General features: G+C 35.9%; 1 protein-coding gene across 3 annotated transcripts; it reads right to left on the reverse strand.

Annotated features, from left to right (window-relative positions):
- Positions 1 to 5458: 5458 nt before the first annotated feature.
- On the reverse strand, positions 5459 to 50948 carry TTK (TTK protein kinase). 3 transcript variants are annotated; one of them, XM_046005651.1, is made up of 22 exons: positions 50895 to 50948; positions 49533 to 49673; positions 44655 to 44877; positions 43978 to 44084; positions 41216 to 41359; positions 40114 to 40228; positions 39879 to 39951; positions 39699 to 39790; positions 38085 to 38175; positions 37055 to 37175; positions 32919 to 33067; positions 28507 to 28640; positions 27041 to 27167; positions 23226 to 23318; positions 18813 to 18970; positions 18537 to 18688; positions 16956 to 17080; positions 15057 to 15137; positions 8192 to 8368; positions 7754 to 7838; positions 7348 to 7445; positions 5459 to 5854 (listed from the first exon to the last, which is right to left on the reverse strand). In XM_046005651.1, exons 2-22 carry the CDS (start codon positions 49669 to 49671, stop codon positions 5771 to 5773), a joined length of 2568 nt encoding a protein of 855 aa, XP_045861607.1. In that variant the 5' UTR covers positions 49672 to 49673; positions 50895 to 50948; the 3' UTR covers positions 5459 to 5770. The 3 variants fall into 3 exon arrangements, with proteins under 3 accessions (XP_045861607.1, XP_045861608.1, XP_045861609.1); XM_046005652.1 differs by having other exon boundaries at positions 50823 to 50927; XM_046005653.1 differs by lacking the exons at positions 27041 to 27167; positions 28507 to 28640.
- Positions 50949 to 72089: the final 21141 nt, after the last annotated feature.

Consider the following 72089-nt stretch of genomic DNA (forward strand, 5'->3'; position numbering starts at 1 on the left):
GACTTTGCTTCATGCACCTTTTTCTCTTTGCTGATTTTGCTTTACATCCTTTCACTAATAATAAATCATCACCATGAGTATAACTAAATCCTCTGAATTTCCCAAGAAATCATCAAACTTCAGGGGTAGTCTTAGAAACCTCCAACATGGTAAGAAATCAATGGCAGAGTCAGAAAACAAAAAAGAAGTACTAGAATTGCAAATATGGAATATAAAATTGTTCCACGTAAAATGACCAAAGAAATAAATGATAGACTCACACATTTGAAGAGGAAGAAAATACCTTCCAAGGAAGAATAGGCAGGTTTGAAAAACAACCAAATGAAATTTCTAAAACGGAAAAAAATTTAAAGAGATAATGGCTGAGAATTTTTCAGAATCAAGTAGATGATTCCACAGACTTGGAAAGCATATTATATACCAAAGTATTAAAAACAAAACAAAAATCAATTGACAAGACATAATTTAGTGAAACAGTGTATCACAGAGCTTAGATCTTCAAAGTAGCTAGAGAAAAAAGGTAGATCTTTTATAAAGAACTAACAGATGGGTACACCCTGAAAAAAAAATCATGAAAATGAGTGAATTTTAAATGTTTTCAAATAACCAAAAAGATTTTCACTATCAGTGGATCTTTGCTAAAGGAATTTTTAAAAAGCATACTTTAAAGAGAGGAAATCCTCTCAAAAGCTAATTTTAGATACAAGGAACATATAAAATGGTAAATGTTTCTGTGAATCTAAAGTATTTCTGTATATGATAATAATAATCTGTGAGATTATAATAGGATAAAACTAAAATACACCATAGGTATCAGACAAGTTGTGGTAATATAGTTAAAATCTTTCCGGTTTGGTTTAGTTACTTAACTTGATTCTTTGTCAAGCTAAATAACTTGGTAAAATTTAAGACTAATTACTAAAAACAAACCAAAAAACCTCCAAGACTCTAAACCTTCTAAGCCAAAGAAAAGAAAAACAAACACAAAACTAAAAGAAGAAAAAAAAAAAAAGAGAGAAAGAGGGGAGGAGCAAGCAAAGAATAAAAGAATATAAGTGGATTAAATAGAAATTCAAATATACGATGGTAGAAACAAATTTACTATAATCATAACAAATATTAATAGATTAAACTTGTCCTGCAAGAGACAAATTACAAGTAACTGGATATAAAGTAAAATTTAGGTATGTTATTTACAGGGGATATTCCTAAAGGGCAATAAAAATGTTGAATTGTAATTACACTCACATACCAGGGACTATTAACCAAAACCAGAAACCAGAAAATCCCACATTTAGAAGAAATAAATACCTATTCCAAAATTAAAGAAGATCCTTATGAAATGGTAAATGGTAAACATGATACTTAACAATGAAGATAAAAAAAATTCTAAGTTTGCATGCACCTAGTGAAACAGCCTTAAAATACATAAGGCAAAAATAAACATAATTTAGCAAGCAAAAAGTGGTATTTTAAACGTATTTATATATTGTCATGTTAACTTGATAGCTTGTCCCTTATCCAAGACTGTTTTTATTATTTTAGGAAACATGAAATATATTGTAATTTTTCCATTTTAACATAACAGAAAATAGGTTTCTGGTTAGGAGTTATTTTCGCACAGAATATCAGATTTTTATAAAACTAAATACTTACTAAATACAAGACACCAACATTTTGTTCAAAAATACATATACACACGTGATAAAATTATTTTTATCACATGAACAAAGGAAAGGTAATTTAGATCAGCCCTCCTAAAGATAAACCTTAAAAAATAGGAAAAAACTACTCACAAAAAGAGCTAACATTTAGTGGTAGGGAGCCTCAAAGATAGCCCGTTATGATTTCTGCCTTCTGGTAGTCATACCCTGAAGAGAAATTAAAAAGTACTTTGAATACATAAAAAGGAAAACACAACTTAACTAAATTTGTGGGATGCAGCAAAAGCAGTACATGGAGAAAAATTTATAGCACTGAATGCATATATTAGAAAAGAAGTTCTATAATCAATTATTATCAATTATCTAAGTTTCTACTTTAGGAAACTAAAAAAAAGAAGAGCAAACTAAATCCGAAGTAAGAAGAAAGGAATAACAGAATTAGAGAAAGCAGAAAGAGTCAATTATCATACGGTTTCACTTACTTGTAGAGCATTAGGAATAACACGGAGGACATTGGGAGGAGAGGAGGAGTGAGTTGGGTGAAATCAGATGGGGGAGACAAACCACAAGAGACTGCGGACTCTGAGAAACAAATAGGGTTTTGGAGGGGAGGTAGGTAGGGGGGTTGGGTGAGCCTGGTGGTAGGTATTAAAAGGGGTATATATTGCATGGAGCACTGGGTGTGGTGCATAAACAATGAATTTTGGATCACTGAAAAAAAATTTTTTTAATAAGTAATAAACATGAAAAAAAAAGAATTAGAGCAGAAATAGAAGAAATTAAAAACAGTTAATCAATAGAGAAAAATCATGGAACCCAAAACTGACTCTTTGAAAAGATAAAATCAATAAGCCTTTAGTCAGACTAAGGAAAAAAAGAGAGGACACAAATTACTATAGTAGAAAAAAAAAAAGAAAGGACATAACTATAGATTCTATAGACATTAAAAGGATACTAAAGAACTACTGTGAACATCTCAATGCTCATGAATTTGATAAACTAGGTGAAATGGGCCAATTTCTTAAAAAACACAATTTGCCAAAACTCACACAAGAAAAAACAGGGTGCTTGGGTGGGTCAGCCGGTTAAGCATCTGCCTTCAGCTCAGATCATGAGCCTAGGATCCTGGGATTCAGCCCTGCGTTGGGCTCCCTGCTCAGTGGGGAGTCTGCTTCTCCCTCTGCCTTCCCCAGCTGTCATGCTCTCTCTCTCTCTCTCTCCCTCTCAAAGTAAAACCTTAAAAAAAAAAAAAAAAGAATAAACAACCTGAATAGGTTTCTATCTATTAAAGAAATTGAATCAATAATTCATTACCTTCCAAATGGGTTCCCAGGCCCACAGGGGTTCACTGGTGAATTCTACCAAATATTTAAGGAAGAAATTATATGAATTTTCTACAAGCTCTTTCAGAGGAGAGAAGCAGAGGGAATACTTCCTAACTCATACTATGAGGCCAGCATTACCCTAATATCAAAACCAAAGATATTTCAGGAGAACAAATATCTCTCATGAATATAGATGTGAAAATCTTCAGTAAAATAATAGCAAATCAAATTCAACAATGTATTAAAGGAATTGTACACCACCACTAAGTGAGCTTTATCGCAAGTAGTCAAGGCTGGTGCAACATTCAAAAATCAATGTAACCAATCACATCAACAGGCTACAAAAGAAAATTCACATGACCATTATTAATAGATCCAGAGAAAGCAACTGACAAAATCTAACATCTATTCATGATAAAAAAAACTCTCAGGAAACTAAGAATAAAGAGGAACTTCCTCAACTTGGAGTATCTATAAAAAAACCTACAGCAAGTCACCTGGGTGGCAGAGTAGGTTGAGATGGAAAAACTTCTGCACTATGAAAGACAGTATGGAAAATGAGAAGACAAGACACAGACTGAGAAAAAAAATATTTGCAAAAGACATCTGATAAAGGACTGCTATACAAACTATATGAAGAATTCTTAAAATTAACTTAACTTTAAGAAAACAAACAACCCAATTTAAAAAATAAGCCAAAGACATCTCATCAAAGACGGTATCAGGAGCGCCTGGGTGGCGCAGTGGGTTAAGCCTCTGCCTTCGGCTCAGGTCATGATCCCAGAGTCCTGGGATCAAGCCCCGCATGGGGCTCTCTGCTCAGCAGTGAGCCTGCTTCCTCCTCTCTCTCTGCCTGCCTCTCTCCCTACTTGTGATCTGTCTGTCAAATAAATAAATAAAATCTTTAAAAAAAAAAAAAAGATGGTATCAGCTTGCAAATAAGCATATGAAAAGATATTACACATCATGTGTCATCACAGAAATGTAAATGAAAAGAACAATTACATACTACTCCATACCTATTAGAATGGCCAAAATCTGGAACACTGACAACTCCAAACTCTGGTAAGGAAGTAGAGCAACAGAACTTCCATTTACTGCTGAAAGGAATGCAAAATGGTATAGCCAATTTGGAAGACAGTTTGGCAGCTTCTTACAAAACTCAATATATTCTTACCATCAATACATCAAACATGCTCCTTGGGGAGTTGAAAACCTCTACACAGATTAGAGCAGCTTTATTCATAATTGCCAAAATCTGGAAGTGATCAAGATGACCTACAGTAGGTAATGAATAAACTGTGGTACTTCCATACAGTAGAATAATTCTAGGCACTGAAAAGAACTGGAGGAATTTTTCTAAGTGAAAGAAACTAATCTGAAAAGGCTACCTGCTTTATAACTCCAACTATATAATGTTCTGGAAGAGGCAAAACTATTGAGACAATTAGAAGATCAGTGACAGCTAGGGATTATGGTAGGGGACAGGTGAATAGGAGTACAGAAGATTTTTAGGGCAATGAAAATACTCTATGATAGTATTATGATGGATACTTGTCATCATACATTTGTTCAAATGTATAGAATGTATACCACCAAGACTGAACTGTATGTAAACTACAGACTTTGGGTGATTATTATTATGGCGTGTCAGTGTAGGTTCATTATTTTTAAAAATTTACCAGTCTTGTGGGGGATGCTGATAATGAGGGAGACTGCATGTATGGGGGCAAGGGCTATATAGGAAATGTCTATACATTCCCCTCAATTTTGCTGTGAACCTAAACGAGATCCAAGAGGCTTAATTTTTTAAAAGGTCTATTGAAATCTAAAAAAAGAAAAGAAAAGGGGTTGGGAGCAAAGTCTACTAGATTCAGTCCTGAAGACTCTAAGACTACATTTGTAATTACCAAGCAAGTCACATAGTGAGGGCATGTCCTATATAACTTATACCACAGAAGCCAGCATGATAGGGGCGCCTGGTGGCTCACTTGTTAAACATCTGCCTTCGGCTCAGATCATGATCCAAGGGTCCTGGGGTCAAGCCCCACATCAGGCTCCCTTCTCTTCGGGAAGCCTCTCTCTCCCTCACCCACTCCCCCTGCTTGCGTTCCCTCTCTCACTGTGTCTCTCTCTGTCAAATAAGTAAATAAAATCTTTTAAAAAAATAAAATTAAAGAAATAAAAAGCCAGTATGATATTCTAAACACCAAGCAATAGATATCATGAAGAATCAGAGAGAGTTAAAAGAATCATCAAAGTACAGCCCTAAAACTCTGGACTGTATCAGCACCATAAAGCAATTAGGAAATCTATTTTAGAATTCAAACCCTTTGGAATTTTTTTCTTGAAGCTCATTTACTAAATTCTACTCTTGTGTATTCTTAATTCAATTTTTATTAAGAATTATGCTGCCACACCAGCAGTACATTTGCTTAAAGAAAATTATACAATTTTTACATTTTAGTGTCATTTTATGCTACAAAGCTTTATTTACATAGTTCTTCAGGATATATTTCAGTTGTTCACCCACTATTCTAAATGTGAAATGGTATCAAATAGAGTAGATTTACAGGAAAGAATAAGAGAAAACAATATATACAGTATCATTAGTGGTTATTATTTTTACAGTTTTCTTTTGAAGTTAATTCACTGAATTTTTCTGCCATTGACATCTTAGGGTGAAGTTGTCTTTAAAAGCAGATTTCCATAGAGAATCAAGAGTACAATAGTCCAGTATATTTTATAGGTGATATCTGACAATTTATGAGTAGCTGCAAATCATTTTTTCTCCCATTTTTTTTCAGAAGTCTTGGATGAAGAGGAATCATGACTTTCACCACTACTATAGCGGTCATATAAAGTCTGAAATGAAAAACACACACCTGTTTTGTAACTTCTAAAATTCAATGTATTATCAGATGAGTAAAGATAACTACATATATTCTAATATGTAATGAATTTCTCTTATTCTTAAAACTAGAAAATTATTTCATAAATGATTGAAGATAATTAAGAATAGTAAACACCTAGCTTGACCTAAGTATCCACTATCATGAGATACAGCTCCATCATTCTATGAAAGAAATGTAACATAGTCACTAATAAGCATATATATACATCTTAAAAGCCCTACTCTCCCATATTTTTTCTTAAATAAAGCCAGTCTTAGATAAATTGCTACACCTTAAAATACACTCATCAGATGTATATCAGATGATATTTCAACTAATAAACAGTTGACCTTAAAAAAATAGTTATATAAATAAACAGAATTAGCTATATTAAAAGCTACATATTTTAAAAGATTTAAGACTAAGCCAACCTTTATAAAGATGACACACATCTCTACCCTGAAGGAACACATAACATAACCTTAGTAGTAAAGACAATTCATTTCAATTTTATTTACACAAGGCTCTAAATAATATACTGGTAAGAAACTGAAAACATGGAGATATGAAATAGAGTAAAATTATAAAATAAATTTTGTCCAATTTGAATTGGTAAAGACACTGATTTAACCACAAGCACGTAAGAAAATTTAAGAAAAAAGTTACCTTAATGCCATGAATGCAAATATAATAGTGAATGTATAGTAAATTCCTCCAGAATGTATCAAAGTTTTTGACATCTTAGATTGGCTTTAGAGAGCTAAGAGTGTTTTTGAGCTACCATAATTTTATAGTAACACTATAATTGACATAAATAATTAGTAACTGCTTGGTAACTAAACCAGCTGGTCAATAAACATATATAGGGTTCTAGAATTGACTAGGGGTGTGATGGTAACGAGATTAAAAAATGGTGGTATAGAAAAAAATAAATAAATTAAAGATTCATTCCGCAAAAAAAAAAAAAAAAAAAAAAAATGGTGGTATAGATAGAAATAAACACTGGGAGGATGAATGGAAGGTTTGAGAAATTTGCTTTGAGAAATGTTCTGACTGCTGTATACAGCTTTAAGCCATTACATATAACAAATACAGAGATTCTCCAAGATGCCTTCTGGAAAAAAAAATGACTAGAAGAAATTAATTCAAAAGCTGTGTTAAGAATGCTGTTGATTTAAATGACAAATTCCTTATGAAATTTATTCCAGTTGAGATTTGACAGCAATTTTAGGAATGTACCTAATATGACAAAATACTTTCAATTATGCTGTCTGCAGAAAAACAATGTAAGTCAACTACGTCTCTATTTGTCAAAAAGCACACATTAAGTATTTAAATGTAGAAATATGCTTCATAGTTGATGTGATGATTAGACGAACTTTTCTTTGGATTACCTAAGTGTCTTATTCACTAAACTATACAAAACATTTAAAAGTAATGTAGAAAGAGAATAGACATTCTTACTTTAGCAGCTTTCAAAATGGAGTTAGGAGAATTCAGACCAACGAGTTGGCCCAGAACATATTTCATTTCTTCAGTGGTGCCCTTAGCCATCTGGTTACCTGACAAAAAATATAATCAGTAACATGCCCACACCAATAAAAAATATAAAATCAGATACAAATACATTCTGTTTTAACAGAACAATAACTGGCTTCTAATCACAGCACTTACCTAGGATAAGTAAATATGAATGCCAGCAAGTAAAAAAAAGGAAATTTCATTTATGTTAGTATTTTAGCATAAAAGGAAATTCCTTATGGAAGGAGGCAGGCTGGGAATGAGAAGCCATTCCATATTCTGTTTTTTGTTATAGCTAGACATCTCTTTGTATTAGTAGTTACTAATAAACTGATTTTCAAAGAAGTACCTGGGTGAGTTTGAATTTGAACATATGGATGTGTCAGAAGCTCAGGAATGGATATTCTCTGCTTAGGGTCCCTTATTAGACAACACTATAAAAATAAGAATTAAAAACAATCAAGTTTTCTTATGTAATATTGACATAAAGTGTTATTCAAGATTTATCAAACCACAGAAATTGCTTTCTAGATAGCCTACTCAGAAGTAACAAGATTATTTCACAAGTCATTTTTGCAAAATCCCCAGTATTCGTAAGTTTTAAAATACCTTCAAAGTGAATTTATCGTGACTTAAAAAGTAATTCATTCAGGAATTCCTTTCAATAGACCAGATGTATCTATCAAAGCCAGTTACATAATTGCAGTGAGTTCAACTATTTCTTCTAAGCAAATAATTTGAGTATATGAAATATTGTTCTTCTATATTCACATACTATTAATGTTACCTTTAACACATCTTGAAGATCTTTCTCTGGAATATCAGGAAATTCGATTTCATGATTAGGGTCGATTATGGCATGTAATTTAGAAATCTGATTAATTATATGCTGAAATGGTGTCTTCCCATAAGTCATATAGTACAAAATGCAACCTAAGGACCAAACATCACTTTTGGGGCTTATCTAGTTAGGAGGAAAAAAAAAAAAAAAAAAAAAAGAATACTAAGTTGCTATAAACTTAACATAAAATTGTATGTAAGAATATTTTATACACACATGTACACATAAAATCCCTAACATTTAAAATCATAACTAAACCTCAATGAATGGGCAAGTACTAGATTAGATTTACATGAAAAAATATCTTTTTCTAGTTTTATATAGTTGTTATATTTGGTTAGTATATATATCTAGTTGTTATATTTGGTTATTTTATTAAGAAATGAGCTTTTCTTTAAGTCTCTTAACAAACTCATAATTAAAATATTTCAACTGAAACATATTACGTTCTTGTCAGCTTGTGAAAATACTAAAAACTAAAGAACTGCAAGTTTTAGATTTACTTGTTTTCTCCAAAATTATTGGATTACAATAAATAATTTTTAATATTTTCTTTATTAGAGAGAGATCAAAAAGGTGAGAGCAGGGGGAGGAGCAGAGGCAGAGAGAAAGAGAGAGAGAGGGAATCCCAAGGAGACTCTGTTCTAAGCACAAGGCAGGGCTTGATCTCACCCCTGAGGGAGATCATGACTGGAGTCGAAATCAAGAGTCAGACGCTTACCTGATTAAGCCACCCACATGCCCCAGGATTAGGATAAATTTTTATATAAATTCATAACATTAAGTATGCATAGATTTTTTTAAAAAAGGTTAAGTTGAGCTATCCTAAACCCAAGAATACATGTAGAGCCAGGCTGGGCTAGATTTGATTCCTGGCCTTGTTACTGGCTAGTAATTCTATGTAGATCCATTTTCTCACCTCTAAAATAGAAATAATAAAAATAGAAATAATAAAATAGGAATAATAAAAGTATGTTGTCATGGGCATTAAATGAATGATATAACCATAGAGACTAATTTCTGAGTATAGTAAGTAATCAAGGAATGTCACTTACTATTAAGTGTTCTTTGCATTAAATACTCTCATTAGAAATAATGCAATATTAAAACAATCATCATTTTGACTTTAAAAAGAATAAGATAAAACATAGAAGTGGACATAATAAATGAGAAGGGTTAAATTCCTTTTAAAAGGTAGATACTCAAACATACATTAAAACAAAATAATATGCTGTCAAAAAAGATTCATCTAAATCAAATGAGGAAAAAGGAAAAAAAAAAGGACACATAACCAAATGCAAAAAAAAAGGGGGGGAAGCAGAATAGGAATATTAATATTAGAAAAAGAGAATAAGAACATAGCAGAATACTTCTAAAAGTGGAAAAGCCATTTTAAAATGATAAAAGGTACAACCAGGTAAGAAGAGAGGATAGTCACAAATATCTATGCATTGAAACTACATTTAATAGAACTATATTAAGTAAAAACTGTATTAAATTCTCTTGGGGGGAGTGGTAGAGAAATTTTCACATGCCTTTCAGAAAATGGCAGATAAAACAAGATCCCACTATCTGAACACAAAGAAAACTAAAAATGAATCAATAATAATTAAAAACCCTCCTCCAACTTAACCATCTGGAAATTAAATCTATTTCTAAATAAATCATGGATTTAAAAGGATTTCAAATTATGGAAAAATGGCTGTGGCAACATAGTTGTTCTTATTTATTTCTTTAATTGATATATGGTTGACACATGTTACATTTGTTTCAGGTGTACAACATAGTGATTTGACAACTCAACATACTATGCTATGCTCACCTTAAGTGTGGCTGCCACCTGTCATCACACAACTGTTACAATACTACTGACTCTATTCTCTGTGCTGTGTCTTTCATCCCCTGACTTACTCATTCTGTAAATGGAGGCCTGTACCTCCCACTCCTCTTCACCCATTTTGCCCAATCTCTTAGCCTCCTCCCCTCTGGCAACCATGCACTGTTCTCTATATGTATTAGTCTGTTCTTTTTGTTTATTTGTTTTACTTTCTAGATCACAGCATTGCTTTTCAATCTCTCTCTCTGTGTCAAATAAATAAATTCTTTTAAAAAATCCCAGAAACTAGAAAAAAAGAAAAAGAAACCTGAAGGAAATAAAAATAATAAAAATAAAAGCAGAAACTAATTAGAGAACAAGTGAAAACAGAATAAAGTAAGACTTTGTTTTTTAAGATTAACAAAACCTTAGTAAGTCTAACCAAGAAGAAGAAAAAAGACAACAAATCTAAGTATTAAAAGGGGAAGCTAAAAGATAGAAAAAGAATTTTATGAGAGACTCTTTGACATAATGTTATACCAGTTATTTGAGAAGATATTTATTTATTTAAAGATTTTATTTATTTTTTTCAGAGAGAGAGACACAGCAAGAGAGGGAAAACAAGCAGGAGGAGTGGGAGAGGGAGAAACAGGCCTCCCGCTGAGCAGGGAACCCCATGCGGGGCTTGATCCCAGAACCCTGGGGTCATGACCTGAACCTAAGGTAGATGTTAATGACTGAGTTATCCAGGCGCCCCTGAGAAGATATTTAGGAGCCACAACTTTCTAGGACAGAAAATAAGTAATTACACATTCATAAGCAATTATTTTGAACTAGATAATGTATTGATTTATATTCTTTCTTATTTAATCATCAATTACTTTTTACTTTTATTTCTTTTTTAAAAGATTTATTTATTCTGAGAGAAAGAGAAAGCACACATACACATGTGCGAGCAGAAGGGGCAGAGGGAGAGGGAAAGAGAGATGCAAATGCAGAGCCTGATCGGGGTGTGTGGGGGGGGCTTGCGCTCAATCTCAGGACCCTGCAGATATCATGACCTGAGCCAAAATCAAGAGTCGGACGCTTAACCAACTGAGCCACCTAGGTGCCCCTCAATTAGTTTTTAATGGTACTGTTTGTAAACTTAATTTATAGATGAAGAAAATAGGCAAGTTAAGTCACAAAGATATTTGTTAATGAAGATGTTGATCTATTGCTTAAATGCAGGTCCCTGGACAACAACGTGTGCTTGCACACACAGTGTGACACTGCTCCAGAGGAGGAAGGATTAGTTTGGAAGCCAGAGGCATCCTGGCAGGCAAAAGGAGCCCAACAAGGGACATTAATGAGGCTAACACAAAGCTCATTGAGGTGGTGAAATAAGGCAAGTAGGAAAGTAGCCTGTGGCAAGCTGGGAAAAAAATTACAGACAAGATTTATAATTGGTAATGCAGAATTCACAAATAAATAAATGGTAAGAGATAAAAATGTAAGAACCAAAGAAGAAACAAAAGACTTCAAACATAACAATTCAATACCATTTAAGGTGTCCAAATCAGAGCTAATTTAATCTTAATTTCTACTCTTAATTTTAAAACCTATAAATATCCTACAGACAATTATAAGAACATACTATGAGCAACTCTACGCCAACAAATTTGACAATCTGGAAGAAATGGATGCATTCCTAGAGACATATAAACTACCACAACTGAACCAGGAAGAAATAGAAAACCTGAACAGGCCCATAACCAGTAAGGAGATTGAAACAGTCATCAAAAATCTCCAAACAAACAAAAGCCCAGGGCCAGACGGCTTCCCAGGGGAATTCTACCAAACATTTAAAGAAGAACTAATTCCTATTCTCCTGAAACTGCTCCAAAAAATAGAAATGGAAGGAAAACTTCCAAACTCATTTTATGAGGCCAGCATCACCTTGATCCCAAAACCAGACAAGGATCCCACCAAAAAAGAGAACTACAGACCAATATCCTTGATGAACACAGACGCAAAAATTCTCGCCAAAATACTAGCCAATAGGATTCAACAGTACATTAAAAGGATTATTCACCACGATCAAGTGGGATTTATTCCAGGGCTGCAGGGTTGGTTCAACATCCACAAATCAATCAATGTGATAGAACACATTAATAAAAGAAAGAACAAGAACCATATGATACTCTCAATAGATGCTGAAAAAGCATTTGACAAAGTACAGCATCCCTTCCTGATCAAAACTCTTCAAAGTGTGGGGATAGAGGGCACATACCTCAATATTATCAAAGCCATCTATGAAAAACCCACCGCAAATATCATTCTCAATGGAGAAAAACTGAAAGCTTTTCCGTCAAGGTCAGGAACACGGCAGGGATGTCCATTATCACCACTGCTATTCAACATAGTACTAGAAGTCCTAGCCTCAGCAATCAGACAACAAAAAGAAATTAAAGGCATCCAAATTGGTAAAGAAGAAGTCAAACTATCAATCTTCGCAGATGATATGATACTATATGTGGAAAACCCAAAAGACTCCACTCCAAAACTGCTAGAACTTGTACAGGAATTCAGTAAAGTGTCAGGATATAAAATCAATGCACAGAAATCAGTTGCATTTCTGTACACCAACAACAAGACTGAAGAAAGAGAAATTAAGGAGTCAATCCCATTTACAATTGTACCCAAAACTATAAGATACCTAGGAATAAACCTAACCAAAGAGACTAAGAATCTATACACAGAAAATTATAAAGTTCATGAAAGAAATTGAGGAAGACACAAAAAAATGGAAAAATGTTCCATGCTCCTGGATTGGAAGAATAAATATTGTGAAAATGTCTATGCTACCTAAAGCAATCTACACATTTAATGCAATCCCTATCAAAATACCATCCATTTTTTTCAAAGAAATGGAACAAATAATCCTCAAATTTATATGGAACCAGAAAAGACCTCGAATAGCCAAAGGAATATTGAAAAAGAAAGCCAAAGTGGGTGGCATCACAATTCTGGACTTCAAGCTCTATTACAAAGCTGTCATCATCAAGACAGCATGGTACTGGCACAAAAACAGACACATAGATCAGTGGAACAGAATAGAGAGCCCAGAAATCGACCCTCAACTCTATGGTCAACTAATCTTCGACAAAGCAGGAAAGAATGTCCAATGGAAAAAAGACAGCCTCTTCAATAAATGGTGCTGGGAAAATTGGACAGCCACATGCAGAAAAATGAAATTGGACCACTTCCTTACACCACACACGAAAATAGACTCCAAATGGATGAAGGACCTCAATGTGAGAAAGGAATCCATCAAAATCCTTGAGGAGAATGCAGGCAGCAACCTCTTCGACCTCAGCCGTAGCAACATCTTCCTAGGAACAACGGCAAAGGCAAGGGAAGCAAGGGCAAAAATGAACTATTGGGATTTCATCAAGATCAAAAGCTTTTGCACAGCAAAGGAAACAGTTAACAAAACCAAAAGACAACTGACAGAATGGGAGAAGATATTTGCAAACGACATATCAGATAAAGGGCTAGTATCCAAAATCTATAAGGAACTTAGCAAACTCAACACCCAAAGAACAAACAATCCAATCAAGAAATGGGCAGAGGACATGAACAGACATTTCTGCAAAGACATCCAGATGGCCAACAGACACATGAAAAAGTGCTCCACGTCACTCGGCATCAGGGAAATACAAATCAAAACCACAATGAGATATCACCTCACACCAGTCAGAATGGCTAAAATTAACAAGTCAGGAAATGACAGATGCTGGCGAGGATGTGGAGAAAGGGGAACCCTCCTCCACTGTTGGTGGGAATGCAAGCTGGTGCAACCACTCTGGAAAACAGCATGGAGGTTCCTCAAAATGTTGAAAATAGAACTACCCTATGACCCAGCAATTGCACTACTGGGTATTTACCCTAAAGATACAAACATAGTGATCCGAAGGGGCACGTGTACCCGAATGTTTATAGCAGCAATGTCTACAATAGCCAAAACTATGGAAAGAACCTAGATGTCCATCAACAGATGAATGGATACAGAAGATGTGGTATATATACACAATGGAATACTATGCAGCCATCAAAAGAAATGAAATCATGCCATTTGCGACGACATGGATGGAACTAGAGCGTATCATGCTTAGTGAAATAAGTCAATCGGAGAAAGACAACTATCATATGATCTCCCTGATATGAGGACATGGAGAAGCAACATGGTGGGGTGGGGGGGGTAGGGGGATAGGAGAAGAATAAATGAAACAAGATGGGATTGGGAGGGAGACAAACCATAAATGACTCTTAATCTCACAAAACAAACTGGGGGTTGCTGGGGGGAGGTGAGATTGGGAGAGGGGGAGGGGGCTATGGACATTGGGGAGGGTAAGTGCTATCGTGAGTGCTGTGAAGTGTGTAAACCTGGCGATTCACAGACCTGTACCCCTGGGGATAAAAATACATTATATGTTTATTAAAAAAAAAAAATTTGGAAGGGGAGGCGAACCATAAGAGACTATGGACACTGAAAAACAACCTGAGGGTTTTGAAGGGTCAGGGGTGGGAGGTTGGGGGAACAGGTGGTGGGTAATGGGGAGGGCACGTTTTGCATGGAGCACTGGGTGTTGTGCAAAAAGAATGAATACCGTTACGCTGAAAAAATAAATAAAATGGAAAACAACAACAACAAAAAAAAAACAAAAACAAACAAACAAAAAAAAAAAAACCTATAAATATCCTGGTAACATTTCTTATTGGAGCACACTGTTGAGACATCATAAAAGCACAGTAGTAAAAGAACAGTCTCAAATCAATAAATAACAGTGACATTGAATCCCATGACAATTTGCTTAAGAAAGCAGGGTCTCTATAATGGCCTAAAAAGTTTTAGAACTTAAGCAACTTTGAGTTAGCTGTTATGTTTAATCAGAGTATATCCCACTCCCTACTGATGTCCAATAAATGGGAGGTAAATAACCTTCATAGTACCTTTGACTTGGATTTCCCATTCTCTCTTGAGGAAGACATATCTTTGATTGCTTCTGGTGGCATATAATTAACTGTACCAACCTGTATGCCAAATCATAGAAAACACAAATCAATGAAAATACTTTACTTTGCCTTCGACTTTTTAAAACACAAATGTTAGACTCTTGGAAATGTGAATGATTACAAATATTGCATTAAGCTTTTAAAAACTCAAGTAACTGACAAGAAATTTATTAGGACATAAATCTCTTCACAACTCTAGCAAATTGGATTCATAATCAGAAAAGTTATTCCTTTCAGAATGCTGAGCTTTTTCTGTGATGATGAAGAGTATCTACCATAAAAACTATCGATGCTAAAATTATATTAAAAGTCATAAACTTTGAAGGAATTAACATCAATCACTCATTTCTGTGCTGAAATAGACCCAAAATGCTTTTCTTTAAAAAAAAAAAAAATCAACCAACCAACTTATCCAACTTATCAAAATTCTAGATATGTCTCCAAGTATTCCCTGGACCCATGTCCAGAGTGAGATGGGGCAGGTGTATAAATCATGCAAGAGCTTCCACAGTCAGATTATGCCAACCTTATAAAGCATTTATTTATTCTAAAACAAATGATTCTGTTTTCAAACACAGAATACCTGTATTTAGAACCTTGCCATAGAGGATATCTTCAAGCTGATTTACAACTAAATGTTCAGCTGTATATTTTTTAAAGATTTATTTATTTATGTTAGAGAGAGAGAGCATGCTTACATGCCTGTGAGGACATGAGCAGGGGGAGGGGCAGGAGACCAAGAGCAGCAGGTTCCTCATTGAGCAGGGAGCCTGACTTGGGGCTCCATCCCATGACCCTGAGATCACAATGTGAGCTGAAATCAAGAGCCGGACACTTAGCCAACTAAGCCACGCAGGAGCTCCAGTGTTCAGCCACATTTACAATACAAAGAGAAGTCACTATCAAATAGAATTTTTTGTAGGGCATGCTGTCCATCTATTCCTCTTAAAAAAGGTCTAGTTTTACTTCAAGGATTATGGCAGATCCACATCAAAAATCGGCATATGCGGAACACATCATCTTGGCTCCAAGCAGGATTATTTTTAGTTATTTTTTGGTGTCATCACCTTAGTTTTTATAGGGACAAATTTATTAAATTTGTGACTGCATATCCTATTAGAAAAATGCAGTTGGGTACAGTATTCATTATGGTGTTTCCAATATGAAGGCCCACTTGAGAAATTTTTTTCAGGGGAGTGTGAGTGGCTCAGTCAGTTAAGTGGCCATCTCTAGATTTCTGCTCGGGTCATGATCTCAGGGCCCTGGGATCAAGCTTCCCACTCCTCGGGGAATTTGTTTAAGGATTTTCTCTCTCTTTCTCCCTCTGCCTCTCCCCTCACTTGCACTTGCTGCTTGCTCTCTCTCTCTCTGAAATAAAAAAATAAATCTTAAAAAAGTTACTAAATAAAAGGATTTTTTCAAATGCAAGTGATAGGAAAAGCTTTACTTCTCCAGAAGAATGAAATAATCTTACCTCACAGACAATGAAAAATATGTAACTAAAATTTCCTCTTTGGTTATAACCAGGTATTTCTGAGACAGTTTCAGGTGAACTCAAGATCATGACCAAGATGATCTCCAAGATAGGTATTACTGCTTCTCTACCTCAACTATAGGAAAATCATTCAAAATTGCTCAATTTATTTCTACCTGATATTGGCTTCCTATACTAAAGTGTATTAAATATGGTTTTGATTCTTAAAGTATTTATTCTTATACAAAGGTTTCAAATCTTTTGAAGAATGAGGAGGGAAAAAATAAAATCCCTGTTAGCAAAATGCTTTATCGGTAAAAAGGAATTGAACTGTAGTGTGTGGTAACCAACCATTCACTTACCTGAGAGTCTTTAACAATACTTGTTGTATCTGGTTGCATTTGGTTTGCAATCCCAAAGTCAATTAACTTTAGCATTCCATCAACTATCAGAAAGTTAGCAGGTTTCAGATCACTGTGAACGATGCCTTCAGAATAAAAATCCATTGTAATATTAGACAATGTAAAACATTGTAGGTACCAAAAAGTTTCACAATTTACTGGCCAAGTTGATTCCTTTAGTCAAATTAAATGTTCATTTTTAATATTTTCTAAAAAGAAACAGCACCTGCTATGTGCCAGATACTCCTCTAAGTTTGCTGCTTAGATTGAATCACTTAATTTTCATACCAACATTGGGTAATTACTGTACTATTATTATCCCCACTTTTAAGAGAGGAAGCTAAGACAAAGAGCTTGAGTAATTTGTTCAAGGTAATATAGCCTAAGTGACAGGGCCAGACTTGACCCAGGCAGTCTGGCTTCAGAGTTAATGATCTTAAGACCACTGTGATTCACCAACTACCACATAACATCATAAATTATACTGCCAGGTGTTAAGACCCTAATCCCTACAACTCTAACCTTAATCACTGATGAATTATCTTTTAATTTACAGGAGACATGAGGGGAAAAAAAATTACAATTATCTAAGTTAAATGTTATTTTTTAAAAAAGGATACAGTAAAGGCAGAGAAGTCCTAAAAGAACCTAGTCCAAGTAAAGTAAACAAACAAAAAGAAACAAAAAAAACTTAGGACTAAAAATTGAAAAAGAATAAAACTAACTCCCACACAGGGTACACAATACAAAATGACCAAGAGAATGAGAGAAATAAACATCTCAGATTTTTGAGATGCCCAAACCCCAAAGTCTCAGATCTGCTATCATGAACTACTTGGAGACCCAGGATAATGGACTATGTTAATACTAATAAAGATATGGGGAGGGGGGCCTGGGTGGCTCAGTGGGTTAAGGGGAGGGGATATATTGGGCAGAGGCTTCTGCCTCCGGCTCGTGATCTCAGAGTCCTGGGATCGAGCCTCACATCTGGTTCTCTGCCAGCGGAGAGCCTGCTTCCCCTTCTCTCGGCCTGCCTCTCTGCCTACTTGTGATCTCTCTCTGTGTCAAATAAATAAACAAAATCTTAAAAAAAAAAAATGGGTATATTTTGTATGATGGATGCATTATGGCTGTGGGGACTTGAGTTCATGCACTATATCCTTTGGTAAAAAATGCTTTAAAGAAATGGTTTTTGGGGGCACGTGGGTGGCTCAATGGGTTAAAGCCCCTGCCTTCAGCTCAGGTCATGATCTCAGGGTCCTGGGCTCGAGCCCCGCATTGGGCACTCTGCTCAGCGGGGAGCCTGCTTCCTCCACCCTCTCTCTGCCTGCCTGTCTGCCTACTTGTAATCTGTTTATAAATAAATAAAATCTTAAGAAAAAAAGAAATGGTGTTTTGTCCCTTCATCTTTAAATGAGCTTCCAAATATTTCTCTTGTCTAAAGGTGCCAATAACAAATACCTAAAAATTAATGGTGCATTTCTCTAAGATGACAATATTAATGATTATTATAACTCTGCATAAGAAGAGATTTTAAAATACCATGTTGATGAATTGTGCAAACTGCCTCCAACATATTTTTCCAGTAACTTTTGCGTTCCCATGGATTGATGGATTTTTTCTTTTTAAGCCAACTATTTAGGTCTATATTTCCACACTCCATTACCATGTAAATGTACTGGTCCGTGATTTCACTGCCATTAAAAACAAATTAAAAATCCAAAACAATACATGGTTAGGTTATACTATTAAGATTCACTAATTCTAAAGAATTATACCAAAAATAGTTTTCTTTTCAAATTAAAAAAAAAATCTTACTAATCATAAAGTCGGATGATCTTATCACTGTGTTGTTGTAGTTTATTTAAGTAAGCAATTTCATTCCGGTAACTCTCAATTGTTTGATTATCTGCTTCTTCTAAGTTCACATATTTTATGGCATGTATCTGTTTCTTTTCATTCAATACCTGGAATACCTATATAGTAGAACAAAAGAAAAAGTTTAGAATGCACTACATTTACATTATCATAATACTTCTAAATTTATTAGAATTTTAGGTTAAGGAATACTGATATGAATAATTAAACATATCTGGGCTTATTTTGAGCATTGAAGGGAAAAAAATGTTAGTAGAGTTAAAAGACCATTCTCAGCTACCTATGACAATGGGCATTCTAAGATTTTATTTATTTATTTGACAGACAGAGATCACAAGTAGGCAGAGAGGCAGGCAGAGAGAGCGAGGAGGAAGCAGGCTCCCTGCTAAGCAGAGAGCCGGATGCAGGGCTCGATCCCAGGACCCTGGGATCATGACCTGAGCCGAAGGCAGAGGCTTTAACCCGCTGAGCTACCCAGGCACCCCAACAATGGGCATTCTATAAAGCAAAGGGGTAAACCTAAAAAGTTTTTATATTAACATATAAAAAAGATAATTGCAATTTCATATATATTCGTAACACTCTATCGGATGCCCTAACGAGGAAAATAACCTAAAGAAGAAGACATTCAAAAATGTTAAGAACATCTAAGGGCTGTCATAAAGAGTCAATTCATTTCACAGATGGTGTTTTTTCCATTGTGCCTGGAACTGACATTTCATTCATGTGGTAGAGAGTATTTTAAAATCTGTAGTAATTGTAAGCTATCTGTATATTCAGTTGTGAAAAGTGGATTAGGTCCAATTTTCAAAGTCAAGTTGATAGGAACAAGATGTTCTTATAATCCCACTGTCAGGATCTCTGAGGTCCAGGTCAAACTGCTCTGGCTATAATGATAGTAACTTTTAACCAATATTGATGGGGCAGATAATACATTTTGAAAAATAGAAAACACTGTTAATGTGTCTAACTTTCAACAAATATGCCATAGGGTTGAGGCTTCTGAAATGCATGAATATAAATACAAATGCCAGGGTAAGCAAGAAAAACTACATTCATTTATCTCTTTGGACACAATGAAATAAAATATCATTATTCAAAAGCCATTTGACCTTGACTACCCAGCAGGTTGGGGCAAGGAATAAGAAAAGAACAGTAGTGTTATGAGAATCATGCATTGTAACTACACTAATAAGCTTAGTTACTTTGAAATTTTAAATACAAAACTCTAATAAAGTATTACCAGTTTTACTTGCACACACACCAAATTAGACAGGGACAGGCATTAAAACAGTAACAGGGAAAGAGACAGCAGAAAATAACAAGGGAAGAGATAAAAGGAATTTTAAAACATATAAAGGCACTTTGTATAAGGTAAACAGCCTTACAAACCTCAGAGAATTGAAAGTATTTACTATTCTAATACAATTAAAATGTTGTTACTAGTATCTACCACACAGATTTGGAAGGATGACCAAGATGATATATTTGGAGTGCAGCAAAGTTACCTACTATCTTTAGGGACTATTAGGACAGAATAAAGTGGACATTTTAGAACCTATTAAAGTTGTCAGGTTTAAAAGAAAGAGGATTTGCAGGATATTAACACAACATAATAAGATCTCAAAGTTTTAGAGGAAATGAAACTTTTTTTTTTTTTAAAGATTTTATTTATTAATTTGACAGACAAAGATCACAAGTAGGCAGACAGGCAGGCAGAGAGAGGGGGAAGCAGGCTCCCTGCCGAGCAGAGAGCCAGATACGGGGCTCAATCCCAGGACCCTGGGACCATGACCCGAGCCGAAGGCAGAGGTTTTAACCCACTGAGCCACCCAGAAATGAAAACGTTTAAATCAACTTTTTCATGTATGTGCTTTCACTCCCCTATTGCCCCTGCTCTGGCAAAACTCTTACAATAACTAATGATTAGGTAGCCCTTATTTCCATTTCATAGAGATAGTATCAGTTATCATTTTCAGTTTCATGGAAAGTTAAAGAAATAGAAAGGCCAGTGTCATGACCATTCCTAATTGCCCCCATGACCTTTCTAAATGCTCTTCATACAGTATATGTTGGTCACTGTCTAAACTCTAGAATAGAACATAAACTGTTTCATAAAGCATGTTACTCTCTTTCTCTGAGGCATGGTGATTTTTTCAACTCCACTATAACAATTAAATTAAATAATGATAAGGTAATCACACTAAAAAAAAATATGGGCCAGTCAAGGCTTTATCACCTGGCTCTTGACTTAAGCTAGCATCTTCATTATGCTCTAAGAAAAAAATGTTTAAAACATCAGCAAGATCATTTTATATCCTCTGAAAACATGCCACTAATATCACACCTTGACACTATTCAAATATAACTAAAGAATAAGTAATAAATACTAACCAAAGAATATCTATTAAAGCAACTAAATCAGGTAATTCTAATATATTGATAAAAATCAATTGTATTGTCCCTTTGTTCTCATGCCTGAAATTTGAGGCAATGGAAAGAAGAAAATGTATACAAAAAAGAAACTAATAGTATTGAACAATTGTTACACATTGTAATATACATACCTTATTTATAATAAGCTAACAAGGCAGTCTTAAACAAATCTAGTTATTGTTAGCTGGCTTAGAAAATACATAAAACTTAAACCCAACAGGTCTTGCTTCATAGATCATCCTTAACAATTTAAAACAGCAAAAGAGTTGAGTAAGGACATTCATCCAACAAATTACTTTACGCTGTTACATTCTAGGCACTATTCCAGAGCAACATTGTTGCAAACATTGTTGAGCAAACATTGTTGAGGAAATCAGACAAACATCCCTACTTTGATGCAACTCACATTCAAATGCAGGAAGACACAAATAACAAACCAAATAAGGAAATTAACAGAGCACGCTAGAAGATGAGCTACAGAGCAAAATAAAGAAGGAAACGGAGCTCACCAGCAATTGGAAGGTGGGAGGTGTGGTCAAGGAAGGCCTGATTGAGAAGACATTTGAGCAAAGAAGATGAGGATGAGCAAAGAGATGAGGATGTCTGGAGGAAAACTGACTCTTATGTGAAAATACACCAGGAGAGCAAGGATTGAATCAATGAGACTAAGAAGGCTATTATAATAAACCAGGTGAAAGTATGGCAGCTGATTTGACCAAAATGTTAACAGTAGAGGTGGTGAGAAATAGTCACATGCTGGATATCCTCTGAGGTAAAACCAACAAGATTTGCTGATTGACTGGATGTATGTGTGAGAGAAAGAGAAGGCAATGATTTCAGAGTATTTGGCCTAACTAGTGGAAGAACGAAGTTGCCATTTACTGAACTGGGAAAGACTGGAGCCAGAGTAATGTTCCGGACATATTAAGTTTTAAATACCTGGTAGACACCCGAGAAGAGATAGAGAGCAGTCATACTGGACGTACGAGTCTGGAATTCAAGGGAGAGGTCTGAGCTAGAAATATGTTTGGGAATTATCAGCATATACGTGATACTTAAATTCAGAAGACTGGACAATACCAAAGGAGTGAAGTGAGTTTAGAAAGATAAGAGATCAAGGGCTGAGCCCTGGGGCATTGTGCCATTAAGATATGGGACAAGAAGAAGACTGGAAAGGGAAGGCCAGTTGGAGAAGAGGAAAACTGAGAGGCCAAATGGGGGCAAAAAAAGTTTCAAAAAGGCAAGAACAATCAACTGCCCCAAATGCTAAGTAACCCACAATTAAAGCTAAGAATTAGATTTGGCAAAAAATATGGAGATCATTGGTGATCCTGATAACTGTTTTGGTGAGGGATGAAGATAAAAATCAGACTTAAGTAGATTTGAGAACAGAATAAGAACTAAATATGGTACAAGTATAGATAACTCTTTTGAGGTGCTTTCCACCCAGAGAATTAGAACTGTATTAATTTAGAACTCAGATAAATTTAGCAAATGATCTATTCCAATTCCAGAAATTTCACATTATTAAACTGTTTTTGAAAAGAAAAACTCAAAAAATTAATCAAATATCTTGCCGAATTAGCCCAAAATGTTATTCAAAATATTATTCACACAAGACAGTTTGTGATAATACATAGCTTCATTTGCCATCCTGAAGTCAATACTAATGTCATTCAGAGAAGAAATTTGGAAGCACAAGACATCAGAGGGAAGAACAGAGAACTGAAATTAAGAGATAGGCCTAAAGATATATGTCACTTGGAGAGAGGGAATGGGAGCAGGGGATGAGAAGGGTTTTTAGGCTTAAAAGCAATATAGTCCCCTAGGTCCTAAGAAAAAAGAGCCCTAAAAGGTAAAAAGACAAAGAAAGGAAGTTTAAAACATTTTTCACTCTTAAACATTTAAGATACTTACCTTACTTGAGCCTCCACTTCCTATCTGCTTCAATATAGAATACATTCTTCCTTTAACTGAAATGAATTCATTTGTTGAAGAGGATGCTGAGATCTAAATAATTAAAAAATGTAAAGATTCAAAGGTGCAAAGAATATGCCTGAGAATTAGCTTGCATAGTACAGTGAAATGCTTCCAATTTTGAAATTATCTTAAATTTTAAGTAATTAGGTATCAGTCACAATATTTTAAGGAGGAAATTTACTCTATTTTAGTCAAAGAAATAAATTTATTAATGTGTAAACTTCCTAGGTGTCCCCCTCTAACTTGCTTTTACTTTTTAATTAATTAATTTATTTTAAAAGATTTTATTTATTTACTTGATAGAGAGAGTGCCTGCAGAAGCAGGGGAAGATGCAGAGGGAGAGGAAGAAACAGGCTTCCCACTGAGTAGGGAGACCAACTCAGGGCTTGATCCCAGGATGCGATGTTCAACTGACTATGCCATCCAGATGCCCCTACTTCTTTTTTTTTAAAAATTGTTTTAAATTTAAGTGCAGTTGATATACAATGTTACTTAGTTCACCTGTACTTTTTAGAAACATAAATAGATTTAAGATTTCTTCCAATATACAAACTCACAAGCTATTACTTTTCACCTTATTCTTTTTTTTTTTTTTTTTAAGATTTTTGTTTATTTGTTTTTAATTTATTTGACAGACAGATCACAAGTAGGCAGAGAGGCAGGCAGAGAGAAAGGGGGAAGCAGGCTCCCCGGCGAGCAGAGAGCCCGATTTGGGGCTCGATCCCAGGACACTGGGATCATGACCTGAGCTGAAGGCAGAGGCTTTAACCCACTGAGCCACCGAGGTGCCCCATTATTCTTTTTTCTTATAAAAACCTCTTTACTTACATAAAAAACAATTATATCTATATTCTTTCTCCTCATTTAGCATTACATTATAAAGAAAGCATTATACTAAGGTGCTTAAAGCTCCAGAGTCAATCAGACAAATGCAAATTTCAGCAATGTCCTTTTTCTGCTGGGTGATCTTCAACATGTAAGTTAATCTGAACTTCAGCATCCACCTCAGCAAACTTCTTGCTTCTGCCCTAGTGCAACATTCCCCTTCTTTCCTTCCTGTACACTAGAGCTCTCTGCAGACCTATAAATGCTTTGCACGGATGGAGTGCAATGAAAGGAGTCCTTCCAAGCTGACAAGGAAGCTGAGGACACAGGAGCATGTTATTAGCTGATTAAGTTGAAACAAGTTCTGAAAAAACCTCTATTTAACCAAATCCTGCTTTAGATCCCCAAATGTTAGAATTCCCTGTAATCTCCTACATAATATAAAAGATAAGGTTATTAATTTCTTTAACCTCTAGGGTTAAAAAACATTGCTGAGTCATGAAGTATGTTTTCTTTTCCCTTTTTCTCTCTTTTTTTAAAAAAGATTTATTTACTTGTCAGAGAGAAAGAGCACAAGCAAGGGCAGCAGTAGGCAGGAGAAGCAGGAGCAAGGAGCCTGATGTGGGACTTGATCCCAGGACCTTGGGATCATGACCTGGGTGAAGGAGCATGCTTAGCTGACTGAGTCACCCAGGCATCCCTGAAATATGTTTTCTATAAGAAGGTATTAGGCTTTGAAATATGTACCTGTTATTTTCCATTAAGTTACAATTTCACCAAGGTTTTTCACTATTTGCTCGGGCCCCTCATCCTTTTTGGAAAATCCTCTCAAACCTAAACTGAGAATTTCTGAGAGGGAAGAAGGCAGTTCAGTGTTTCTTCCCCCTAACTGCTGAAACTGCTAACAGTTTTTAGGTAAAGTAATTCTGACTTATTTGATTCAATACATGTGAAGCTCAGTTTCCTACATAGGTCATTCTACATCTCCCTTAGTCCATCCTCCTCACTGTGGCCAGAGTAATTTTTTCAAAATGCAGATAAGATCACTTCACTTCCCTGCTACCAACTATTGCACAGCTTCGTATCCCTCTCAGGGTAAAATTTAAAGAGCCCAGCAGAGGAGTATCTGGGTGGCTCAGTCAATTAAGCATCAGACTTTTGATCTCAGGGTCGCAAGTTTGAGCCCCAGGTTGGGCTCCACACTAGGTGAGGAGCCGACTCACTTACATACTACACAGACAAATAAATAAAAATAAAGGTCCCAGCAGAACCCTAAGGATCACCTCGCCCCCACTGGAGCTCTAGCCACACTTTTCAGTGTCAGTCTAGCCCCTTTTCAGTGTCAGGAGGAAATTGAAGGGCCTTTTAGAAAAGGCCCTTGACAACTTCACTTGATCATAATTTGACGTGTAGCCATCAACTCAAACAGGATCTGACATGAGTAATAGCTCAATATATGTATTCTGAATCAATGTATATACGTAAACCTGATCATCTTTCTTTCTTCATAATTTATTATTTTGCTTCAATCCCCAAAAACTATTCCTCTTGGGGCACCTGGGTGGCTCAGTTGGTTAAGTCAATTTAACTGACTGAGCCACCCAAGTGCCCCTCCCTTTTTTAAAAAAAGATTTAATTATTTATTTGATAGAGAGACAGAGAGACAGTAAGAGAGGGAACACGAGCAGGGGGAGTGGGAGAGGGAGAAGCAGGCTTCCCGCTGAGCACAGAGCCAGGATCCTGGGATCATGATGGAGCTGAAGGCAGATGGGCTTAACAACTGAGCCATGGAAGCGCCCTCCCCACCAAGTGCCTCTTTTTGGTTCTGTTTGAATTGTAAAATATACAATTTTAGTATATGTGCTGCCGAAGCGAGCACTGAATTGTAAAATATACATAACAAAGAATTTGCATCTTAACCTTTTCTAATATACAACTCAGTGTCATTAAGATTAAGTATATGCACACTGTTGTACAAACATTACCATCATCCATCATCTCATATTGGAACTCGATACCCATTAAACAGTAACTCCCCATTCCTGCCTCTCTCTAGACACTGGTAACCACTATTCTACTTTCTGTCAGTTAAATTTTTTATCTCTTAATTTGAAATAGTTAATTACCTGTGTGGTTTTTTGGTTGTTGTTCTTTTTGGCCATTTATTTAAATAACAATTGCTACTAACTTTAATTATTTACTAAGTAGCAGATGATTTTATAAGTTACATATGTATTAATTAATTCAATCTTCAAAATTATCTTATAGGGTAGGTGGCTTTGTAATTCCCACTTTATAAATGATGAAATGGCCAAGGAAAATTTAAGTAACTTACAAAAGTTTACACAGCTGGTAAGTAGTGAGACCAAGATTCATGGCCAGAAAGTCTCCCTTCAGAGTTCATGCTTTCTACCAGTATTAAGCTGGCTCTCAGTTATTAGAAATTCATTTTAGTATTGATATCAAGAGAGTGTTTTTTCTTTAGATGGCAGTACAATTGCTTCACTAATAAAAAATTTTTTTTCATAATTACTTAAATTTTAGTAGCATCTTATATTGCTATTCTGATAGTCTTGAAAACTTACCTATACATCAATCAGCCAAGGATAAGGCTGCTCAGTAATAGCAGACTGAAATAGTGAAATGGAATAAAAAGTAACCTCAAATACAAGAGGAATTTTGTCTAGCTCTTCAAGCTGGATCTTTTGGCCTAGTTAATGGAAAAAACTTCATTTGTTTCTTTAATAACTAACCTCTTAAATTCATAAGGCATCTGTAGGAGGATATTAGAAAAGAGTTCTACCTCATAGAACTAAGAATGGAAAAGTTCTAAAGGCTATTCCTAACAACTAGCTGCTGTGAAAATATAATCTTTGGACTTGATCATATGTTAATCATATACCATCATAAATAAAGCTTATCAAACCTGTAAAGTTTGAAGTGGAGTAACAGGTATTTGTTGCTGTTGCTGCTGGTAATAGGCAAGTTGGCTATAAGGTGTTGACAACTGACAAGCTGGTGGAAAATCATTCTTTACAACTGGAGTTCTAAAACTAGGAAAGATATGGTTTTAGTTTAAAACATTTAAATTGTAAAAACAAGATTCTGATTCAATTTTTGTGTGATTTTAAAAGATACACATAAACTTAAGTGTATTACACCAAACAGAATCCAGGTCAGTTTTCATAATATACCAATACCATCACTAGAAATTTCATTTGGGGGCAATTCTTTCTGAAAGTAATTTTTTACTCCCAGACAAGAAATTCTTACTAGCAAAATTAGTCAGATGATATTTAAAATATGGAGTTGGGGTTATTTAATAAGAATTTAGCCAAGGCAAACATTAGCCTATGGATGGTCATAAAGTTTATGAGTGTGTTTTAACAATCATGTTCTATTAACAGCTTGCTAGAAATATCTAAAAGCCAATAACATCAGAGGAGTTTGGTTTTTGAGCTTAAAGCTGTTGAGTTCACATTTGTGCTCACTATTCACTGTCACATCCTCAACACCTAGAATGGTGCTTGGCACAAAGGAATTCTACAAAAATTTGTAGACAATAAATAACCTAACTTCACAAAAAATAACTACATCAAGATTCTAGTTAGCAACCATTTATAAAATATTCCAAAGTATAATAAAATGAGGTAATATATAGCAAAACTATATTAAATCGGTAAGACACCAGGCTATAAAACCTCATTTATAAGGCCAGTTCTAATTAAGATCAAAGAGTACATTATGAAAATGAAAAGCAAAAGGCATCATGGACTTGTTATTCTCTAAGACATTAAAAATATATTAAAAATATGCCGACGAGCTGAATGATATGATATGCCACATTCCATTATTTCCTTTCTTTGAAATATCATTAATTTGCTTTTGCAATATCCTTATTTCCTGTCAATCACCACTGACCATCCCATTTCTTCACTCATCCCTCATTCCAATCTGCCCAAGTCTTTTACTTTAGAACACCCTCAGTACTGAGTGGCCTACACAACCAATCTCTTTCAGAAACTATCACATACCAATGAACATCTCCTTTGCTATAAAATGTACCCACCCTTTATCCAGTCTAAGAATGCTAATCTTTAAAATATCTCTCTCAGTAACAGAAAGCTATCCATGTGGCAATGCAAATTATCAAGAAGTTTTACATATTTAGAGTATTTATAGACTATAGGTACAGATTATAACAGACTTTCAGAACAATCCTTAAAAGTGTATGGTAGTCATCTTCCCCTCCCCTTTTATAGATGAAAAAACCGATGCTCAGAAAAATAACAGAAGTTTGGAAACTCTTTAACAGAGCAGGATTCAACTATAGATTTGACCCTGAAGTCCATGTTACTTCTATTGTGCCAAACCAAGCACCAAAGGCATTACCAGCTCATGTAATCATCCAACGCACTGCTACTGGGTGTTTTACAAACAGATTTTGGATCCATCCATTTAGGTGCTGATATTGGTGGTGACTGCTTTGAAACTGAAAATGCAGGTTGCTCAAAAGTTGTTTGTTTCTGCCAAACCAAAATAAAAGAACATCACAACTTAGAGTTTTTAGTCACCTGTTGAATTGTTTTACAAACATTACAACTTCTAAAGGAAAAAATAAAAATATGAAATATACAAGGTCGCTAAAATAAGTAAAACAAATGTATTCCAGAATTCAAATAACTTCAGTATAGCTCTCTTATTCTAAATTCCAAAGCCTATTATATTTTCCGCAAAGGGATTACAAGTGGAGGGAAGGCAAACAGTATTGTTTAACAAAACAGGATCTAATATCCTCTGCCATCGGGGCTACTGTAACCGTTACTGAACTTTTATCATCTAAATAAGTACTCTGTACTTCTGAAAACTAGTCTTTCTGTAACCAATAAAACCACAATGTGTGGGAGTGGGTAGCTGAGGTGAAATTAAAGAAATGGTCATGAGAGAGGACAGAGTTATGAATTTGAAGTAGATGAAGTGATCCAGAGGCTAATATCTTCAAGGAATGATGGGGAGTCACTAGTATGTTCAGAGATGATAGCAATGAGCAAGGAACAGATTGATATATCCAGAAAGCAGAAACAGTCTGGACATAGCTATGGGGAGTTTCTAGCTATAAGGTCAGATGTGAGACAAAAACACTCTACTTGAGAGGGCTTCTGGAGAAGCAAGGACCTCAGGAATCCGCCTAGTTTCTTTTGCTTCTTTTCCTAAGCATGCTTTTCATTGGTTTTCGATATGTGCACAAGAGTATACACTCATTAGCACTATTTAATTACAGAACATTTCATCATTCTAAGAAATTCTGTATCCATTAGTGGTCACCCTCCATTCCCCACTCTTCCCAGTCGCTGGCAAATACTTATCTACTTTCTGCCTCTACGGATTTGCCTATTCTAGACATTTCTTATAAATGGGATCACTCAATAGGTGGCCTTTTGTGGTGGGGTTTCTTCCACTTAGTGTGCTTTTAAAGTTCATCCATGTTGTAGCATTTATTAGTACTTCATTATCTTTCATTGTTGAATAATAAAATGAAGTAATTAACTTAGAGTTCCACATTTTGTTTATTCACTCACCAGTTGATGGATATTCAGGGTTATTTTCAACTTGGGTAATTATGAATGATGCTGCTATGAATACTCACATACAAGTTTTTGTGTGGATCTAGATTTTTCAGTTTTCTTGAGTATATACTTAAGAAGTAGAATTGCTAGATCATATGGCAACTCTACGTTTAGACTTCTGAGAAACTTCCATACCATTTTCCAAGTTATTGCACCATTTTACATTCTCACCAGCAATGTATGAAGGTTCTAATTTATCTACTTTCTCAGCAACATTTGTTATTGTCTCTTTTTAATTATAGCCATCTTTGTGGGTATGAAGTGGTACCTCATTGTGGTTTTGATTTGCATTTCCCTAATGACAAATAAATGGTTTTGAGTCTTTTTACCATGTTACTGACTTTCAAATTTCAAAAAGAAAAGGTGTATTTCAGATGATCCGTGATTTAAACTGTCACGATTTTCCCCATTTTACATCATCTATTTCAGTACTTAGATCTTTAATAAAGTAAGATAAAGATGATTTTGGGAAAACTGGAGAGCAATAAGCAAAAGAATTAAACAACTACTTTCTTGCACCATATTAAAAAAATTAACTCAAAATGGGTTGAACACTTGAATGTAAGACCTGAAACCATAAAACTTCCATAAGAAAACACAGGCAGTAAGCTCCTTGATGTCAGTCATGGCAAGGATTTTTTTTGATCTGACACCAAAAGCAAAAGCAAAAAACCAAAAAATAAGTAAGTGGGACTATATCAAACTAAAAAGCTTCAGCATAGTGAAGGAAATCATTAACAAAATGAAAGGCAAATCGTCAGAATGTGAGAAAATATATGTAAATCATATATCTGATAGGGGGTTAATATCTAAGATATATAATGAACCCCATAACTCAAAAGCAAAAAAGGAAAGCAGATATAAATAGATATATAGATATATATAAATATATCTTTCCAAAGCCATATAGATAGCCACTAAGTAAGTAAAAAGATGATTAACACCACTAATCATCAGGGAAATACAAATCAAACTACCTCACACCTGTTAGAATGACAATTATCAAAAAGGCAAGAAATAACGAGTATTCGCAAAGATGTGGAGAAAAGAGAATTCTTTTTTTTTTTTTTGAAGATTTTATTTATTTATTTGACAGACAGAGATCACAAGTAGGCAGAGAGGCAGGCAAAGAGAGAGAGGAGGAAGCAGGCTCCCTGCTGAGCAGAGAGCCCGATGTGGAGCTCAATCCCAGGACCCTGGGATCATGACCTGAGCCGAAGGCAGAGGCTTTAACCCACTGAGCCATCCAGGCACCCCAGAAAAGAGAATTCTTATGAACTATTTGTAGAAATGTAAATCAGTATAGCCACAATGGAAAACAGTAGAGAGGTTCCTCAAAAAATTAAAAATAGATGGGCGCCTGGGTGGTTCAGTGGGTTAAAGCCTCTGCTTTCGGCTCAGGTCATGATCCTAGGGTCCTGGGATTGAGCCCTGCATCGGGCTTTCTGCTCGGCGGAGAGCCTGCTCCCTTCCTCCCTCTCTGCCTGTCTCTCTGCCTACTTGTGATCTCTGTCTGTCAAATAAATAAATAAAAAATCTTTAAAAAAAAAATTAAAAATAAAACTATCTTATGCCCAGCAATTCCACTTCTGGGTATTTATCCAAAGAAAATGAGAACACTAACAAGTTTGTATCTTTTCAAGAAAGATACAAGACTCCCTAGGTTCACTGCAGCATTATTTACTATAGCCATGATATGGGAACAACCTAAGTGTCCATCAATGGGTGAATGGATAAAGAAAATGTCTCTCTCTCTCTCTCTCTCTCTCTCACACACACACACGGAGGAGTATTATTAGCCATTAATAATTGACAACATGGATGGATATTGATGGCATTATGTTAAGTGAAATAAGCCAGACAGAGATAGACAAATACTGTGTAGTAATACTTATACGTGAAATCTAAAACAAATAAACAAAAAACATCAATCTCATAGATAGAGAGCAAATTAATGGTTGCCAGAAGCGGGAGTGGGTGGCAGACGAAATAGGTGAATGGGGTCAAAAGATACAAAGGTACCTCCAGTTACAAAATAAATGTTATGAAAATGTTAGGTATAGCATGTTGATTATGGTTATTAGTACTATATACATCCTTGAAAATTGCTAAGAGAGTAAATCTTGTAAGTTTTCACAAGAAAAAAAATTATATAGCTGTATGGCTACAGATTTAACTGAACTTATAGGGATCACTTCATAATACTAATCATTAGGTTATATACCTGAAACAAATGTTACATGTCAATTATATCTCAATGAAAGAAAATATAAAAATACTTATTTTTCATAAAAGTATATCTATAGTCACATGTGATGGATTTATTATTGTTATTTTTAATAAGTTAATAAATATTTTTAAAGTGTCTGTTTTATTTTCTAATACAGTAAAAACAGATAAATATAACCTATACAAACAAAAGCTCTTTAGGGGCCTTGCATAAAGAGGACCCCCAAGACCAAAACACGTTTGAGAAACACTGAGTTGGAATATAACTGAAAATAAAGAGGAAAGTATAGCCATGGACTACATATATGTACGGCTCTCTAGTAGCCTCTAGTAACCTACCAGATCATTCTTTCTGAAATGACCTCTGGCCTTTGGAAATGATCATTCAACCTGTTATAAGTTCACATACATTGTCTAGTCTATATTTTCCTATTTTATCCCTGGGGATGATGAAAGGAAATTGTGAAATACTTTGGCACAGCAATGCAAGAGTTCAGGGATCAGCATACTGTGTTCTTTAAAGCATAAGAAAGTAAACATTTGAGGCTTTCTGAGACAGATGGCTTCTGATACAATAACTCAACTCAGTTTTTATGGTTTAAAAACAGCCATAGATAGTAAAGAATGACATGGCTGTGTTCCAATAAAAGGTTTTTTACAGACAGGCAGGAACCAAATTTGACCCATAGGCTGTAGTTTGCTGACCCCTTGCACCACTTTACCAGAAATCTAGAACCACCACTGAAAATAAGACTTCAGCTTGCCATACACTTTTACTGCATCTGTGACTATGAATCATCGTTTTGTGAAAATAATAAAAAAATCCTCTAAGTAAATTATTCCACCAACTATGGTACATAAGGATTTAATAAAATAAGAAAACATTTCACATGATCATCCACATTATAAATAACAGCAATGCTACACTTGAGAGGAAAAGAAAGTTACCTCTGTATCAACTTTTCGGGCTATCTCCTGAATCTGCCACTGATTTGAAGATGTGGCAGCACTGTGGTTTACACATTCTGGCTTTCTCATAGACCACCACTGTTTCTGGTTACTCTCTGGAACCTTTGGTTCATGATGTTCGTTAGTTTCTGAAATTGCATTTGCGGTTATTATCAATAAAAGGAAAGGGTTTCTGATAATAACAAGATTAAATCTGAGCTACAAAAAGAATATGTTACAAACTGTATTAGCCTTTGCTCTTAAAAACAAGGAGAGAAACTAAAAACTTAAAACCAGCCGCTGACAACTTGCTTTTAGCAAATCAATTTTATTAAGTGCCGCACAACCATCTTCCTAAGCTGCTATCTAGAGCTTTAACAGAAACGATTCTGAATTTAAATACTTCTGGTTTTCACCAAAAAACACCAAATAAATAAGTAAAAATTTAAAATCACATATACATCATAAAGTTCTCACCAATAAAGAGAAGCTAACCCACTACTTTTAACAGAAAATTTTAGGGGCGCCTGGGTGGCTCAGTTGTTAAGCGTCTGCCTTCGGCTCAGGGTCCTGGGATCGAGCCCCACATAGGGCTCCCTGCTTAGCGGGAAGCCTCTTCTCCCTCTCCCATTCCCTGTGCTTGTGTTCCTTGTTCCCTCTCTCACAGTCTCTCTCTAACTCTGTCAAATTAAAAAAAAAAAATTAATTAAAAAAAAATTTACTTTAAACTACCCTGTTATCTTATTTTCTTAATGGTCTCCAAACAATAGAGCCTCAACAATATATTTATTATTCTATAATTATCAATATTCATTCCTACCATGATAATAAATGCAAAAATTCTAAACAAGTATTTGCAACAGATATACAAAAGGGATAATGAATTATGACCAAGTTATGTTTATTCCTAAATGTAAAGTTTGCATAACACTTAAAATCAATTTAATTTGCCATAACAGGACTAAGAAGAAAAAATACATGATCAACTCAAATGCAGAAAAATTTGAATAAATTTGATTTGAATTTGAATTGAATTTGATAAAATTCAATACTCAGTCACAAAAAACTAATGATAATCTAAGTAAAAAGCAAAATTCACAGTTTTGATATTTGATAGAGGAGGCACAAAAATCTACAGCAATTATCACAAAAGTAAAATATTGAAAGCTGCCCTCTAAAGTAAGAAATGAGTTAAGATAGCTACCTAACATTCTTCCTATTCATCGTTATGGTGTTAAACATGTTAAAAGAATTAGAAGGAAAAAATGTTATATTATTTTCAAACATCTTCTATGATAGAATCCATAGAAAAATATTAGAATTATTCTGTAAATTTAGCAAACATCTAAAATCAATAACTAAAACCAGTTACATTTTTATATAACAGCAACAATGAAGTAGAGAAAAAAAATTTCAAAAAGATCTTATCCATCAACACAGCATCAAAAAAATGTCAGCTATCTAACAATAACTCGATGATATTTTAAACACTACTTGAATGAATGAAGGAATATGTCATGTTAGTAGATGAGAAAACTTATCTGTTAAGATGTCAACCTGTCCTGTTAGGGTCTTAGTCAAAATCCCCTTTTTTACAAAATGGCATCTGTTAGATTCTAACACTAACAGAAATCTAAAAGGCCTAAATAGCTGATACAGCCTCGAAGATGAATGAAGTTGGAAGAATTTACAACAGACAGATATACTTATTGCAGTAATTAAGATAACACTGGCACAAAAATAGATAAAAAGAACTATGAAACAAAGAAGAATCCAAAGCCAGATATCACACACAGGATCACCTAATTTATGATTCTCTGAGGGAAAAAAGGGTCTTTTTATTAAATGATGTTGGACCGAATGGATATTCACATGGGAAAAAAAAAACAGAATCCTGATACTTCACCTTACATATATACAAATATTAAGTTCAGGTAGAATATAAAATTCCTATATAAATAAAAATATGTGAAAAGAAAAATGATAAATATTTGATATTTAAATAAATGTAGGAATTTAAATGATGAAAAATGATAATTCATAAAATATATGGAAATATTACTACGATCTTAGAGTAGAAACAAATTTGTTTAAAGACAGGAAACACCAGATAAGAAAAGACTGATAAATTAAAATGCATGATATTTAAGAATTCCTTTTCTTAAAAAGGAATTCTCCCACTACATAATGGGAGAAGTTACTTGTAACACATCCATCCAACAAAGGATATGTATCTAGATGATATCTAAATATCTAAATATCTTAGAAATCAATGAGAAAAAGAAAGAAAACCCCAACAGAAAAATTGGCAAGAGATTCAAGAACTTCACAAGAGGATATCCAAATGGCCAATAACATAGAAAAAGATGTTCAACATCGTAAGCCATTAGAGAAGTACAAATTAAAACCACAATAAGCTACCACCAAGCAGCATATACATGTCTAAAATTAAAAACCAGTAATAAAACAATTGGGACTAATATGGAGCTAGAGCAAAATAGCTGCTGGTCAAAGTTACAACCATTCTAGAATATGGTTTGGCACTATCTGCCACAGGTGAATGTATACATATCCTGTGATCCTACAACCCCACTCTTTGAATACACTCATAAGAAATATATAGGAATGAAATGCTATTTCACTGGGCTATACTCTTACCATTTGGACAATTTTGTGACTATAAGTTTTACTATATAATAAAGTACTACTGGCACTGTGTAGGTAGGTACTCAACAAGCTTTTATTGAAAAACATTAAATTAGGTGTCTGATTGGTACTACTAAGCATATTTGGTAAAAATGATTTTTCAGTAATACTAGTTTATAATAGATGTCATGAAAATTTCTTCCAAATATTAGAAATAGGAATCTCTTCTGAGTCAAAATAATGGCAAAAGAGACTGTTCTAGGATGATTAATAGTCCCAGTTTGTTGGGGACTGAGGGTTAATCTGATTTATGAAATTTCCAGGGCTAATACCAGGAAAGTCTCAGTCTGAAAAACCAGAGTCTCAGCAAGCCTAATTTGTCCCAGTTTTCTACCTCAGTCCAATTAAAAACATTCAGTCAATCTGTCAGTCTTTGTTTGGACAAGAATCATCCAATTTGTGATCTTGTTCAAAAATCTTTATCAGTACTCTGATGTCTTAAAAACAAAAACAAAACACCCACTTTAAGCCTGGTGTTCAGTCTACCTAGTCTTATCTCCCACTTCTATATGACCTGTTACAGTTTTTTACGCAACTAGACCGTTTTTGATTCCTAAAATATTTTATTCTTTTGCTTTTGCTATTCCTTCCATCTGAAATATTCTATCACTGCTATTTCTTCCTATATAAGCCCAAACACTTCTTCATGTTTCTTTTCCTCCACAAAACATTTTATTTATCCTAAAACAATTGGTTCTCCAGGTTTTTCCCTCTTCGGAATTCTCATAATATTTATTTATGTGGTTCTCATGACACTCTCTAAACTCTACACAGCATTATATTTATTAGTCTGTCTCCCATACTGGATGGCAATCTCCTTGGGACCCTGTCTCATTCGTTTATATACCCTTAGAACATTTATCATAGTACTCATATAGTGGAAAATCAAATGTTTGATAAAAGAGAAAAGAGAGAACTGTCCTATAGATAATACAGCTTCTGTGTTTTTTCCAGAAAGTATTTGTCAAGCCAGCTGAGAAACCTAACTCGGCCCAATTGTACTTTCCCTCCATTCTTCTTTCTATGCACCTTTTAGGCAAATAAACTTATGTTGCTACAGAATTTAATACTTTTTCATACATTCTATATAACTCAACTGGCATACAAGATAAAGGGATTTAGTTACAGTCTTACATTGCAATGCTTAGATGGCTGGTCAACTTTCCCAAGCAACAAAGTGGTGCTCTTCTCCTTTTATTTTTTTCCCCCTTTTTAAAAGATTTTATTTATTTATTTGTCTGAGAGAGAGAGAAAGTACACAAGCAGGAAGAAGGGGAAGCAGGCTCCTTGAAGACCAGGAAGCTCGATGCAGGACTCGATCCCAGGACTCTGGGATCATGACCTGAGCTAAAGACAGGCACTTAACTGACTGAGCCAGCCAGGTGCCCCTAAAGTGGTATTCTCAAGGAAGCTTAGTTTGTTTCTCTTACCTCCTAATTTTGTTAGAAGACTTGATTCAGTTTTATTCTTCAGGGTTACTGAGTCAGTAATAAGTTCAGAACTCTTCTCATCTGACATCAGAGTTTCCTTGGAATCAATACTTTGAGTAGCCTACATGAAAAGAATAAGATACCAAAAAAATAAAGTCTCATAAACAATAATACCACTAATTTGCCTTAGTTTCAAAATACTGAAGTCTCACCTATGTGAAAAGGTTGCTAACTAAATTATTTACTATTATCAGATGTAGACTCACAAACTGAGGAAAGATTAATTTCTTTAATTATTGACTAGAGCATCAGGAATGGCCATAACCATAAATCTATCTGGGAAATGTGTTTTCAATGGACATAATCAATTGCTAAAATACTCTCACTTAAAAAGAGAGATTGAAATTTTGAATCCAACATAAAACACACCTCATTATTTTGTTACTATGATTGTATTTTATCCCAAAAATGTTAGTGAAAATTAAGATTTGTGTAAGTCCAAGACTCTAAATCCAAAAAGTAAACTTAGGTAAAATAAGCATAGATCGTGAAATAGAGGAATCACAAAAAATACAAATTGAAAAGATGTACACTGAAGTCAAGTAAAATAAGAATAGTATAACCCCTAAAAATCAGTGCACCAGAGACTCAGGTTATATCTTTGAATTTACAAAGATACATCACATTTACTCTCATTGCTGTATGAGATATCTTGTCAGATTAGATTAAAGACACCAAGAAACAAAAGTTGGGGGAAATGACTTCCCCAGCTATTCCCAAACCGGGCCAACTAACCTGCTTAAACATATGCATAATAACTGTTACTTCAGAGTTACCCCAGGAGATCACTGATCATTTTGCTACCACCTGTTTTGGAAGAACAGTTTAGGACTTCTGTATCACTTCCCATTAGTAATCCTATATCTCTTGGGCCTGCAGGAACACTGTTGGCCCCTTTCCCCAGAAAAAAACTCCATGGATTCTGGATCAGTAACCTTTGCTCCATATGAAGATCTTAAAATTAAAATACCTTTAAGTTTCTCAATTCACTGGAATCATTTCCACTTGATTTAGATCCAGGCACAATCATATCTCGGCGTTCTGATCCACCGGTCTGTCTACTACACACAACAAAATACCACAAAATAGTTTTAATACTTAACATGAAATTAATCTTTTCAGTGTTTTTTTATTTTTCAATTTTGAAGTTGACTTTTTAACAATATGTACACTACCTAAATGGAAAGATCTCTTGAAAAAAAAAGATTTTTTTTTTAAATAGTATGATTATAATACAAATATAACAAAATTAGGTGCTGGGTAATGACAAAAGGGATAAAGGTAAGTAGTACATCATTATGTGTTAAGCAACAGTTATAGCTAAGTATGACTGTGGTAAAGGAGAATGGGATAGCAGTATGTAGGTGAAACTATACTCACATTGCAAATAGCCTAAGGACTAGAGTATGAGCCTTCCCACAGGCTTCCACAGTACCTAGCCTATAGTCTAACATAACAAACACCAAGAAAATGACTGGTTTGTTTTCTTCTTATTTTTTTATAGTAAAAGAAATTCTCCTTTATTCTTCAGCTAGGTGTTTGAAACGGAGACGACAAAAGTCATCTCCTAAGATTTTAGACAATCAAAATGCTCTCTTAATATCTATCTTTAGTCAAGCCCTAAGCATGACAAGATTTTAATTAAAGAAGATGCCAACTAAAAATAAGAGTTGTACTTCTGAAATTTATTTGCAAAATGGTTCTTTGGAATCCAAGGAGACTTTTCTAACAGAAATAAGAAATCAAGAATGATTAGAGTCAAGAACAGACCAGAAAAATTTCCTTAGCTAAGCTGGGGTAATAGATTCCCACTTCTTTTTAGGGGATAAACACTCAACTTGAAGGAAGGAGAACACACTGAATGGAATGAACAATATTTCATCATTACCCACCCTTCTTCACCTCTTGATACCCTGGGCTCTGAAACAAATGAGTGAATCTGTCATCTTTCACACTGATAGCAGTCCTTCTTCTTGAACTAGTTAGCAAAAAAATTGTTCCCGCCCTTGCTAAGACTTTCATACTCATGAAGAAGAGATTCTTACCAGAGAGGCTATCCATAAGCAAATGTCCAGTCATTAGGATTTTTTACCCCAGGGACATCTGCATAAACTTTTAAGCTTAATATTGACTTAATATTTTTTCTTCTGTGCTTCCTAATTTGTTAATCATTTAATTTTTTTTTTTTTTAGATTTTATTTTAAAGTAATCTCTACACCCAGCATGGGGCTCATACAACCCTAAGATCAAGAGTCACAAGCTCCACCGACTGAGTTAGCCAGGCACTCCCATTCTTTTAATTTTTAATGAGTGAAAAAGCAAAATAAAGTCATTTCTTTGTCCCTAGTAGCATTTAGAGACTTGGTAACCTTTAATACTAAATAAAAATTAAATCATAATTACTATTAGGCAATAAAAGACTTTGTGACCATTCAGTCATCAATCTTTAAGTATTGAAAACAAATTAGGGCACGTACTGCATGGAGCACTGGGTGTTGTGCAAAAACAATGAATACTGTTACGCTGAAAAAATAAATAAATAAATAATTAAAAAAAAAAAAAGAATATTAAAATTCAAACATACCTTTTTGTTAAACTTGGTACAACTGAAACATCTGTCTTCCCATAATCCGGGCTACTTAGAAGGTTAACTGGGACTCTTCCAAATGGGCATGACTAAAAATGTTTTGAAAGATTAAGTAACCAACTGGGAAATAAGCATATACCTTACTACTTAATCAAGGCAAATTAAAATTTAACTTACCCGTTTAACTTTGTTTTTTTGTTTCAAGGGATTTCGATGACCTATCTCTGCATCTTGAGGGGGCAGGTTCTCTCTATACAGAAAGAAAATACCCCAATTTTTAAAAGAATAATATTAACATAGGTATTACTATTAATTACTAATGTTACCACTGTAACATTAAAATACATATGCAGTTGTATAAATAGCGTAAATATATGGTGAATATTTAAAAAAACAGATTCAGTTTCCTTACCCATACAAAAACCTGGCTTTCGTAGTCTGTCCTCTGGAATCACAACTGACATTCCTATTCTGTAAATGTCCAAGTGAACTGGGGAATGATTCTTGAGCAGTCAATACCGTAGATGCTATAAAAAATTTTAAATTGTAATTAAATTCATAAAGATATAAGGAATACACCAAAAAAGTAATCTCACAAATAAGAATATTTAAAAGGATAATTCATGGTAAACATCTGTCCTCAAGTAAGATACGCACACATGAAGATGTTATGAAGATAATTCTCTTATACTTTGCAACTGATTCTTTTTTTTTTTTTTTAAAGATTTTATTTATTTATATGACAGAGAGAGACACAGTGAAAGAGGGAACACAAGCATTGGGAGAGGGAGAGGGAGAAGCAGAACCACGCCCCCACCCCAGCAGGGAGCCCCACGCAGGGCCCAATACCAGGACCCCAGGATCATGACCCAAAGTCGAAGGCAGACACTCAACCATCTGAGCCACCTAGGCACCCCACTTTGTAACTGATTCTTAATGACATACCTGTTTCCCCAGAATAAAGGCACATTCCCTATTTCTAAAAATAGTCATTCTCTTGCTTTTTAAAAATTAAAATTAAAATTGTTTTTAATGTATTACTAATGATTTTGATGAGGGGAAAAAAAATTCCAAAAGGGTTAATATTTTACTTCAAAAAGTCCTACCTCCTTTACATCTAAAATTTAATCTTAGATTTTGATCATTCAAAAATACCAAATACAGGAGCGCCTGGGTGGCTCAGTGGCTTAAAAATACCAAATACAAAGATGGCATTTTAAAAAAAATATTATCCTGAAGACACCTGGGTGTCTCAGTTGGTGAAGCATCTGCCCTCAGCTCAGGTCATGATCCTGGGGTTCTGGGGTGGAGCCCTGCATTAGGTCCCCTGCTCCCTGGGGAATCTGTTTCTCCCTCTCCCTCTGCGCCCCCCTCTCCCCGACCCCACTTGTATGTGCACTTTTTCCTCAAGTAAATAAAAAAATCTTTAAAAATAAATAAATAAAACACTATCCTGTATTCTCTTTGCAGACAATCTACCACAGAAAAGTAATAGCACACATTAACACATTTACCTAATAAACTCTTCTTTTCCTCCTCTGAAAGCAGCTGCTTCTTTTGAAGGTTTAAATTCCGAATGGCAATTTCCAGCATTTCCAGTGGTACCGCTCCACATTCTACAGCTTTATGAAGAAGTTGTTTACTTTTTTTGAAATTACCTAACAAAGTAAAAAATAATTGTCATTTTAATGCAGCAATCTTTATTCCCCAAGTACTTATTCATCAGGACCTAAGGAAAAATTTTAAAGGCCTAGGCAAAAATATTTATTCCAAGATTCATGTATGTACCTTATTTCATAAGCAAATAATAGCAATTTCACTTTTGATAAAAATTCCTGTCAAATAGTTTACTTATAGAATATGTAATTAACATAATTATGCATTAGCTTTACCACCATTTTCCACTTTCAAAAGTAAAAGAAATATAACAAAGCAGTATAAAGTGGGGGCAGCAAAAACCAAGTAAGATAGAAACCTAAGGAACTTAGTAAAAGGGAAAACTAAGTCATAGATATTACTATAGTCCCAAGAACACCAATCTATTTCAATAGAGTATAATAATTATGATTCATCACAACCTTTAATTATTAAGGTTGACATCTTTTGCTAAAGGGAATCCTCTATCAAAAGGATTCACATTTTAAAAATAGCAAAGATTAGTCTTTAAGCTACCAGACTTAGCTATACCAACCCCCAAATGCAAAATAATTGAGACTACTATAATTATCAGACACAAACATATCAACAAATTTCCTTTCAATTGCAAACTTACTCAATATATTTTGTCTAGAATTGGATTTATAAATATCAAATGTATACATCATGGATCATATGGAATGTGTTATCAGAACTTTTGAGAGCCACTCAGCTATGCTACACACTTGGCACTTTGGATATAAAAATGATTAAGAAATGGCCTCTAGGTATCATGCTTAGTGAAATAAGTCGGAGAAAGACAACTATCATATGATCTCCCTGATATGAGGAAGTGGAGAGGCAACATGGGGAGTTAGGGGGATAGGAGAAGAATAAATGAAACAAGATGGGATTGGGAGGGAGACAAACCATAAGTGGCTCTTAATCTCACAAAACAAACTGAGAGTTGCTGGGGGGAGTGGGGGTTGGGAGAGGGGGAATGGGGTTATCAACACTGGGGAGGGTATGTACTATGGTGAGTGCTGTGAAGTGTGTAAACCTGGCGATTCACAGACCTGTACCCCTGAGGATAAAAATAATTATATGTTTATAAAAAAATAAGAAATAAATAAAAAAATTAAAAAAAAAAGAAGTGGCCTCTAGTTTCTGAGAATTTACAAATTTTAAGACTATAAATATATCTGATAGTGGCTAAGTATACATTTATTCAGAGTTGTGGTATTTCAGGATTTGAACATTTGAGGGCAAAAGAAGAAAGGCAGGCTTAGATAAGAACTAGAAATTAGGGAGCTTAATAAGGTCATAGACCCCTTTGAGAGTTTGATAAAAACTATGGAATGTCCTCCAACACTACAAAAATATACATACACACCAAACTACACATAGATTTCAGAGATGTGTATATTTCCTGAAAGCCTAATCATAACCTTGTTCAAAATAATCACAATTTTGACTTTGAGGCCACTACTATATTGCAATGATAAAGTTTCCTTTTTACAGATAAGTTGAGATTTTCAATATTTATATATACTAAAGATATAAAATTTATAGTTGCTGTTGATAGGCCATAATACCTCAACAAAAGTTTTAAGTAAAATGAAGAAAAGAAAGAGGGTATTAAAGGTCTGGCCAAACTTACTCTAATAAGCAAGAATTAATCAATTTTCCTAGGCAAAAAGGGAATGATTATTTTTTTAAAAGTCACCTGACAATACACAGGATGGATTAGAGATAATTCAGATAACTAGGACTCAGAAATACTGTAAATAAGTAAAAGGTTAGGGTTTTCAAACAATTTCCTGAGGTTTTTTTTGTTTGTTTGTTTTGTTTTATTTCCTGAGTTTTTACAAGGCTTTTCTCTAACCTCAGTCCTGGGAAATACACTCCAGTGACTGAGCCCTGCTTTGAGCACCATGATGGGGATTCTGGCTGAGCCAAACCAATAGTGATGTGTGTATTACTGGTAGTAAATGGGATCAGCGTTGGAGCAGAGGGAAAATTAGGAACATGTGGCTAGAGGGCTGACTGAGCCTGGATCCAAAAGCCCCAGAAAATGAGAAAAAGAAAAGACAAAAGAATGGGTAGGCTAAAAATGTCTGAAGAAGAGATTGCCATGGTTCTATGAAAAAGTCCAAGACTATGCAAGAATCAAATGAACAAGAAATAAAAGCTTCTACAGCAGTTTGCTTTTCTTTTTAATTAAAAAGGGGAAGTACCAATTAATGCTACAGTTTTATTTTGCTATATATTTTGGTAGTATAACCATAGCATAAGGAAAGTTTATCTAAGTGCGAACTTAAGTATCTGATATCCTTTTATCACACAAGTATTCAGTGAAAAAGTCACTTTCTTTTGGACATTTCCTGAATCTAATTAATTACACAAATATGATGTTCATACTTATTTCCCTGGATTATGATTTACAAGTAGAAAAGCTAGTATAACAAATATTCTCTGCATTTACACTTTGTTGGCATTCTTCCCCCATATTGTCATCTGACCAACTTCAGTGCCTTTTGTCTCAAATTTCCACTTCATATGTATGATTTAACATTACAATGTGAGGTACAGCAGGAAGTTATCTATTACTTAAAATTTGGACTTGATGTTTTCAAATTACCTTGTGATAGTTCAAATTGTGCAAAAGATATATGCACAAAAGCAAATTTCTTGCAGTTTGCTTTGGCCATCTGAAAGCAGTCACGGGCATCATCCGGCTCCTGAATACTATAACAAAGATTTTAGAGTCAAATATTAAGAAAAAGGACAGAGCTACTTACGTTTGATACTCCGTATTCAATTTTCCAAGGGATGTGGGATATTGTTTTTCTCTGTGTGTAAAATTAAATACTAATAAGTTAAAATACTAATAAGTTAGTTTTTATAATCTTTTTAGGCAGAGACCAGAATATTTAACTTTTGTGGGAATATGTACATGGTAAATAGTTTACAATACTCACTTGTTAATTACAAACAAAAGCATTTGGTTAAAAAATACTAATTTTCTTACAATTGATCCTGACATATTTCTTTTATAATGTAGTTATGTGCTATGTAATTTAGTTAGTTAAATGTAGTTTATTTATTTATTTTTTTAAAGATTTTATTTATTTACTTGACAGAAAGAGATCACAAGTAGGCAGAGAGAGAGAGGGAAGCAGGCCCCCTGCTGAGCAGAGGGCCGGATTGGGAACTCAATCCCAGAACCTTGAGATCATGACCTGAGCCGAAGGCAGCGGCTTAACCCACTGAGCCACCCAGGCGCCCCTAAATGTAGTTTAAAAAGTGAATACTTACGCTTTTAATTCAGCAAATCTCACTTGAATTTGAGCAAAACTCTCATTTTGGCCATATTTATCTGGAGGAAGTGCTTCAATTGCCTGACTGTAACGACCAATCAATTTATTTAAAAGAGCATCATTTAGGGGGACACTGTTTTTCTCTAGTTTCAGCAACAAATTCAACCAGTCCTCTGGGTTGTTGGCCATCATCATAATTTGGTTAACAGTTCCCGAGTTATCTGAGTAAGAGGAACAAAATATACCACAACAAATGCCAAATTGCACTTTCCTTTCTTTCTTTCTTTCTTTTTTTTCTGAAGATTTTATTTATTTATTTGACAGACAGAGATCACAAGTAGGCAGAGAGTCAGGCAGAGAGAGAGAGTAGGGGGAAGCAGGCTCCCTGCACTTTCCTTTCAAATGAGTTAATAATTTACATTCTCAGTATTAATGTATATAAGCTCCTTAAAACACCTTAAAACTTTAACAATTCATATAAATATAAGCAACTTATTTACTGCATGTATGTCTTTATAAGAGTTTATTTTACTACTAAAGTTACATGTTTTGAAGGAAAGAGAAACTTTGTAAATAAGCTTTTTTATAAGTATATTTTAAAAGACCGTATGTAGTCCAAGAAAGTTTTATGCTCTAGCAGCATAATTCTATTTCAGCCCCCTAACTATCCAAAGAAAACCTAAGCCTCTCATACCACCACCTGTAACAACTTTGTTAGAAAATTCTTCATCAGTGACTTATTCATTAAAAATTTAAAAAACTTATTGCCCCATTCCTAACATAATCTTCCTTACAACCTCATCCATCCAACATTATCTCCATATACCTCAAACTTACCTTTAGCCCAATTAAACCCAATTGAAATTTTAAAATTAAAACCAATTTTGGGGCACCTGGGTGGCTCGGTGGGTTAAGCCTCTGCCTTCGGCTCAGGTCGTGATCCCAGGGTCCTGGGCTCGAGCCCCACATCAGGCTCTCTGCTCGGCGGGGAGCCTGCTTCCTCCTCTCTCTCTCTGCCTACCTGTGATCTCTCTCTCTCTGCCAAATAAATTTTAAAAAAATAATAATAAAATTAAAACCAATTTATAAAAGTTAAGTAACTGGTATGGTTATTTTCTTCTCCAAGTTACCCATCTTTCTCCATTGTTTTCATGTTGTAATTGTTTTTTTTTACTTTCTTTACTGTCAATTTTTTTTTGTAAAGATTTTTATTTATTTGACAGAGAGAGAGAGAGAGAAATCACAGAGCACAATTAGGCAGAGAGGCAGGCAGAGAGAGAGAGAGAAGCAGGCTCCCTGCCAAGCAGAGAGCCCGACGTGGGGCTCGATCCCAGAACCCCAGGATCATGACCTGAGCCGAAGATAGAAGCTTAACCCACTGAGCCACCCAGATGCCCCATGTCAATTGTTTTAAAAAGACAAACTGAATTAATGTCAGTCTCTTGTTCAGGATATTTTAGTCATTACTAAATGTTATTAAATTCAGATTTCCCAAAGAAACTATCATTCCTTCTATAAGTTTCAGTTGCCTTCCATAAGGGCAAAATCTTTGCTTTTACAAACAAAATTAGTGTTTCTGCTTTTTACTAAAACATAACATACTCATTACTTTGCTTTATTTTAAATTTAATCTGGCCTGATATTAATTTCATTTTTTTCTTTTCTTTTTTTCACCTCCCTTCCATTGTGCTAACAAATTTGTCTGCAAGAGGTTTAAAAAAACCCACTCTGTGTTGGAACCAGAAAAGACTGAATAGCCAAACGAATGTTAAAAAAGAAAACCAAAGCTGGTGGCATCACAATTCTGGACTTCAAGCTCTTTCACAAAGCTGTAATCATTAAGACAGTATGGTACTGGCACAAATACAGACACACAGATCAATGGAACAGAATAGAGAACCCAGAAATGGACCCTCAATTCTACGGTTAACTAATCCTACTCAACAAAGTAGGAACGAATATCCAAGAAAAAATTCTCTTCAACAAATAGTGTTGGGAAAATTGGACAGCTACATGCAGAAGAATGAACCTTTCTTATACCATATAAAAATACTAAAAAAAAAAAAAAATAGACTCAAAGTGGATGAGAGACCTAAATGTGAGAAAGAAACCCCATCAAAATCCTAGAGAACATAGGCACCAACCTCTGTGCCCTCGGCCATGGTAACTTCTTGCTAGACTCGTCTCCAAAAGCCAAGGGAAACAAAGGCAAAAAGGAACTACAGGAACTTCATGAAGATAAAAAGCTTTTGCACAGCAAAGGATGCAGTCAACAAAACCAAAAGACAATGGGCAGACTGGGAGAAGGTATTTTCAAATGTCTTACCAGATAAAGGGCTAGTCTCCAAAATCTATAAAGAACCTATCAAACTCAAAACCCAAAGAACAAATAATCCAATTAAGAAATGCACAAACAGACATGTCTCCAAAGAAGACATACAAATGGCCAACGGACCCAAGAAAAAATGCCCCACATCCCTCCGCATCAGGGAAATACAAATCAAAACCACAATGAGATATTACCTCACACCTGTCAGAATGGCTAAAATGCACAAGTCAGGAAACAACATATGTTGGCGAGGATGCGGAGAAAGGGGAACTCTCTTACACAGTTGGTGGAAATGCAAGCTGGCGCAGCCACTCTGGAAAGCAGTGTGGAGGTTTCTCAAACAGTTGAAAATAGAGCTACCCTATGACCCAGCAACTGCACTACTGGGTATTTACCCCAAAGATAAAAATGTGATCCAAAGGGGCACCTGCACCCCAACGTTTATAACAGCAATGTCCACAATAACCAAACTATGGAAAGAGCCTAGATTTCCATCAACACACGAATGCATAAAGATGTGGTATAGATAAACAATGGAATATTACTCACCCATCAAAAAATGAAATCTTGCCATTTGCAACAATGTGGATGAAACTAGAGGGTATTAATGCTGAGCAAGATAAGTCAATCAGACAAAGACAATCTCACTCATATGTAGAATTTAAGAAAGAATACAGAATCATAGGGGACGAGAGGAAAAAATAAAAGACGAATCAGAGGAGACAAACCATAAGAGACCCTTAATCAGAGGAAACAAACTGAGAGTTGCTGGAGGCTGGGGAGATGGGGTAACTGGGTGATGGACATTAAGGAGGGCATGTGAAGTAATGAGCACTGGGTATTACAGAAGACTGATGCATCACTGACCTCTACCTCTGAAACTAATTATACATTATATGTTAATTAATGGAATTTAAATAAAATTTAAAAAACTAAAACACTGTTTGCAAATGAATTCCTCAGGCCTAAGAGTACTCCATTCTCCCTCTACTCAGAACTTAAAATTGTGCCTTTATTGTGTTAGTATTTATTTGATGCCAAACATATTTTACAGTGTAGTGTAGTGATTATATGAATTCTTGTCACCTAGAAACCATGGTTTTAAACTTTGGATTTCCCTCAATACTTATGATAATGTCTTATATCCCAGTTATCAATATATGTTAAGTATTTACAGTTTTAAGTGAGCTAAGAATTTTTTTTTTTAAGATTTTTATTTACTTACTTAAAAGAGAGAGAAAGCGTAAGAGAAAACAAAAGCAGGGGGAGCGGCAGAGCAAGAAGCAGGCTCACTGCTTGGGGCTTGATCCCAGGACACTGGGATCAAGACCTGAGCCCAGGGCAGACGCTTAACCAACCGAGACACCCAGGTGTCCAGACCTAAGAATTTTAAATAAGGACCCATCTTGGTGCTCAAGATTTAACAGTATTTAAGTACACATAATAAAATACAGTAATATTCTACTAAGATTTTGCCTAACACCAAAATGATCATTTTCTAGGTTGTTTCAGTTGAATATGACCTACCATCATGACTAGATTTCAGGTTCTTCCACTTATTGTCAATCCCTCATTCATTTCTCATTCATTTAACAGTAAAGATACAACAAATTTTATCCAAAGGTCATCTCAAACAACCTCAATAATTTGAAATATAGAGAGAATTACGCCCCGAGCTAACTGCTCATAAAGCTAGGGTATTAAACTTTGGGCAGTTTTGCTCATTCATCATCCAATAAAAATTTAAGTATCCATGACATCCCAGGCACCATTCCAAGCCCTGCAGATATAACAAAACAGACAGAAATCATAGCTTCATGAAGCTCACATTCTAGTGGAAGAGACAGACAACAAACAAATTCATGAGTAAATTAGATGTAAGGTGATTAATGCAATGGAGAAAAATAGTACAGGGAAAGGATACACATGCTCACACCAGCATGTTGCTATTTTAAATAAGTGAATTAGGAAAAGCCTCACCAAGAGGACCTGTGAACAGACCTGGAAAAATTAAGAGTAGGTAGAGATCTCAGGAGTGGTGTTCAAGGCAGAGAGCAAAAACAAAGGAATTGGGACAGAAGCTGGTCTAGCGTATAGTACGAGAGATAGCAGGGAAGCTACTGTCGCTGGAACAGAGTAATAAGCAAAGGAGAATACAATTAAAAGGGAAGTAATAAGAAGATTCTCCACTATTAAAAATCGAGTGTTTGACTTTAAGTTTATACCATAATTTCATTAAGGTTCATAACGTTTTCTCAGTTTGCAGCAAAAAAAAAGTATGGAAAAAAACGGCACATCTACTGATGGTGGGCATATCAACAGAAATAACAGCTGACTAATGGAAGAGTTAAGAGCACACTATAATAAGTTTCCATTTTTAAGAAAGCAGAAAATTGTGGGAAAATTTCCACACAGAAGGGTTAAAATATAAAGTATTTGTAGTCTAATCAGCAAGCAACAATTACTGAGAAAATTACATTTATGAAATACAAGTGGTTAACGCTTCATTCCTTTACCTTAGCAGGCACTCAAAGAAAAGGAACTCACCTGTAGTATCAGCAGAGACTTTATTCAAGCTTAGCTCATCAGTAAGGTCTTCGTTTTTAAATTTATTTTTAATATCTCTCACTTTGTTCATTATTGAATCAATTGTCAATTCTCTGCCACTTAAATCCTCAGCCTCCATTTCTAAGGAAAAAAAAAAAAATTGAACTGATCATCATTCCTTTCTACAAGCATTAAAGAAAAAAAAAAAGTTTCAACTCGCTTTTTAGAACCCAGAACACGAAAGCTTCAGTTATGCAAACCCATCTAAAAGCAGATATTGAGTAGCATTTGTGAAACTATGTGCGTGAAAACAACAGCACATCTTGTAATTTGTCCAGCATGGTTTCCAAGAGGTCCGATACACCTTTTCTTCCCAACAGAATTTCAATGAAGCCATTGCACACCACAGAAATTGCTGCCCCTCCTTCCTTTCAAACTTTCCATTTCTTCCCCATGCTTTCCTTTTTTTCCAGATTTCCAGATTTATTTCCTCTGGGCCATCTGCAAATTCAGTCATTTTTTTTTTTTTTAATGTGAGGGAATGTTCGCTTGGATTCTGGTAGTGACATATAGACATAAAGAATATTTTTGATAATGAAAACCACTCCTTTATTCACCTACTGTATGTAAGCCTCCACATTGCAAGTGTTTTCAAAGCGGAAAACACATTATTGCCTTTTATTGATACATGGGATATCAGAAGGCTTGTTCTTATGCCTATCTGACAGAATTTTGATTTGCTATCTTAATCATTTTAAAACCAAAAACCTACTGTATTCTTACAGCACTGAGCACTTGCTCATCTGCACGGTGGTGATGTTGCTAAGTGTCTGCAGTCATTCTCCCTGTCAATCTCAGGTTTGTGATTCGCAGACATTAACCCATTAGCCCAGGGTAACTGATATCAAAGCCGTCCCTGACCTCGAGTTTGGCAATGAAAAGGGGCGATGAAGTGGGCACCTAGATACCGCTACTTTAAGTCGAGTTCAAAATGTAACCGTCAGAACCGGGTCACTGTCTCCTCTCCCTGTTCTAAAACACCAGGCAAGAGGGCGTGTCTTTTGCGAGAAGACTTCATGTCCCCAAGTCTCTCCCCAGGTGCCCGCTAGGCCCTCTCTTCAGTGAGGTACACACCCATCTCTTGTTTCCTGGGTCCTCAACAAAATCTCCCTCACCACCCGCTGGATTGGCGGAAGCAGCGAGACCTCCCCTCCCCCTTCGGTTCGTTTAGCCGCGCCCTACGTCTTCTACCAGGCTCTGACTCCTCTCCGCCTCGCCCTAACCACTCACCGACCCTCGCGGCTAAAGAGCCCACACACGGGCTGCCGCCGTTCCTCGGTGTCCCCGCGAGGGAGAACTCACCGCCAGAAAGCGGAGTTGGGAAGAAAAGATGGAATCCAGAGTCCTCTCCGCAAACACGTTTGAATCTCCCCGCCGCTATCGTCGCGACTGCCTATTGGTCAGTTCTAGTCACGTGGAAGCGTCTGTCGTAATAGGCTTGTGTGCGTCCGCCCCGCCCCGCCCCCTGCGGTCCGCCAGTTCCGCCACAGAGGTTCCTGCGCTAGGATTCCACCGGGTCGGGGCGGGCGGTACCTGGGTCCCTGTACTTGGTGGGCGTTCCTGGGCGTGTGCCGGGGCGTTCCCAAGCCGTTTTTCCTGCACATTTCCGTTTAACCAGGCGAAACTTTTGCCGGGGAGGGTGCCACCCCTGGACGGAGCTACCTCGTGAGAAGAAAATAGTAACGGGGACCGTTCGTTGCTCCCGGCATCAGGACCTAAAAGATCCCGTGTGAGTCGGTCCCCCCGCCGTACCGCTACCGGATTCCGTCCTTCGCGCAGAGCTACCTTCAACTCTGCGGCCTGCGCAAGAATCTCAGTCTATTTTGTCCTTGAGCTGCCACTTGCGCCTTTCCGCTATCCTAAAATAAATAACTCCGCGCTTAGTCTTCAAGACAAAGCCCTTCCCTTTGTCAAAATTTTGTGCAGAATTCACAAACCCGTCTGGATTGCAGCGGGCCTCATCAGCCCCCTCCCTCGGAATTCGTCCCATTCTGGAGCTCACGGAAAGGGTACCTCCCTAGTAACCCACCCCTGCTGGGCCTCTACTGTTAAAGTGGCTTTGTGGTTCAAGGCAACACTTTCTCTTCTCTGCCAATCGAAGAGAAGTCTGTTGTACCAGCATTAGTACATATGCTGTATAGTCCAACAGGCTGGTCGGTTTTGTGTATGTGTAGGAAACGAACTACAGCTGTCACTTGTTTACTCCAAAGCTGTCCTTAGAGCCCTAGCACTTCCAGCTCTGGCTAGCCACTTAGCCAGCAAGAAAGCCCTTCCCCTCTTACTGCATCTTTCTGTATCCACTGGCTATGTATTTTTATCTCAGCAGAACAGAATCGTCTTGTAGCATGGTTGGGTGATCGCCACCTTTACACCGTTTTGTCTAACACTGCTTTTACTTGGAAGGAATTGACTATTCCCCCAATTCTGTTGGTCTCTTGGAGCCTGATTTCAAAACTTGGCATTTTCCTAAAAAGACATCCGCTGAATAACCTCACCCTAACATTTCTTCCTATATACTCATTCCTTTGGTGATCTCCAGTCTTAATTTTTAAATATAAACTATATGCTGATGACTCCCAAATTTATATGTCCAGCTGAGCTCTCTCCCCTGAACTCCAGAATCATATATTCATTGCCTACTTAACATCTCCACTTCCTGTCTCATAGCACCTAAAAACTGAGTCCTGGATCTTCTCCCTTAACCCCCAAACGTGTTTTTTACAAAATCTTCTCTAAGTGACAGTTTCATTGTTAAAATTTTTAGGCGAAAAGCTTTGGTGTCATCGATGACACCACATCCAATCTATAAGCAGATTGTGTTAGATCCATCAAGGTATTCGTGGCATCCTACCACTTCTCCACACCTTCACTGCTACCAACCTAGTTCTTCGTCCCTTAGATTATTAGTACCATAGCCTCCTGGCTGGTCTCCTTGCTGCCACCTTTGCCTCACTTCAATTTATTTTCCAGCTCAGCAGAGTATTCTTCAATCACATCATCTCACTCCTTTTCTCAAAATCCTTCAGAGCTCCCTGTCTCACCCAGAATAAAAACTGAAAGTCCTTACAGTGGTCTAGAGCTTACTGTTCAATATGGTAACTACTAGCTACATAGGCTATTGAGCACTTAAAATGTGGCTAGTGCAACAGAGGAACTGGATTTTTAAATTAATGAGGTTCACTAAAACCTGATATTTTAGGCAATTAGAAAATTTTTAAGTATGTTTAGAACCTGAATTTGTGAAGCTACTTTTTCAAGTGTAAATCTTGTGAAATCTAAATGCAGATTAACTACTTTCTGTGTAAGTGCATATATGTTGTGTATAAATACACACTGGATTTTGAAGACTTAGTATGAAAAGATAATGTAAAATATATTATGGATAGTGTATATATTGATCACAGTTTGAAATGATATTTTTATATATTGTATTAAATAAGATATATTATTAAAATTAATATCCCCTGTCAACTAACCATGTAAGCTTCCTATAAGTGCTTGAAGAACTATTTTACTGTGTCCTGCACAATTCTCAGCAACTATTTATTGACAGGTTATCATTACAAGCTATTCAGAAACAAAAGTAGGTACAATTCTTGGCTGAATGTTTTATTGATTGTTTTCATGGGAGATACGTAACAATGTGCCTTATTGGGATGAATAGTTCCATTGCAGTGTGTAGACATCTACGTATGAGGGTATCCATGGCTCTCCTGCTTTACCCAGAATCAATGCTTCTGACTTACCTATCCAAATAGATTTGATCCTTAACTGTTGTTCAAACAGAAATTTAGCTTCACCACATTTAGAAACTGTTGGCAGTTTCTAAAAGGTCGTGATAAACAAGACCAATGATGGAAAATCAGAAATGGACAAATGGCAGGGAGCCTGCTTCTCCCTCCCCCACACCCCCGCTTGTGTTCCCTCTCTTGCTGTGTCTGTGTCTCACTCTGTCAAATAAATAAATCTATCTTTAAAAAAAAATAGAAAAGGCCATATAGAATAAACCAAACTCTCATTGTGACAGTTTCTAAATTTAGGGAAGGCAATAAACACAGAATAACTTCATTTTTGCAAAGAAAGTGATGAAGACTCCCTTACTGTTTTTGTGGCTAGGAGATGGGTATGTAAGCTCCATGCTATTAATGTGAGATGATCCTGCAACTCTATGGGCCATTATTCTCAAAGAACACTGCCTAATGGTTTCAGTCTGGTCCCTAGTGGAAGGCCTCAGACCTCTATCACTGGTCTTACTCTAAACTACATATTTTACCCATGTGACAAACATATAGAAATAATGCTTATTCATTTTTCACATACTAATTAAAACAAAAAAAATGCAAAATATTAGAAGATAATTAAAAAGGATAAAAATTAAATTACGAAATTTATAGGGATAGATGTAATTAAGGTTTATAAAAATAAAGTTCTTGAATACATAATTAGAGCCCAGCCAAGATGGAGAAACACAGTCAAGATTTATTCTGTGGAAACAACAAAAGCTGCACAAAATAAATGAAACAAGCATTTTCAAGCATTAGATATCAGACAGCATAGGACAGTGATCCCTGAGGTTGTGCAAGGAAACAAACAAATGAGCCCTGAGATTGTCTGTACATTAATACCTCGAGAGAGTTTCCAAGATGCAGTATAGGGAGAAGGAAAGCCAGGCATTCCCCCTAAGTTAAGGAGATGGAGTTTGGGATGACCAAGGCAGCTGAAGTTCACAGGGCAGAGTACCAGAAAAAAAGTGAGCAGGACAGAGAGAATTCTGGAAATCTACAGAAAGGCCTCTTGAGTCTTTGGCTGAGTACCAATGAGTGCATGTGTCTTGTTTTCCCCCAAGGCCAGGGGAAAATAATAGCTGAAAGGATCAGAGGGAATAATCTCTAGAGCCATAAAAAACAAGGGATAGTTCATGTTCACAGAACATCAAACAAAGGACTTAAATATTGCCTCAGTACTGGGGCAAAACTAGCCCTAAACTAAAGACTGCACTGGTCCAGCCTGACAAAACTTAGGAGCAAGCCTTAAAAGGATGAAGTTATTTCCATATGATTTAACTGTATCCCAAAACAAAGCTTAAGGATGTGTGTAGAAATACAAGAAAATCCATTCAGATCAAATTTACAATGTCTGGTGTATAACTGAAAACATTACCCATTATTCAAAGAAGCAGGAAAATGAGTGGATTAAACAACAGAAATTTATTTCCCCACAGTTCTGGAAGCTGGTAGTCCAAGATCAAGGTTCTAGCAGGGTTGGTGTCCAGTGAATCCTTCTTTCTCAGTTTGGAGATAGCCGCCTTCTCAGCATGTCTCTCAAATGGCCTTCCTCTGTGTACAGACTGAGAGAGAGAGAGGAGAGTCTCTTCTTCTAAGAACACATTCCATTGGGGGTGTCCTAATGTGATGACCATATTCATTATATGAATTTTAGGGGGACACATATTTAGTCCATATATAATATATATATCAGCATATATAGTGACTAATATAGTTAAAACTCTATACATAAATGTAATTATACAATCATAGATATGTGTGTTTATACATATATATACATATAACATACACACACACAAACATTTCTTTAATGGTGGGTGAATGGATGAAAGAAAATAAATGAAAAAAATCCCATCAGGAAGCCCAAATATTTTCAAAACATTTAGAAAATATTTTGAAGATGGAGTTGTGTTCCATATTTTAGCCTATTGGTGATTCCATTTTCCCTACCTGCTATCAGCCTTCTGTTTCTTTGAACAATCCACATTCCTCCACTATTTCTGACACTCGCTAGGTTTTTGCACATGTGTTTATATACAAGAGCCAGGGCGCCTCGGTGGCTCAGTCAGTTAAGTGTCTGCCTTTGGCTCAGATCATGGTCTGGGGTCCTGGGATTGAGCCCCATGTCAGGCTCCCTCTTCAGTGGGGAGTCTGCTTCTCCCTCTCCACCTCTATCTGCCCACCTCACCCTGCTCATGGTCTCTCTCTCTCTCTCAAATAAATAAATAAATAAAATCTTAAAAGCAAAAAGAAAAAACAGGGAGCCACTACATAGTATTTGAATTGTCTTCCTTTGGCTGCTTCAGTCACTCTTCTCAGGGTCCTAGCAGGTCTGCGGGATATCTCTGCCATTTTCCCTGTGATGTTACTATTATTAAGACTTTTAGGTCACAAATTTTATGTGTATGTTGCCAAATTCCTCAACATAGGTCTGTTTTGTTGTGGATTTTGTTCTGTTTTTGTTTTTTGTTTTGTTCTAATTTTTAGTGGACTCCACGCTGGGGCTCAAACTCACAGCCATGAGGTCAAGACCTGAGCTGATATCAAGAGTTGAATACTTAACTGAAAGAGCCACCCAGGCACCCCCCAACACAGGGCTGTTCTAAAGTAAAAGGTAGGTCTATAAAAGTTTTACTGCCATGAACCTCCTGGGAGGGGCAGTTGCTAGATAGTCTTAGTATGGAAATCCTCCAGTGAAGAGGAGAAAACCTAAGCCATCCTGCTCCATTTTACATCCCCCAAGGGATTAAGCAGAAGTTCAGATATTTGAATCAATGTAGAGACACCATACAGTAGTGTGAAGAATGAGCTTGGTGGTAAGTCCCTGAATAGTGCCAGCTGACATTTTCTCAGGATCGGCACATAATAATTTAATTTTCTCGAGAATTGAGGGAGAGTACTTTTAGAAAGTGGAAATGAAAAATCTCAGCACCTGTTACTCTAATTTCTAAGATGATGACTGTCCCTTGCTTATAATATCCATAGCCTTCTTAGTAACCAAAGCAAGAAGCCAGTCTCCTGACCAAAGTCTAAGGCCCCATATTATCTGGCCCTTTCTGATTCTCTAAGCTTATCTCATCACACTTTCTCCTCTCTTACTAAGTTCTAGCTCCTTGGCTTCCTCTCAGTTCCTTGAACACACTGAATTTTCTCTCACCTAAGGGGCTACCTCTTACTGTTGCTTTTACCTAGAACACTCATCTGCAGATCTCCGGTGGCTGGCTCTTTTCCATCTTTTAAAGATTTTTATTTATTTGTTTGACAGAGAGCGATCACAAGTAGGCAGAGAGATAGGCAGAGAGTGGGAAGCAGGCTCCCCGCTGAGCAGAGAACCCGCTGCGGAACTCAATGCCAGGACCCTGAGATCATGACCGAGCTGAAGGCAGAGGTTTTACCCACTGAGCCACCTAGGCGCCCCTCTTTTCCATCTTTTAGATTCCTGTTCACATACTACCTCTTCAGTGAGGCCTTTCAGTTGTTTGTCTTTATATCACCATGCTTATTCCCTTCCCTCTACTTAGCCCTATCTGTAGTTATTTATCTTTTATTGTTCTTTGTATTGTTATAACTTATTATCCTTGTGTTTATTATCTTCTCCTACTAAGTATTTTGCAACTAAAATCCTTCCTAGCTTGCTTGTTCAAATTATTATGCCAAAACATTGAATGATACCTAGCATATTGTAGGTAGTTAATAAAAATTGTTCAATGAATAAATAAATGAATCAGTGTTGCCCACCAGGTTACAAGGTCTGTAAGGACTTGATTAAAATATGTTTTGCAAACTATGTACTCTATCCCCCTGCACAAAGGATATACTTAATAAATATGTGCTGAATAAAAATGAAAGAAAAATAATAAGTCAAGGGGAACTGTGAAAAACCTAAGAGGCTAAGACATTTTGACTATATAGTAGTTATATATACTATATATAGTAGTTATATATACTATATATAACATATATAGTGTGTATATATACATACACTAGTTATATATACTCTATAGTAGCTGCATCTTCCATATGTGGTTATTGCAAGCCTGCATCTAGCTCTGAAGGGACTCACCAGCCTGTAGGTGCATTCAGGGTCACTTGAAGATGACTCATGTTTCAGCTCTTATTATCCCTAGTTGCATAAAGTTTGGTCTTCAACCCCTAAGATGCTCCCTCTAGCATTTCGAGCGTCATAGGGGATGTCTTACTTGTGATCGGAAAGACAGATACCTTACTAAATACCACATTTCTCCTCCAACGGTCACCATGCTTTCCCCAGATCCTAGTCCCCCAAGCATCTCATTCTTCACCCTGTTGCTACTCTACTGAGCGCAGAGGATGTCAGTACACGCTGCCATTCTTAAAAGTTCGCAGAACCAAAACCTGGTGATCTGTGGCAAATTGGCGTTATCTGTCTCTGGCCAATCTGAGGGGTCCAAAAACAATGCAATGTATCTGTGTGTATGCCTTCATGAAGTGTTCAGTGAATGTTCTTCTAATTTTTACTTACCGTCCTCATTTGACCTAGGACCCAGACAAGAATGTATGGGACGGGGCTAAGAACAGATGTGATAGGTCACAAAGGTATACTCAGAATCTCTTTTCTCCTCTGATGACTAGGGGTTTGATACTGGGAAGTTCATTAGGTCTCCCTTCTTCTACCCTTAGGATGAATTCTTTTCCAGGAGACTCTGTAAAGCCCCCTCTCAATTTGATTTCTGTCAGAATACCTCACAATTTACCCCAAATGCCTAGTAGTCAAGCAGGAGACAAAACTCAAGCTTTTTCCATAGGCTCTTCAGGCCCCAGGAAAATAGGCTGGTCACAAATTTCCCAAACATGTTCAGACAGGCATGAGCCTACAGGAGGTGCACCTTGGGGTTGTTATCCTGATGCACAAGAAAAATCTTCAAATAAACTCAGCTGTGACAAGCTTTCAAATCACATAAAGCCATCCCACACCCTGGGTAAGAAAGCAGCCAGCAACAACAGAAGCCATGAGGTGGCAGCAAGAGCAATTTAAAGGCCACCAAAAGGACCACAGAAGTCAGTCACACCAAGGATATTCTAATAAGGTTTGGAAGGAATTTGGGCTTTCAGTAATTCTGCTGGAAATCCTCCATGATACTCCTCAAATTGGAGACACAGGTTACTTGTTAATATATATTGACTGGAAGGATATATGCAGCATTGAAATAGTTGCTTTACTTGGATGATGGAATCGTGGTGCTTTTTCAACATAATTTTAGTTTTTATACTTTGTTATGCTGGTTTCACAATTGAAGAGCCAAGGAGTAAGTGAAGATTATTGTTATATACCTGTGAGCCTAAATATTATTCTAAGATCATCAGCTCAACAATAACATCTTGTTCAAGCAATTATTAATTAAAATAATTAATAATTCATTAATAATTAATTCTCTCTAATCCCTTGTCCAGTTTGTGAATGTGTACGTTAAAAGCCATAAGGTAATTCAAATTCACAAATTCAGAAGTGCAAGAACTACCATATTTGTTTATAACCTATAAATCACTTGAAATGAAAGCCAGCTTCATGCCCCATTCTTATAGGCTGGTGGAAAATTCAGTAATGACTGGGGCTCCACCCACCCAGGGCTCCACCTGTGTTTTGTGTTTGATTGAAACTTCAGGGGTGTCCAGTCATCAATCTGTGTTACACAGCTTTGTAACACACAGCTGTGAGGATAAACATAATAAACAGTATTTGAAATTCTAAAATAATTTCTGCAAATTAAATATAAGGCACAGAGTAGGTAAAGTCTTTTCTTTTTTATTTATTTATCCTATTTAGAATTATCTTCTAATTGTGTTGCCTGGGAGGGGTTTGAATTAACTTACTATCTTAATACATAAAGTAACTCAATGCCTTTCCTCAGTTAGGAAAAGAATTTAAAGCATTATTTTATCCTAATACTTAGGATACAAGTATATATATACAAGTTTTCTTCTTGTATAATTAAATGTGCAACTTTTAGTGATAGGAGCAATGTCTTAATGTTTTCACATTGTTCCCTTTTATTTCAAATCCTAAGAAAGGATTTCACTGACTCAGCACACAGATGTGGCAAGGCATTTACCTGGGGCGAGGAAAAAGTCACCCACCCATAGCCTCTTGCACAACCATGTGTGCACACAGTCTGATTATGTGCCACTTGCGCCATGGACATCCCGGATAGTGACAGCAGCACCTGTCAGAGGCTCACTCCCTGATTTATCTGATAGGGCAAGGTTGCACAGGGAGTGTCCAACAGCCCAACTAGTCCTCTCGAGTGGAACCCACAGATGGCTTTGGGAATGAAGAAGGGAGCAACAAGGGTCCCTTTCTGTAAAAACTATCAAGATGAGAAAATTAAGAGACACCTTCTCTATAAACTGTAGATGAGTGCAGGAAGGAGAGAAAGAAGAAAAGCAGACATCGGCAGATCATAATTTTTTTTGACAACATAAGTATCTTATAGAAGATAAGTCATCTCATTTTTTAAAATGAAAGGAGAGGGAAAGAGAAATAGGAATTCAGGGGGGAAATATAGCACTCTTAGTGAGTGAAACTGAGGTCTAAAAAAAGTAAGTTTCGGGGCGCCTGGGTGGCTCAGTGGTTTAAGCTGCTGCCTTCGGCTCAGGTCATGATCTCAGGGTCCTGGGATCGAGTCCCACATCGGGCTCTCTGCTCAGCAGGGAGCCTGCTTCCCTCTCACTCTCTCTGTCTGCCTCTCTGCCTACTTATGATCTCTCTCTGTCAAATAAATAAATAAATAAAATCTTAAAAAAAAAAGTAAGTTTCTCTGGAATAGTACTTTAATAAAATTTGGATATTTAATAACTGGTGGTTTAGAGTTCTGAATTGTAGTCATGTGGGAAGGAAATACATCTCACAATATAATCACATCAAACAAACCCATATCAATATGTTATGGTAATAGCAATTATAGGAAATTGGTCATAAGTTTCTGAAGGAAATATCAAGAGTGCAACAAAAAATTGTAATGTTTTCTATTTGTAAGTAACCTTCTAATTTTCAAAAGTGCTTTACTTTGATCCTCATCAATTTATGAAATAGGCATAACATTTTTTTTTATCATTTTGCAGGTAGGAGATTGAAGGCTACACCAGTTTACTGACTTGCCCTGGGTTATATGTCTGGAAAATAGCAAAACTAGGATGAGAATTCTGGACTTTTGCTTCCAAGTCCATTTTTATTTCTGCCATAATGATCATTCATAATTCTATGGTTCTAGTCTGTGAAAATAGCCATTAATTTTCAGAGTGGAGTAAACAGTCTCATTGACTGTTTAAGCAATATGTGAATCAACTTAATAAACCACTCTGCTCACAACTTTCCTTTGGGTTCTTCAAGAGCCTTCCTCCTCAATCAGCTTAGTTGACAGATGGCTGAGTATACCATTTGAAGAGCATCGCTTCTTACCTACTCCACCCTTTGACCCAGTTTCTACTAGAAGCTGGCACCACAGCTGTGATACTGCATATAGTTCAGAAATTTTGAATTGGCTTTAAACCTGTCTCTGCAATTGCCAGCCAGGCTATTTAACGTAGTCTGGAAAGGGCAAAAGTCGGAAGACACATATGCAATGAGATTGTTAGGTTCATTCTCTTGCTCACTAATTTCTTAGATCCACCCCTTTTCATTCATACCAAGGTGTAAATGTGCAGATGAGTTAGGGTGGACACTTCAGTTGGGTCACAAAGAACTTGAGAGAGCCATACAAATGTTGTCAGCTCTGAGAGTTCCCCAGAAACCATGGGAGCTCCACATGTTGTGATTCCATGGAGGATAGCCCATTTCACTTAGAAAGGTTGGGTTACCCTGGTTTCTTTTATGATCAGAAAAGGTCCGCTCATAACATTTGTGAGCTCCACGGCAAGAATACAAATAGAAGTCCACATACCATATATCTAAACAATTAAATGTTACAGGTCAGGCTAACAAGCTGTAAAATGAAGTATGTTCTCTCCTCCTACTGAAACAATAATACATTCATAATAACAAAAATAAAATATGTGTTTAAAGCTATGGCTGGTTTTTACTGTTAGTTGGCAAAACATAAAAGACGTTTGAATTGGGGCGCCTGGGTGGCTCAGTGGATTAAGCCGCTGCCTTCGGCTCAGGTCATGATCTCAGGGTCCTGGGATCGAGCCCCGCATCGGGCTCCCTGCTCCGCAGGGAGCCTGCTTCCTCCTCGCTCTCTGCCTGCCTCTCTGCCTACTTGTGATCTCTCTCTCTGTCAAATAAATAAATAAAATCTTTAAAAAAAAAAAAGACGTTTGAATTTAATTATTACTCTACATTTTAGGGATTTTTTGTTGATGGGCCAGAGATGTTTATATTAATAATAACATAAAACTCTATAATTTATAATTTATAATTTGACTCATTCCACAAATTTATTTTGCTTACTTTCATTAGAAAAAGATCACTCATTGTATTATTCCTGTAAAGATTTTTACATTATTTGTGTTCTATTGACAGTAAAGAGCCAAAAGATTAAAAATTAATTACAACTATGTTAAGAGTACAAAATTTGAATGTATTTTTGCAAAATTAAAATAAATACAAAAATCAAAATATTTTACATATATTTTTCTGAAGTCATTTTCTTCTAAAATATTCAAATTATATGTACATTAAGATTAAGTCAAAATACGAATTCTAATCAATTCATATAAAACAAAAATTTTAAAAGATTTTATTTAATTATTTATTTGACAGAGAAAGAGTACAAGCAGGGGGAGCAGCAGGCAGAGAGGGAAGCAGGCTCCCCGCTAAGCAGAGAGGCCAATGTGGGACTCGATCCCAGGACCCTGGGTTCATGATGTGAGCTGAAGGCAGCCACTTTACCAACTGAGCCACCCAGGTGCCCACATATGAAAAATTTTAATCAAAGTTATTAAATAAAGTTGATTTTCTAAATCATTTTAAAATATTTAATTAAATCTTAGTAGACCTTTTCATAAAAATAAAAATATCCACCCATGGACCTTGAGGGCATCATGATAAATGAAAAAGATCAGACAAAAATAAATGCTGTATGATCTCACTCACATGTGAAATGTTAAAATAAAGCAAAACAAAAACCCCAAACTCACAGATGCAGAGAACAGACTCCTGGTTGCCAGAGATGGGGGGTGAGGGCTGAAAAAAAATAGGAAAATGTGGTCAAAGGTAAACATTTTCAATTAAACAATAAATAAGTTCTAGGGATGCAATGTATCACATAGTGACTCCAGTTAATTATACTGTATTATATACTTAAAAATTGCTAAGAGAGCAGATCTTAAAAGTTCTCATCATAAGGAGAAAAGTGTGTAATTATGTGTGGTGACAGATGTTAACTAGACTTATTCTGGTGATCATTTCATAATACATACAAATATTAAATCATTATGTTGTTCACCTGGAAGTAATATATGTCAGTTTTATCTCAATTAAAAAACTATTCACAATTCTAGCATTGCATGTCCACGTAATTGTTATTAAAGAATCAGTATCATACTTCATAAATATTATGTCTAGATCAGCACTGTCCAATAGAAATATAGTGCAAGCCACATGCATGACTTTTAATTTTTTACATTAAAAGTTTTTCTATGTTAGAATTAAAAAGTAAACATTTAAAATAATTGAAATTAATCTTAATAATATATTTTATTTAATGCAAAGTATTAAAATATTGTTCCAACATGTAATTTATATAACAATAATTAATGAGGTCTTCCACATTCTTTCTTCACATTGCATGTGAAAAATTTGATATCTCTGTTATATTTGTAGCATTTCTCTGTCAGACTACCTACATTTCAGGTGCCTTAACAACCACATGTGGTTAAGGCTACCATATTAGACAGCCATGTAAACTGTTACAAATACCATATTAATTGGTAAAGGCCTTCAGACCCATACACTGAAACACAAAGAGAAGCAAGGAAATGGATGTTCCACACTACTGGGAATGATGTTAAGGGAAGAATTTGACAAGTTAATTAGTCTTTTTCTTACCTAGGCACTTCTACCACTAACTGCTCTGAAGCAGTGTCCATCTCCACTGTTGGCAGTGGTACAACAAAAACCCTTCATGGGGGCTGGTGCCTCTTGTTTCAAAAGTCCTAGGACAAAAGGTTTGGAGAAGCATTTCCTTGGGGCTTGAATGGGGTTAGGACAAGGGTGGGTGTTTAGGGTTACAAATCACACTGTGTAATGCTGAGCAATGGATGAATAACAAAGACTGAACATGTTTGTTAATAAAAAGTATTTGTTGGTGTATATGTGAAACTTGGGGCTCAGGCGAGGAGCTCTTGCCCTGGTGTGAGGGAAGTACTGGATCAGGCATGCCTAGAGCTAGCTGGGCTTCCTGGGGGTACAACAGAATAGTAGGGAGGGAGACAGGCCAAGCCTCTGAGGACTGGGCTATACAGGGACTGTGAATCCACAATCACATGAGTTTCTCAGTGTTGAGTTATTGAAATGTTCAGCATAAGAATGTTCACTGTATATATTTTTCTCTCTGCTGCGTTTTTTGATGCATTGGCTCCAATATCAAGGTTAAATTTGAAAAAAGCAAGGACAGAAGAGAGAAGTACCTTTGGTGAGATACATAATAATGACTGATCCAACCTCCCTCACCAACCACGCATCTCCCAAACACACAGATACATCCCTTACCATATACACACACACAAATATGCACAACTCCAGAGGTAAAGTATTGTAGTGTATTACTACAATACTTATAGCACAGGAGCTTTCTGCCTGCCCTTTTAGAGAAATGGTATAATGTAGTATTACATACTTGGTAGCCTTTGCAGGGCTTCACCTCAGAAGCCAATTTTCCATTGTAAAACTTTCTTTTCCCCTTTGTAATTAATGGGATCTGTGTGAAGTGATGTTTCAGATTATGTGACTATCCTGTTCCTTAACAATCCCTCCACCAATAATTTTAACATCTATTAATGGTTCTAGCCAGAATCAACTATTACTATAGCTGTTGGAAAATCATGGCTTTTCTACTTTTTATCAGTTCTTCTGTATTTATTGGAGAGTATGTGTGTCAAAAGTTACAAAGACATCACTCATTTTTGTCACTTTTATGGAAGTTGTGGGAATTTCACTTTGCTACCTCTGATATAAGCTACTTCCATTCATATCTTATTTATTAATAATTTAGTCAAAAGCCTATGGAACAGGAAGTGCTATGCTGGAAATACCAAAATAGTGACTAAGGTAGGTTTAGCTTCTTTTACTACTTACCAGCAGTGTTATAAGAGACACTCATTTTTGCTGCATGATATCAAAGGGAACAGATGCTGTAAAATCATATTCAGTCTGGGCATAAAAAGGATATTTTAGAATGTGTACATTACAAGAAATCATTGCTTAGTTCCAGCCGTTTTGTTGTCACAATGTTTGGAGCGTTTTGCCTTCTTACTCTTTTTGACTTTCTTTTTATTAAACTTTACTCTTTTGCTCCACATTCCTACTAAGAAGAAATGTCTGCTTGTTTACATCTGTAATGCTCCAAAATTCTGAGTAAAATGCTTAAATATAAATTATAGTGACTAGAGATTTTTACAACTATTCATCACCCACTATAATTGACTTACTTCCTAGCTAGCAAATCAGTAAAGCTTAGTGCATTGTAAATAACAATTTTCATTGTACTTTGGTCTTATTTATTTTGGCCAAATGGTAATTAGGAGAGTAGAGACTGGCTCCAGTAATTAGACAAAGAGATAGAATGCCTGGTGTGTGCATGTGTGTACGTGGTTTTTATTCCCACCCCTACCTTCAATCCTGCCTCGTCAACAGGACTGAAAGAGATTGTGATACATTCCTTTAGTCTATATTTTCTAGATAAGTCTATTATATCTACTTATCTATCCATTATGTATTCATCCATCCATTCAACATTCAATGGTATCATATTGAACATCTTCTCACTCTCAGGCACTGTTCAAAGCATCATAGACATAGAGATGAATAGGATACAGTCCCTACTCTTAAATAACTTCTGTTACTGTATAGGAATCAATCCATCTCTAAGACCTTCTCTCTTCTCTCAGTTATTTCTTCCAAAATGTAAGTACCTGCTGTTTCCCTCCTCAATGCTACTGCAGACCAAGGCTACTTCTGAGGACTGTTACCCACATCTGCTTCTTCTAGGAAGCTAAAAATCACTGTGCAGCACCTCTTGGGCTGTCCTTTTAAGACCACTTGTTAGAGGACCTGTGTATTTCTCTCACCTCCAATGAAATGACTGAAAAGAAAACATGATAGAGGGAGAAGGGATAGATATTGGTCATGAGGGGACAGATAAAAATTCTAAGGAATGCTTAAGTTCTCCTTTTTCAATGTATCCATCAATAACTTTATGAGAGAGAAAATAATATCTAATCAAAGACTAGAGAATGGAGCTCATGTTATTCTTTTTCAGAACAATCAAAACAATTAATAATTCCAAATTAGGGCACCTGGGTGTTTCAGTTGGTTAAGCGTCTGCATTCGGCTCAGGTCATGATCCCAGAGTCCTGGGATTGAGTCCCATGTCGGGCTCCCTGCTCAATGGGAAGCCTGTTTCTCCTTCTCCCACTTCCCCTGCTTGTGTTCCCTCTCTCACTCTCCCTCTCTCTCTTTCTGTCAAATAATAAATAAAATGTTAAAAAAAATAACCAGAACTGAGATCTCCCTGATTCTTGGTCCAGGATGCTTTCCATTATAACATACTATCTTCCTAGTTGCTCTTAATGTCTATCATCTGTTGCAGACAAAGTACCAAAGGAAAATAAGGAACCTACTAGTTAGCCTCTAATAAAATGTGCTCAAAATGTGTTGTTTTTCTTCAGTCTTATCCTTATTTACCCTACATCAGAAAAGAATGAATGTATACTACCAGAAATTTACCAAGAGACTAATTATTTTGCAATTGTGTTAAGTTTGCACGAATTCACAGGTCATCCTTTAGTTGGAATTTTTTTTGTATTATTCTAGACCAAAATATGACTAGTGATATAAGAAATGTTGCTCAACCTAATTTGTCTATGGCAATTATAATTTGTGATTTTGCTGATCAGTTAGTTAGCTCTACCAGATAAACCTTATTACTTACAGACTTGATTTAGTTTCTTGGTTTAATAACTCATAGTATTTCTTTTATTTTCCACTTTGACTTTAGAAATGGGGAGAAGCTTATGATCATTTAGGTCCTACTCACTGACAAACCCATGCAATTTAATTCTATATATGTCCTGACCAGGATAACACTTTCCAATTCTCAAGAGAATTTTTTTTCCCAAAGAATGCCTATTGGCCCCAGATATGATACTGGTTGATTTCAACTATTTTAAAGAAAAAAGTACAAGTTACAGATGGCAGCAATGTTGTGGGGAAATCACTTTTGAGTTCTCAAAACAATGGAATAATGCCTGATATACATAGTAATACCTCAGTGAATGTTTGTTGAATGAACACATGAATTAGTTAACACTTATTTACATGACACTACTTAGCTATTTATAGTTTCTAGAAAGCCACTGCCATCTCTAGTCTAAGTTAGAGATCTTCCTGTTTCCATTGCACTCCATCATACTTCTGTCTTAGATTTGTCATTAATGTTGTTGAGGTTAATGCCATTATTACTACTATATTTACTGGGTGCCAGAAACCGAGGCAGTAGATAAGCTCATTTATTTATCTTTCTATTACACTATCAGTTCTTTTGAGGATTGTGCCTGAGTCAAATCAGCTTTGAATAATAACAAAAACAGTAGCAAACAGTATTTATTGAGTGCTCATACTACTGTATATGGCTGACCTCATTTAAGGTTCACAACATGCTTATGCTCTGGGTACTACTGGAAAACCTACTTTACTACAGGATACATAGTAGCTATTTCTTTAAAGATATATTCCTAGAACTGAAATTACTGCAAAAGGTTATAACTATTTTTTCTACACTTTATTTATGTTTATTTATGATTTTAAAAAGTATTTTTAGACAGCTTAGGTTTAAATAAAAACTGAAAAAGAGTCCCATATACCCTACAGTCAGTTTCCCTTACTAATAACATCTTACATTAGTGTGTACATGTGTCTCAATTATTACTGAACCAATGCTGAGTTAGTACTTTACTCAGATTTCCTTAGTTTTGCTTAATGTTGTTTTTCTATGCCAGGATCCCATCCAGGATAATACATTACTTTTAGTTTTCACATCCCCTTAGTCTCCTCTTGGCTAGACAGTTTCTCAAACTTTGTTTTTGATGACTTGACAATCTTTAAAGAGTATAGTTAGTTTATATAATGTCCCTCAATTGGAATTCATTTGATGTTTTCCACATGATTCTACTTGGGTTATGGGTTTGGGGTATAAAGACCACATGGGTAAAGCACCATTTTCATTACAATAGAGCAAGGGTTATACTATCAATGTTTGTTATCATTGTTGTTGTTGACCCTGATCACCTGGCTGAGGTAGTGTGTATTAGATTTATCCATCGTAAAGTTCCTCTTTTCCTTCCCTTTCCATATTGTACTCTTTGGAAAGAAGTCACTATGTATAGCCCTTACTTAAGAAATGGGGTGTTATGCTCCATTTCCTTTTTTTAAAAAAGATTTTATTTATTTGACAGAGAGAGAGTGAGAGAAAGCACAAGCAGGGGGAGCTGCAGGCAGAGGGAGAAGCAGGCTCCCCACTGAGCAAGGAGCCTGATGCAGGACTTCCTCCCAGGACTCTGGGATCATAAACTGAGCAGAACACAGATGCTTAACTGACTGAGCCACCCAGGCATCCTTACGCTCCACCTCCTTGAAGGTGGAGTATCTACATTATTATTTGGAATTCTTGTGCAATTTCTTCCTCATCCATCCAATCATTTGTTCATACCAGTATGTACTCATAAATATTAATTTTACACTTTGGGTTAAAATTTACAATACTACTTTATTTTGTTGCTCAAACTGTTCCAACTTTGGGCATTGGGAGCTCTTCCAGTTGTCTCTTTTGTTCTATTGCCATAGCTACACCAATTGCTTTTCCCCTTTTAATTTCTTTTAATTTCTAGTACTAAAAGATGTTCTGAGATTTTCATATACTTATCCTGCCCTAGTGTTAGAATCAGTCATTTTTTCAAGGATCCCTGGGTATTTCAACTGGAGAAAAGTATTACAGACCAAAATCTGAGTACTAAGTGTGCTTATTGCTAGTTGGGTATCAATACTTCGAAGCCCCTCTCAGCTGATAAAGCATATACTAACCTGTGTATATACCCATATCAATAAATACATCTATATGTAACCATCTGCATCTATATCAAGCTAAACATGAGTTTACAGTGGTGTCTCCCAACTCTAATCTATTACTACATGGATCATTTTAGCCTCCTCTCCTAGCTTACCTATCAACTTCCACTCCAACAATGAGAAACCTGACTCATATAATTTACCATGCATTTGCTTAATTGTTCAATGCTAGTATACACATAGAACATTACCAGAATTGTTGACCTGTAATCCTGTGGGAAACCACTTTATTAGAGTACATTGACTATCAGCAGTTCCTTTTGCCCTTAGTCTTACAGACTCTACTCATTTTCAAATTTACTTACATCTGCAATTTTTTTTAAAATATTTTATTTATTTACCTGACAGAGATCTCAAGTAGGCAGAGAGGCAGGCAGAGAGAGAGAGGAGGAAGCAGGCTCCCCGAGGAGCAGAGAACCCGCTGTGGGGCTTGATCCCAGGACCCTGGGATCATGACCTGAGCCGAAGGCAGAGGCTTTAACCCACTGAGCCACCCAGGCGCCCCTACATCTGCAAATTTTACCTTGACCCCTTTTCAGTGAGGTCATACTATACATTTTGTAATACAATTAGATTCTTTAGTCACAGTCTGTATTCCATCTTGGGATTCCCCAACCTCCTAAATGATTAAGAAAAAATCTGTAAAGTTCTATGGTTTGTGAGAAATGCATAGTGTTATTTATCTACCATTACAGTATCATATAGAATAGTTTCATTGTACTACAAAATGTCCGGTACTAGACATATTCAACCTCCTTCTATCTCCCTGAGCCCATGGAAACCATAGGTCTTTTTACTGTTTCTATAGTTTTGCCTTTTCAGAAATGTCAAACAATTGGAATCATATAGTATATAGCCTTTTCAGATTAGTTTCTTTCTTTCTTTTTTTTTTTTTTGAAGATTTTATTTATTTAACAGACAGAGATCACAAATAGGCAGAGAGGCAGGCAGAGAAAGAGGGGGAAGCAGGGCCCCGCGGAGCAGAGAGCCCGATGTGGGGCTCGATCCCAGGACCCTGAGATCATGACCTGAGCTGAAGGCAGAGACTTTAATCCACAGAGCCACCCAGGTGCCCCAGATTAGTTTCTTTGAACCAGCAATATACATGTAAGTTTCTTCTATGTCTCCCATGGCTTGATAGATTATTTACTTTCATTGAAGAATAATATTTCACTGTATGAATGTACCACAACTTGTGTATTCATTCATCTGTTAAAGTGCAGCTTGGTTGCTTTCAGTGATTGCGAATAAAGCTATTATACACACAATGTGGGACTTTTTGTTGGACATAAGTTTTCAAATTATTTGGGCAAATATCCAGGAGCACAATTTCTGGATTATATGATAAAACTATATTTAGAACCTGCCAATCTGTCTTTCAAAATAGCTGTACTATTCTTTTTTTCTTTTGCATTCATGCTATCACTGAATGAGAGAGTTCCTGTTGCTCTGTAACCTTACCAGCAACTGGTATTTGTTAGGCTCCTTTGAAACTTAGCCATTCTAATAGGCATATAGTATACCATTGTTGTTTCAATTTGCAGTTCTCTAATAGCAAATTGAACATCTCACGTGCTTATTTGCCATCTATGTGTTTTCTTTGATGAGGTATACAGATCTCATGCTTTTTTTTTAATCCAGTTGTTTGTTTTATTACTGCTGAGTTTTAAGAATACTTTGTATATTTTGGATACAAGTCCTTTGCCAGATAAGTGTTCTGCAAATATTTTCTCCAAATCTGTGGCTTTTTTCCACTCTCTAAACCATCTTTCACAGAGCAGAAGTTTCTATTTTAACATTTTTTCTTTCATGGATTATGCTTTTATGCTGTATCTAAAAACTCATTTCCAAACCAGTCACCTAGATTTTAACCTACCTTTTCAAAAATCCAGAAGTTCCATTATTTTACATTTTACATTTAGGTCTATGGCCAATTTTAGTTAATTTTGATAAAAGATAGATGGTCTCTAATTTTTTGTTGTGTTTTCTTTGCTTTGCATATGGATCTACAATTTTTCCAGCACCATTTTTTGAAAAGATTATCCTTTTTCCATTGAATTGGCTTTGTTCCTTTGTTAAAGATGAGTTAACTATATGTGTGTGGGTCTATTTCTGGACTTCATATTTTTTACATTATTCTCTGCATCCATTTTTTTCAATACCACACTACCTCGATTAGTGTGGCTTGATAGCAAGTCTTGACATTAAATACTGTAAACTCTCTGATTCTGTCCTTCAGTTATTGTGGTTGCTAATCTTTTGCATTTCTTAAAAATTTTACAATCAGTCTGTTAATAGTTACAAAATAGTTTTCTGGGGTTTTGATTGGTATTGCATTGAATGTGTAGATCAGATTGGGAAAAATTGACATCTGAACAACATTCAGCCTTTTAATCATTTCTCTCCAATTGTATCATTTCTCTCCATTTACTTATCTATTTTTTAAATTTATTTCATTAGGGTTTTATATTTTCTATATATAGAGCTTGTATATAATTTAGATTGTATACCTAAATTATATTTATACCTAAATACTTAATTTTCACAGATGCCATTATAAATGATACTATTTTTAAATTTCAAATTCCAATTGTTCATTATTGGTAAAGTGATTGACTGTTGTATATTATCCCTGTATCCTATGAACTTCCTATATTTACTTATTAGTGCCAAAATTTTTTTGTTGTTGATTCTTTAGGATTTTCCACATAGATAATCAATGTTATATCTTGTTTTCCAATCTGTATACACTTATTTCCTTTTCTTTCTTTATTGCACTGGCTATGACTTCCAGTACAATGTTGAACAGGAGTAGTGAGAGAAGATATCCTTGTCTTATTCACTATTTTAAAGGTTTATTTACTTATTTGTCAGAGAGAGAGAGTACAAGCAGGGGAGCGGTAGGCAGAGGGAGAAGCAAGCTCCCCAGAGCAAGGAGCTCAGTGTGGGACTTGATGTGGGAGTTGATACCAGGACCCTGGGATAATGACCTGAGCCAAAGGCAGATACTTAGCCAATTGAGCCACCCAGGCATCCCATCTTGTTCATCATTTTAAAGAGAAAGTATCCATTTTCTCATTTTAAATAGGATGTTAGTTATAGATTTTAGAGATTCTTTACCAAGTGGAGGAAACTCCTTGTATTTCCTGTTTGCTGAGAGGTTTTTTTGTGAATAGATGTGGATTTTGTCAAATACCTTTTCTGTATTAATTGATAAGATCAATAAGAATTTCTCCTTTGGCTTGTTGATATGAAAGATTACATTGATTTTTGAACATCAAACCAGCCTTGCATAACTAGAATAAGTCCCACGTGATCTTGGTGTCTAATTATTTTTATACACTGTTAGATTTAATTTGGTAATATTTTCTTGAGTATTTTTCATCTATGTTT

Source organism: Meles meles, chromosome 5, assembly GCF_922984935.1.
Source record: "Meles meles chromosome 5, mMelMel3.1 paternal haplotype, whole genome shotgun sequence".
Classification (NCBI taxonomy): domain Eukaryota; kingdom Metazoa; phylum Chordata; class Mammalia; order Carnivora; family Mustelidae; genus Meles; species Meles meles.

Bases quoted from the DNA above. Each gene is read 5' to 3' on its own strand.
- TTK (XM_046005651.1), bottom strand. From the start codon at position 49,671: ATGGAGGCTGAGGATTTAAGTGGCAGAGAATTGACAATTGATTCAATA. The intron at 37,176-38,084 runs GTATTTTAATTT...CTTTTCATGTAG, and splicing joins GTGAATTGAGAAACTTAAAG to GCTACTCAAAGTATTGATTC. The intron at 7,839-8,191 runs GTAACATTAATA...TTATTTTTATAG, and splicing joins ATCTTCAAGATGTGTTAAAG to TGTTGTCTAATAAGGGACCC.